This window comes from Pongo pygmaeus, chromosome 1 (assembly GCF_028885625.2).
Source record: "Pongo pygmaeus isolate AG05252 chromosome 1, NHGRI_mPonPyg2-v2.0_pri, whole genome shotgun sequence".
Taxonomy (NCBI): Eukaryota; Metazoa; Chordata; class Mammalia; order Primates; family Hominidae; genus Pongo; species Pongo pygmaeus.
The window spans coordinates 95375127-95440358 of record NC_072373.2 but is presented as its reverse complement, the minus strand read 5'-3'; the positions used below and the strand labels follow the sequence as shown (position 1 = coordinate 95440358).

At 51.8% G+C, this 65232-nt stretch overlaps 8 protein-coding genes and 1 long non-coding RNA gene across 43 annotated transcripts in view; 4 read left to right on the top strand and 5 right to left on the bottom strand.

Moving 5' to 3' along the window:
* PMVK (phosphomevalonate kinase) overlaps positions 1-8466 on the bottom strand; it is a 12475-nt gene extending 4009 nt beyond the window's left edge. The window contains exons 1-3 of one of the 4 annotated variants that reach the window (XM_054460241.2): positions 7630-8466; positions 3599-3662; positions 271-423 (exon numbers count right to left, since the gene is read on the bottom strand). In XM_054460241.2, the coding sequence (XP_054316216.1) occupies positions 271-423; positions 3599-3662; positions 7630-7661 (249 nt within the window). In that variant the 5' untranslated portion in view covers positions 7662-8466. Of the gene's footprint in view, positions 1-270; positions 424-3598; positions 3663-7629 lie in introns of those variants that run through there. The other 3 variants (XM_054460240.1, XM_054460247.1, XM_063659613.1) reach the window with 3 other exon arrangements.
* Positions 8467-15702: 7236 nt separating this feature from the next.
* PBXIP1 (PBX homeobox interacting protein 1) lies at positions 15703-26855 on the bottom strand. Of its 3 annotated transcripts, none has more exons than XM_054460238.2 (11): positions 26784-26855; positions 24389-24475; positions 22513-22639; positions 22189-22253; positions 21950-22115; positions 19358-19591; positions 19207-19230; positions 18859-18929; positions 18634-18765; positions 16816-18008; positions 15703-16357 (listed from the first exon to the last, which is right to left on the bottom strand). In XM_054460238.2, the coding sequence occupies exons 2-11, from the start codon at positions 24437-24439 to the stop codon at positions 16267-16269; spliced, it is 2154 nt and encodes a 717-aa protein (XP_054316213.1). In that variant the 5' UTR covers positions 24440-24475; positions 26784-26855; the 3' UTR covers positions 15703-16266. The 3 variants fall into 3 exon arrangements, with proteins under 3 accessions (XP_054316213.1, XP_054316212.1, XP_054316214.1); XM_054460237.2 differs by lacking the exon at positions 26784-26855 and adding an exon at positions 25670-26148; XM_054460239.2 differs by lacking the exon at positions 24389-24475 and having other exon boundaries at positions 26784-26841.
* Positions 26856-27736: 881 nt separating this feature from the next.
* On the bottom strand, positions 27737-34335 carry PYGO2 (pygopus family PHD finger 2). Of its 3 annotated transcripts, none has more exons than XM_063659281.1 (3): positions 34204-34335; positions 31657-31706; positions 27737-30558 (listed from the first exon to the last, which is right to left on the bottom strand). In XM_063659281.1, the coding sequence occupies exons 1-3, from the start codon at positions 34220-34222 to the stop codon at positions 29491-29493; spliced, it is 1137 nt and encodes a 378-aa protein (XP_063515351.1). In that variant the 5' UTR covers positions 34223-34335; the 3' UTR covers positions 27737-29490. The 3 variants fall into 3 exon arrangements, with proteins under 3 accessions (XP_063515351.1, XP_054316210.1, XP_063515387.1); XM_054460235.2 differs by lacking the exon at positions 34204-34335 and adding an exon at positions 32154-32678; XM_063659317.1 differs by lacking the exon at positions 34204-34335 and adding an exon at positions 32154-32280 and having other exon boundaries at positions 31657-31792.
* On the top strand, positions 32293-33322 carry LOC134738911 (uncharacterized). The gene is made up of 2 exons (XM_063659372.1): positions 32293-32725; positions 32766-33322. Exons 1-2 carry the CDS (start codon positions 32293-32295, stop codon positions 32948-32950), a joined length of 618 nt encoding a protein of 205 aa, XP_063515442.1. The 3' UTR covers positions 32951-33322.
* Positions 32979-44973, bottom strand: SHC1 (SHC adaptor protein 1). Of its 21 annotated transcripts, none has more exons than XM_054460232.2 (16): positions 44706-44859; positions 44293-44503; positions 42725-42791; positions 42129-42288; positions 40763-40930; positions 40108-40178; positions 39501-39564; positions 39225-39344; positions 38925-38978; positions 38701-38752; positions 38392-38518; positions 37043-37241; positions 36886-36955; positions 36670-36804; positions 36267-36505; positions 32979-34617 (listed from the first exon to the last, which is right to left on the bottom strand). In XM_054460232.2, the coding sequence occupies exons 5-16, from the start codon at positions 40925-40927 to the stop codon at positions 34489-34491; spliced, it is 1425 nt and encodes a 474-aa protein (XP_054316207.1). In that variant the 5' UTR covers positions 40928-40930; positions 42129-42288; positions 42725-42791; positions 44293-44503; positions 44706-44859; the 3' UTR covers positions 32979-34488. The 21 variants fall into 21 exon arrangements, with proteins under 21 accessions (XP_054316207.1, XP_054316206.1, XP_063515058.1 ...); XM_054460231.2 differs by having other exon boundaries at positions 44071-44503; positions 44706-44840; XM_063658988.1 differs by lacking the exon at positions 44293-44503 and having other exon boundaries at positions 44706-44905.
* CKS1B (CDC28 protein kinase regulatory subunit 1B) lies at positions 44968-49723 on the top strand. Its single transcript, XM_054460236.1, has 3 exons — positions 44968-45262; positions 48461-48588; positions 49198-49723. Exons 1-3 carry the CDS (start codon positions 45204-45206, stop codon positions 49248-49250), a joined length of 240 nt encoding a protein of 79 aa, XP_054316211.1. The 5' UTR covers positions 44968-45203; the 3' UTR covers positions 49251-49723.
* LOC134738921 (uncharacterized) lies at positions 45122-46408 on the bottom strand. Its single transcript, XR_010125208.1, has 2 exons — positions 46192-46408; positions 45122-45681 (listed from the first exon to the last, which is right to left on the bottom strand). It is a non-coding gene; the product is annotated as an uncharacterized LOC134738921 (long non-coding RNA).
* A 4009-nt stretch (positions 49724-53732) lies between the features above and the next one.
* FLAD1 (flavin adenine dinucleotide synthetase 1) lies at positions 53733-63595 on the top strand. Of its 8 annotated transcripts, XM_063658634.1 has the most exons (9): positions 53733-53844; positions 54288-54512; positions 55684-55802; positions 58540-59423; positions 60126-60273; positions 60720-60818; positions 60900-61089; positions 63174-63247; positions 63386-63595. In XM_063658634.1, the coding sequence occupies exons 4-9, from the start codon at positions 58604-58606 to the stop codon at positions 63519-63521; spliced, it is 1467 nt and encodes a 488-aa protein (XP_063514704.1). In that variant the 5' UTR covers positions 53733-53844; positions 54288-54512; positions 55684-55802; positions 58540-58603; the 3' UTR covers positions 63522-63595. The 8 variants fall into 8 exon arrangements, 7 of the variants coding, with proteins under 7 accessions (XP_063514704.1, XP_054316119.1, XP_054316156.1 ...); XM_054460144.2 differs by lacking the exon at positions 55684-55802 and having other exon boundaries at positions 58679-59423; XM_054460181.2 differs by lacking the exon at positions 55684-55802 and having other exon boundaries at positions 58645-59423.
* Positions 63596-64015: 420 nt separating this feature from the next.
* LENEP (lens epithelial protein) lies at positions 64016-64904 on the top strand. Its single transcript, XM_063669316.1, has one exon. It carries the CDS (start codon positions 64091-64093, stop codon positions 64274-64276), a length of 186 nt encoding a protein of 61 aa, XP_063525386.1. The 5' UTR covers positions 64016-64090; the 3' UTR covers positions 64277-64904.
* Positions 64905-65232: the final 328 nt, after the last annotated feature.

Sequence of the window (65232 nt, the reverse complement as noted above, 5' to 3'; positions counted from 1 at the left end):
TGACAACTGTGAGACTCCATCTCAAAAATAAATAAATAAATAAATAAATAAATAAATAAATAATAAAAGGTCAGTCTGGCTACTGTGTAATGAATAGACCACAGAGGGCAAGAGCCACAGCTAGAGACCAGTGTGGAGGCTACTGCGACTGTCCAGGCCAGAAATGGTGGGGGCTTGGGCCAGGATGGTGGCAGTGGAGACAAAGAGAGATGGACACAGCGAAGAGCTAGGGAAACAGGTGTTCTTCATGCTGCCATGGAGCCCTCTTACCCAGATGGGCTGGGAGATGCCCTCCACAATCTTCCTGCAAAAGAAGCCTGGGTCAGCCTGGCGTTTCTCCTCTCCCCAGCGGATCATGTCCTTCCGAAAGGCCTCCTTGTAGGTGCTGGTGTCCAGGAGTCTCTGGAAGTTCAAGCCATGCTCCTGCCCAAAGGACATTATATCTATGTCACCGGCCTTTCAACCTCAGTGGTCTCTCCTAAAACAGCGGAAGAGCCATCCCTCACCCTCACCTGCCTCCCCCAAGGCTGATGCAAGGATTAATGAGGTTTCAGCCAGGTCAAAGGTCTGCAAGGGAAAGAGCCTCAGCAACTAAGAAATCCCGATCACCGGTAGATGGAAGAAAGGTCTGGGGATAATCCAGAAATTGTTTCAATTTGTCTTTGAAATGTGTGGCATGGTTTCTGTTTTGCAAGTTTTACCTTCCCAATTATTTCTGGCTTAAACTAATCCTGAAATTAGTTTGCATCCCCTGGGCAAAGGCTTAGCCTTCAACTAAAGTGGGAAATCTGAGGGGGGAAAAAAATCCTGCACTCCATGTCCTCCCACTAGCATTGTTTGCCCCCATCTCAAATCCCACGGAGACTGTGTCTCCTTTCTCTCCCCCTTACCCCTTCCCATCCCCAAATTCCTGGCGCCTTTGCTGAAACAGCATCACTCCATCTGGCTCTGGGTACTTGCAAGGCCTCCCACACCCAGAGGACCCCCAAGGCAGGAGAGGCTACTCTGACCACCCTGGGGAACTCCTTTCTCCCCTTTCCAAGCAGAGGAGTCCATCCAAAGGGATCCAGGATAGGAGGGGTCTGAAAAGCATCACCTCGTTCAGGTTCTGGCTCCTCCATGAACTCAATGCAGCAAGACCTTCTCCCCTCAGGCTCTCAATTTCTTGATCACCCACCTGCTCCCCTTGCTGCAAAAGGAGGTCAGTAGCCACCTCCTGCTCCTGAACCAGTTTCCCTCCAGGAGCGTTGTGGTCTACTTGTTGGTTATATTTCCCCTTGTGACTTAGGAAATCAATGCGTGAACATTTCATTTTGGTTTTGTTTTTTAATGGGAGTAGGGGATAGAGTGGTGCTGGACTTCCACAGAGCAAGGGCAGTCTGGCCTATCAGTCTTCCATGGAGCTTTTAAAAATGCAAACTGGCCAGGTGCAGTGGCTCACGCCTGTAATCCCAGCACTTTGGGAGGCCGAGGCAGGCAGATCACAAGGTCAGGAGTTCAAGACCAGCCTGACCAATATGGTGAAACCATGTCTCTACTAAAAATACAAAAAAATTACCCGGGCGTGGTCGCGCATGGCTGTAATCCCAGCTACTTGGGAGGCTAAGGCAGTAGAACTGCTTGAACCCCGGGAGGTGGAGGTTGCAGTGAGCCAAGATCGCGCCACTGCACTCTAGCCTGGGCGACAGATCAAGACTCCGTCTCAAATAAATAAATAAAATAAATAAATTTAAAAAAATGCAAACTCCTGCTCCTTCTTCCTCCCCCCCCCCCACCCAACCCCACTAGTCTGACTCAGTAGGACAGAAGCAAGACCTATCTGGGAACTTTGGAAGATCAGCTTTGAAAGTGCTCCTGGGAGGCCTTTGGAAGTGCCTAGGCCCCACTAGGGAAGGCTCAGTGCCTTCCCCTTCACCCCTTCCTTCCTCCCATCCCCCTACCGCCACCCCACCACCCAGCAGAGTCGCTCCCAATCTACCTCCTGGATACAAAGAAATTCTGTATCCAGTTTCATTTGAGAAAGAATCCTGCTTAAAATTTTCGAAAACCAGCCCAGGTAAAGTAGCTCGCGCCCAAATCCTAGCACTTTGGGAGGCCATAGTGGGAGGATCGCTTGAGCCCAGGAGTTGGAGACCAGCCTGGGCAACATAATGAGACTCCTATCTCTACAAAAAAAAATTTTAAACTGCCAGGCATAGTGGCATGCACCTGTATTCCTAGCTACTTGGGAAGCTGAAGTGGGAGAATCACTTGAGCCCAGGAGGTCAAGGCTGCAGTGAGCCATTATGCGCCACTGCACTCCAGCCTGTGCTACAGAGCAAGACCTTGTCTCAAAAAGAAAAAAAAAAACCACTTAATTTAGTTATTCTTACAATTCCTCAGGCTGCCACCCTACGAATGGGTCTGTTCAGCTGGTGAGAGATGACCCAATGCTTCCCATGGAGGCAGAGATGGCATATAGAAGGGGGGACAATTCATTTTATGTGGTTCCGGAAACCACACTCAGGCCAATTGAGGGGCCAAAGCACACATCCCAGAAGGGTGCACCTAGAGGCCAAGGGCAAAATGTGGGTGACAAGAGGGCTCTTCACCATGTGGGAGGCTGATCTTGCCTTCCAAGTTCCCTCTCTGAAGTCTAAGATTCTGAGAGTTCCTATTGACTTATTTTTTTATTCTATTTTAACGATCCTATTTTTTTAATCCATGTGGTTCAAAATTCAAAGATACACAGTAATTTACAGTGAAAAATCTCTCTCTCACCCTGTCCCCTCCCTGAGGGCAACCAATGGTACAGTTTCTAAAGTGTCTTTCCCACACAGTGCAGGAACACATCCCAGGCACCTGAAACAGTGCTGAACATGAGACAGGCACCCTGTAAATATTTGTTAAATAGCCAAATATATGAGCAGATATATTTAGAATTCTTTTACAATTCTTGGTCACAAAGTGCCTCTTCAGTTTTAGACAAATGTAGCATTCTCTACACACTGTTCTACATCTTGGTATTGGCTTTTTTAATTTTTTTTTTCACTTAGTGATACATTTTGACAACTTTTGGGACTAAATTTCTTTTTTGTGTGTTGTTGTTTACTTTAAAAAAAAATTTTTTTAAAGAAACAGAGATGGGGTTTCACCATGTTGGCCAGGCTGGTCTCTAACTCCTGGACTCAAGCAATCCACCTGCCTCGGCCTCCCAAAGTGCTGTGATTACAGGCATGTGCCACCGTGCTCAGCCTGTACTAAATTTCTAGGAGCAAAGTTCCAGTGGCTGTGTCAGGCCAGCTGAGTGAGAGGGTGGTGTGAGGAGGCACAGGCAGGTCCTTACTAATCACACAGCATCAGAGCTGCCAACTCGAGTGTCGACAGCCTTTTCTGGGCACACCTTCCTGAACTCACTCTGAAGGGAGGGAGGCTATTAGGAAAGAAATATAAGCTGAAAATGCTCCCAAAAGGTCCATTCACAGAAAACCAAGAGCTGGCCACCACCCTGCCAGCAGTGGTGACGGGGATCATGCCAGTGACTCAGGCAGCAGCCACAGCTCCAAAGTCCTGAAGATGGCCCCGCCCGACACACCGGATGCCACAGAGCACCACCTACCTGAGCATACTGCTCCTTGAGTGGACCAGAGAGCCGGAGGACAGCACAGACATCAGCTCCGAGTCTGCGGGACAGGGAGATCAGAATCCAGTTAGTCTAGAATTTCCAGGAGCTTCCAGGTCCCAGAAAGGGAGTCAAGAGGCCTGTGTTCAAGTCCCATTTCCACTACTGGTATTATGTAATTTTGGTAGGTCTCAATGTCCCTGATCCTATTTCCTCATCGGAAAATGAGGATAACACTTTCTGTTCTGTCTCCCACACAGGATTATTACGAAACTCTGATGAATATAAAATAGCCCTGAAACTAACAGGTAAAACTTATAAAGTGCTAATTACAGTGTGAACAGGCACAGCAATATTCTGGCTGGATTAGGTTATTGCCCAGACCCTAAACTAATTCTCTCACAGCCAGAGGTATCTGTCTCCACTGACTTGCTCACCATAACATATATCATTTATTAATTCACTGGTTGGGCATGGTGGCTCACACCTGTAATCCCAACACTTTGGGAGGCCAAGGCATGAGGAGTGCTTGAGGCCAGGAGTTCAAGACCAGCCTGGGCAACACAGTAAGACCCAGAGATACCATCTCCACAAAAAAATTTAAAAATTAGCTGAGAATGGCAGCATGTGCCTGTACTCCCAGCTACTCCAGAGGCTGAGGTGGAAACATTCCTGAGCCCAGGAGTTCCAGGCTACAGTGAGCCATGATTGTACCACTGTATGCCAGCCTGGGAGACAGAGTGAGACCCTGTCTCAAAAAAATGAAATAAGAAAAGCAAATGTAAAAAACTGAAACAAAAGCCAGGTGCGGTGGCTCACGTCTGTAATTCCAAATACTTTGGAAGGCTGAGGCAGGCAGATCACCTGAGGTCAGGAGTTTGAAACCAGCCTGACCAACATGGTGAAACCCTGTCTCTACTAAAAGTACAAAATTAGCCGGACATGATGGTGCATGCCTGTAATCCCAGCTACTTGGGAGGCTGAGGCAGGAGAATCACTTGAACCCAGGAGGTGGAAGTTGCAGTGAGCCGAGATTGCCCCATTGCACTCCAGCCTGGGCAGCAAGAGCGAAAATCCATCTCAAAAATAAAAATAAAAATAAAAATAACTCATTCATTATTTACTTAACCAACTTTTTTTTTTTTTTTTGAGATGGAGTCTTGCTCCGTCACCCAGGCTGGAGTGCAATGGCGCAATCCCAGCTCACCGCAATCTCCGCCTCCCAGGTTTGAGCGATTCTCCTGCCTCGGCCTCCCAAGTAGCTGGGATTACAGGCGCCCGCCACTACACCCGGCTAATTTTTGTATTTTTAGTAGAGACGGGGTTTTGCTGTGTTGGCCAAGCTGGTCTCAAACTCCTGATCTCATGATCCGCCCGCCTCAGCCTCGCAAGGTGCTGGGATTACAGACGTGAGCCACCGCACACGGCCCTTCTTTTTTTCTTTTTTGAAACAGAGTCTCACTCTGTCGTCCAGGCTGGAGTGCAGTGGCGCCATCTTGTCTCACCACAACCTCTGCCTCCTGGCTTAACCAACCATTTATTGGGTACCATATTTGGATCTAGGTGATAAAAATGTGAATGATACATGCTTCCTGTCCTAGCTTTGAGATGCTCACAATACACTTAATGCACAGGAAGATAAGTGTTGTTTTTTGTTTTTGTTGTTCTGAGACTGAGTCTCACTCTGTAGCCCAGGCTGGAATGCAGTGGCGCAATCTCAGGTCACTGCAACCTCCACCTCCTGGGTTTAAGCTATTCTCCTGCCTCAGCCTCCCAAGTAACTGGGACTACAGGCCTGTGCCACCACGTCCAGCTAATTTTTGTATTTTTAGTAGAGAAGGGTTTTACCATGTTGGTCAGGCTGGTCTCGAACTCCTGAGCTCAAGTGATCCACCCGTCTCAGCCTCCCAAAGTGCTAGGATTACAGGCGTAAGCCACTGCGCCCAGCGATGTGTTCTTTGTTTTCATTTGGTTTGGTTTTTTAAGAGTCAGGGTCTTGCTGTCACCCAGGCTAGAGTGCAGTGGTATGATCACAGCTCACTACAATCTTGAACTCCTGGGCTCAGGCAATCCTCCCACCTCAGCCTCCTGAGTATCTGGGATTACTGGCACGCACCACCACACCCAGCTAATTTTTTTAAATCTTTTGTAAAGAGGGGGTCTCACTATGTTGCCCTGGCTGTAAGTGTTCTTATTTTCATGTTTCAGATGAGGAAGCTGAGGTTGTGAAAGGAGGATTGACTCCCCCAAAGCAACACTGCAAGTAGTGAAGCCAAGATTGGTAAAATAAATATAACCAACATTTAGTTCCTCCACCTCTGCTAGGTGCCAATAATTATTCTAAGCCCTTCACACACATTATCTCATTTAATCCCCACAACCACCCTATTATCATCCCCATTTCACAGATGACAAAACTGAGACGCAGGCCAGGTGCAGTGGCAGTTCACGTCTGTAATCCCAGCACTCTGGGAGGCCAAGGCGGGCAGATCACCTGAGGTCAGGAGTTCCAGACCAGCCTGGCCAACATGGTGAAACCTGTCTCTACCAAAAATACAAAAGTTAGCTGGGCATGGTGGCACACACCTGTAATCCCAGCTACTCGGGAGGCTGAGACAGGAGAATCGCTTGAACCCGGGAGACAGAGGTTGCAGTGAGCCGCAACCTGGGTGTGCTCCAGCCTGGGTGACAGAGCAAGACTCCGTCTCAAAAAAAAAAAAAAAAAAAAAAAAAACTGAGGCACAGAATGAATGAGAGATGTGTACAAGATCACACACTAATCAACAGTGAGCCAGGGTTTGCATCCCAGCAGTCCAATTCCAGAGCCTGTGCTTCGGACCACTGTTTGACGTCAGGGTTTGGAGGTGAGGAGAAATGCAACTTAGGAAAAGGTGGTGAGATACTTAGTGATGAAAAATTCAGGTGGCGACCTCTGCTCTGGGCTCTCCCACACCTTCGTAGAACCCCTGTGGTACCCAAAAGCAGCTTCCTGGTACCCCCACCACACTGGCCTTCAAGAGGAGAGGAACCCCACTCCACTTTCTCCCCATCCTCTGCTCTCCTAGCCCAGGTCTCAGCAAAATGCTCCTGCACAGAAGATCTTGCTTTGACAGAAAACACTGTGCAAAAGGTATTATTATTTGGGGAGGCAGCCAGATAAAACAGAAAGAAACCAGTCCTTGGCGCAAGATAAAGCTGAGTTTGTTTGGGTTTTTTTTCTTTTTGTTTCAATTATATATTAATTGCTGATATGCCCATCATGAACCACAAAGCTGAATTTGAATCCTGGATTTGCCACTTACTTTGTGACCAGCAAGGGTTTTTTGTTGTTGTTAACCTCGTACGTTATTTTATTTTATTTTACTTCGAGACAGGGTCTCAGGCTCTGCTGCACGGACTGGAGGACATTAGCATGATTACAACTCACTGCAGCCCCCAGGCTCAAGCGATCCTCCCACCTCAGCCTCCTGAGTAGCTGGGACTAGAGGTGCTCGCCATCGCACTAGGCTAACTTTTCCATTTTTTTGTAGAGACTAGGGTCTTACTGTGTTGGCCAGGCTGGTCTCCAACTACTGGGCTCTCAAGTGATCCTCCCACCTCTGTCTCCCAAAGTGCTGGGGTGACAGACATGACCACCACACCTGGCCTGTTTAACTTTCTAAGAGCCTCAGTTTCTTCACCTGTGAAATGGAGATGCTAATAATGGCACACAGTACCGAACAAAGAGGTGAAGAGGGTTTTTTGTTTTGTTTTGTTTTGTTTTTTTAAGACAGGGTCTCGCTCTGTCGCCCAGGCTGGAGTGCAGTGGCCGATCTCGCCTCACTGCAACCTCCGCCTCCCGAGCTCAAGCGATTCTTCTGCCTCAGGCTCCTGAATAGCTGGGACCACAGGCACGCGTCACCACGCCCAGCTACTTTTGGGATTTTTCGTAGAGGCGGGGTCTCGTCATGTTGCCCAGGCTGGTATCCAACTCCTGGTATATAGAAAGTGCCTTGGTAGGAACCATTATTAATGCTTCTCAGACAGACCTGCAGCTGAAGGTCTTTGGAGAGGTGGTCATCTGGTTCTTTGAGGCTCGCCTGTGTAGATTGCTGTTTTATGTAATGGTGGCATTCCACCTTCCCCAGCCCAGTGCTCCTCCTGCCTTGCAAACGGACGACCCCTACTCCAAAGCTCACTCCGTGACACCCAAAAGCACTCCTCGTGTCACGTGATGTGGAGAGCTCCCCCTTCCACCTTTCCCGCCTCACGGACACCTGCTCTGCAGCGCCTCGGTCACGAAGTCCTTCCCGGATTTCCTCTTGCCGCTGAACAGCAGCACCAGCCGCGGGGCGCCTCCCAGCGGGGCCATGGGGCCGCCACGCCTCGCGATGCCTGAAGCTGACACTTCTCCCTACCCCTAAAATCGGGACACCGCGCGGAATGGACGCGGCCACTAAGCGGAGCGGCAACAAGGAGCAATCCCGCCCCTCCTCGCCGTAGCTGCGAACAGGGCTGACCGCCCGCGACCGTGCGCTCAACTCATGTCCAAACAGATACGGGGAGAAAAGGGTGAGACACGCGGAGAGAAAGGTGGTTCCTTCACAGGGCAGCCTCCCCTCGTGAAGCTCCCCCACCCGAACTCACTTAGAACAGTCCAGCCCCGCCCAGAACCTTCGCTCACAGCCGAGCCTGCTTAACTGACACCCGGGGAGGAACCGGACGCGACTACCTTCCTCCGAGGGGGGTGGCGTCTGAAATTTCCTGAGGTGAACCCCTTGTTCCCTTCCGCGCAGCCCTAAAACTTTAGGAAAAAAAATCTCTGGAGCGAGATCACGTTGGAGACGTTTTGGAAACTGGCTTTTTCCCTGTGCGTTATAGTGCATGTGCCACAGCAAATCTGCGCGCGCCCCAGAATGGGAATGGGTCTTCCTGGGGGGTGTAAGCAGCCCTGACGCGAGCGGCGTGTCTGGCTACGTCATGTCGGGGGAGGAGCGGAATCGCGCCCACGATATTTTATTGTCAAGCAAATTTTATAACCCGAGACGTCACTAAGATGTGGCCCTTTAAGCCCGGCGAGAAACGTTTGATTGCTTTTCTAGCCGCAGCCTCCGGCCCAAAGGTTTTCGGAAGCAAGAGCACTTGAAACGGCGTGGGTGACATCAATAGCAAGGGAGCGTTGAATCCCTAGATGAGATTGCCTGGTTTCATCCGAAGTCTGGCTCCCAGCCGGGAGTTTGAGAGGCAGGATAAGAATAATCTGTCCTTTCCCTGAATCCCCGGTTCTGCCTCTTCCCGCAGTAGCTGACGGGTAGCCCCAGCTGAGTACGTGAAGTTGTTTTTGGCTATGACTTGCCGTCCTGCATTTTTCTGAGCATGTCAGAACAGAGCCTGCAACTCATTAGTGTCTCCACTAGAGAAAAAGTGTAGTGTGGAGACTTAGGGAGAAACCATTAATTTCTTGAATGTTGAAAAGAGGCACAGGAGAGTGGTCAGATGCAAAAAGAACAGACTTAAGGAGGTGGTTTTTTGTTTGTTTGTTTGTTTTTCAGCAACCCAGAAAACACTGCACTCATCAACGCCCTAGAAGGCAGCACAGAGTGGATTTTCAGTCCTAGCTTGGACACTTAGCAAGTCACTCTGAGTTTACCACTGATAAGGCCCACTTCCCAGGGTTATAAGAAAGGAATGAAGAAAATATATAACAAGGTACAATAAAATACTTTGTAAGTTCTCAAGTATCATCCAGATGTAAGGGGTTGTTATTTATTCTTAGCACTTTGTCATTCAACACAGAATCAGATTTTCCAGCTCATCTTCAATAAACATGTATTTGGGCCTCCACGGAAAATGCAAATCTCCTGCTTTACCTGAATCACATGGAAGGAGTCACTCCCGGAGTCTCTTTCCTCACCTGACCGAATGCACGCCCCTTACCTCCCTCTCTGACTCTGAGATCCAGCTCCCTGAATACGTAGTGAGCGATCAGAAAACTTCCCCCAGGCCAGGCACGGTGGCTCACGCACTTTGGGAGGCTGAGGCGCATCACCTGAGGGAAGGAGTTCGAGACCAGCCTGGCCAGCATAGTGAAACCCCATCTCTACTAAAAATACAAAAATTAGCTGGATAGCTGGACGTGGTGGCGGGCACCTGCAATCCAGCTTCAGGAGGCTGAGGCATGAGAATCACTTGAACCTGGGAGACAGAGGTTGCAGTGAGCCAAGATTGTACCACTGCGCTCCAGCCTGGACAACAGAGAAAGACTGTCTCAAAAAATTAAAAAAATCTTCCCCCATACTAGGCTACCTAGTATGCCTCAACTGAACTCCACTGTCCCTTACTGGGGTCTCAAGTGGAGGCTTTAGTCTCCCAGCCCTCATCCCTCAACATCTGCTTTGAGTCTATGGCCTCCCTTCCTCCCCATTTTAATTTCCACACCATTACTCATCCTGCCTCTTGGAAAACTAAGGCTCATGCCACCTGCCTGCGCTACCCTCCTGCTTTCCTCAGTACTGGCAGCCCAGCAATCCTGGTGGTTCATTTTCATTTTCTTTTGTTTCTTTATGCAGACAGGGTCTTGCTATGTTGGCCAGGCTAGTCTGGAATTCCTGGGCTCAAGCAGTCCTCTGGCCTCAGCCTCCAAAAGTGCTGGGATTACAGGTGTAAGCCACTGCACCCGGCCTCATTCTCATTTTCTGAGACTCAGCCACTGGCTCCCAGTCTCCTTTTCTACAGAGTTGCTGTCATCATCCTCGGTGACATCACTGTCATGGCCAGCCCATCCAACACCCCGCTGCTCAATCCCTTGGCCCTGGCTGTTCAAAGCCTTTTTCCCCCTCTCCTCCTCAAAGGCCAGCTCCTATGGACACACCCTGGGCTTTGTCATCACCAGAAGCTGCTCATCCTGCAAACTCACATGCTCATCCACCCAACCCTCCAAGGTCACTTGCTCAAATACTCCCCAAAGTAGCACTTCCCTCCCAAGTCCACTAGCTGGTGGAACTGGTTACATTATACAACATGCTCTGCCTGCCTTCCACAACCCGGGGAAAAAAAGTTAAATGTGGCTGGGCGCGGTGGCTCACGCCTGTAATCCCAGCACTTTGGGAAGCCGAGGCGGGCGGATCGCGAGGTCAGGAGATCGAGACCATCCTGGCTAACACGGTGAAACCCCATTTCTACTAAAAATACAAAAAAAAAAAAAAAAAAAAAAATAGCTGAGCGTGGTGGTGGGCGCCTGTAGTCCCAGCTACACTCGGGAGGCTGAGGCAGGAGAATGGCATGAACCCAGGAGGTGGAGCTTGCAGTGAGCGGAGATCAGAGATCACGCCACTGCACTCCAGCCTGAGTGACAGAGCGAGACTCCATCTCAAAAAAAAGAAAAAAGAAAAGAAAAAGAAAAGTTAATGATCCACCTAGATGACAGCCATAGCTTGTTTCTTTTCTTTTCTTTTTTTGAGACGAGGTCTCACTCTGTGCCCAGGCTGGAAGTGCAGTGGTGGGTCATGAGCTCACTGCAGCCTTGATGTCCTGGGCTCAAGCAATCCTTCCACCTTAGCCTGCTGAGTAGCTGGGACTACAGGTGTGTGCCACCACGCTCAGTTAAACTTTTTCTTTTTTTTAATTTTTAGTAGAGATAAGGTCTTGCTATGTTTCCCAGGCTGGTCTCAAACTCCTGGCCTCAAGCCAACCTCCCATCTCAGCCTTCCAAAGTGCTGGAATTACAGGCATGAGCCACAGCACCCAGCCAGCCTGTTCCTTTGCTGGCCTCGTGCCACTATTTCTGGACTAGTCCTGTCATTCCAGATGTGCAAGCATTGATGGCCAGCCTGTTTGACCCATGGGCGATGGACCTTCCAAAGGGAGCTATCTAGCACTTTCCTCTCCACAGCATGTGGCTTCAGGTGTCTGCCTATCCTGCTCTAGCCAGATGACCTGTCCCTTTGATTTTGAACAGGGTCTCAGTGATGACCTCCATGGATGTCCCTCCCCTCTGCTGAATGCCTCCCCTGGGGCTGAGCGAAGGTAAGTGTCCCATGCTGGTGAGAACTCCTGCAAAGGGGCCCTGCTCTGGAGAGGAAGTGGAGGGTGGGGGGAATGGTGAGGATTAGTGGCACCCCTCCCATTTCCTACAGCCTTCCCCTCAGATCTGCAGACTGCCTGTGGCAGAATTTGCCCCCTCTGTGAACCATCTAGCTGTAGGCTATAACACCCCCACCTCAGGCCTCACCTTTGCCTAGCCTGAAATCCCTTCCCCCATCCTCCCATCTCTGAAATCCTATTATCTTTCAAGATCCAACTCAAAGGCCACCCCTTTCTTCCTCTTCACCCAGTTGGCAGACTGCTCCTGGCACCATTAAGAGAGTACTATTAAAATTCTCCTTTGTGTGCAGCTAATCCAATTAGCCTCGGGGCAAGGATTGGGGGCCCCACAGCATCTAGCACAGTATTGAGACCTGAATGCTAGTTAGCATCTTTTCCTGCCAGCTCCTGCCACCTCAGGGAACCAACACCCTTTCCTCCCATATCAGTAGCTCCCAGTGGCTCCCAGTTTCCCCCTTAGAGGTTAAGTACAATAAAAATAACTGCTGTTATCAGTGCCCTTTAGCTTGCAAAGCCTTTTCATGTATCTTACATTGACTCATTTCACCCTCCGGACAGCGTCTGAGAGCAGTATATGTGGTCTCCACTTCAGTGATGAGAAAGCTGAGCCCTTAAGCAAGGAGAGCCCTCTTGCCCAAGGCCTACAGGTGGGCAGCGGTGGAGACCGCCACTCTGGGTTTTCCGACTTCAAATCTCGCTCAGGCCAAAGCTCTGGTTAGAAAAGATCTGGGCTGGGCCCCCACCTGGCCCAGGAACAGGTGAGACAGGAACAGGCCCAGCCAGAAGAACAGGTGAGCAGGGAAGGGGTTCACTGTTGTTCTCCATTTGGGAGCGGGCAGTCACCTATCCTGGGTGCCAAAGGTTACCAAAGAGATGGGTGGCCACCTTAAGGGAGGCCTGGGAGAGGTGGGACAGGGAACTCAGATAAGTGCTTAACAAGGGGCTTCTGTGGCTCAGGCAGCTGAGTTGGGGAGGGGAAGAACCTGTTGTCTGATTTAGGCAACAGCTCTCCACACCCCTACCCTGCAACCTGCAGTGTCCCTACCAGACCCCTGCTGTGAGCATGTGAAGGGGCCAGGAACATCCGTGGCCCAGAACAAGGCAGGATGAGGAGACATTCCTGTGTCAGGGTAACCCTGGGAGGTTCCCATGGCAACAGCCAGCCAGTCCAGTGTGTGTCCTTGGGCCCAGCCGGACGAGGCTGGGAGCCACTCTCAAAAGGAGCATGTGCCTCTGACCTTCCAGAAGCCAATAGGGGTGGTCAGGCTGGGAAGTGACGTGACCCACTACCACCTATGACCCACCCACCCCATCTGTCTCCACCACCTGTCACCCCAGGATGGGTGTGAATGCCAGGCAATGGGGAAAGGCTGGGGCCTAGGGGACCTGGGGAGGCAGCAGGAGATGGGGGAGATCCTGGAGGAGGCACAGGGCCAGACAGGGCATGGGTGGCAGAGGCTGGGCTGAGGTCACTGGGGAAAGGGCGGCTGAAGGAGCCTGGGAAGCAGGTGAGGCTGAAGAATGAGAGATAAGGACGGGAGCGGGGAATGCAGACTGGGGACTACCAGGAAATGAGTTTTTGGGACTGGCCACAGGAAATAGAATTTTTCCATTTGAGAGTAGAAGGCCCAAGAAGGCCACCCCCAACTCTAGTGATTCCTCCCAAGGACCCCTGAGCTGAGCTCTCAGGGAAGCAGGCCCTACTTGGGCAAGCTGGGGGAGCTCCCAGAGGAAAAGGCAGAAAGCCAAGTGCTAAAAATGCCAAATGCTGAAACTGGAAGAGCCCAGCCCAAACCCTGGGAGGCCAAACAGACAAGTGGTGGAATCCAGTGAGTCTACCCACAGGCTCCCCGAAGCCCTGCCCAGGCCAGAGCTATCCCCAAGCCCTGTGGGAAGGAGGGAATGCTGTCCCTTGGCTCTAGCCTCCCTGGACTCATCTCTACACACTGGGCCCATGGTCAGGAGATCATCCGAAGACCTGGACCCTGGGCTCCTCCTCACTACCAGTGCTGCATGGGTGTGTTAGAGAGAGGGGCCTCGTGGCCTGTGATGAGTGCGAGGATCGCCTCCCAGGGGCATCCCAGAGAGAGGGCGATCAGAGCAGCCAATGTCACTGGCATCCCGGCCCTCCCCAACATACCCCTTGGGTTCGTGGCTTTTTCTTCCTGATTCAGCAGCTTCAGAAACCTCCAGCTCAGCATATCTACTTCCTGAGTGGGTAAGGAACAGGAGGGGGCTCAGGGGAACCTGGCAGCCTCCCTGAGCGTTCGTTATGCAAACGAAGGAAATGAGCCCTAAAAATGAAACTGAGAAGCCCTAAGGGGCCAGAGTGAGAGTCACCACCCTCTGGGAACCCAGGTAGGCCAGTTTGCATCCCCTTTCCCAGGCCCAGCCACCTGCCCCAGGACACTGAATCCTACCTACCTTCTAGCCTGAATCTGTCTCTCAGCAACCCAACTTTACCAGTCAGCTGTTCAGGCAGCAAGAATTTTGAGCACCTACAGAAGGTGAGCAATGTGAACAGGGTAAAACTAGGCTTCTTCAAGGAGCAGTGGTTCACAGGCCTGGGTACCAAATCCTAAAGCCTCCCCAGCCCATATCACTGACCTTCTGCCTGAAAGGAAGTTCTTCCTTAGATCTAACTGCAGTTCCTCCTGCTGTAGAAAGGTTCCACTGGACTATAGGCTTCTCTTTGTTTTTTTTTTTGTTGTTGTTGTTGTTGTTTTGTTTTGAGCCAGAGTCTTGCTCTGTAGCCCAGGCTGGAGTGCAGTGGCACGATCCCAGCTCACTGCAACCTCTGCCTCCCAGGTTCAAGTGATTCTCCTGCCTCAGCCTCCCAAGTAGCTGCGGCTACAGGCGCCCACCACCACGCCTGGCTAATTTTTTTGTATTTTAGTAGAGACGGGGTTTCACTGTGTTGCCCAGGCTGGTGTGTCAAACTCCTGAGCTCAGGCAATGCGTCCGCCTCGGCCTCCCAAAGTGCTGGGATTATAGGTGTGTGCCACGGCACCCAACCCAACTTTAGGCTTCTTAAGGTGCCTCTGTATTCCCAGTGCCTCTCTGTTTCTGGTACACAATAGACTTTATAAATGTTTGCTGAATTAGTGGTCCCTGTTCCATCCCCAGCCTTGCCCTAACCCCTGCCCCACCCACACATGAATTCAATGAGCTAATACCTTTAAGCCCTTAAACAGAGTTACATATTCGCTTGCTAAATAATACAGAAATCAGTTACAGCCCCTTCTAGAACCTGTAGTACCCCACCTCCTGCCTGAGCAGTCACACCACATTATTCTGTCTCCTGTACTTCCTGGGTATTTCCAGGGTCGTCAAGAAGCCCAGTGTATTGCTGAAGGGACTAAGGTTAGATCTCAGGAAGGACTTCCTAGAGAATAGCCAAGGGGAGTCTGGTCATCCTGGGAGAGCTGGCCAGTGGAGCAGGCCCTGGGGTCAGTGGGGTAGGGTCTGAGATTTTGGGGACAGTGAGTAGTGGGAGAGGCGAGGTCTGGAGCAAACGTGGAGCCAGGGTGCCACCTAGTGGCTCCCTCACCTCCCCAGCCCCAGAAGCTCTTCCTTCTGGGCCTGGGTTCTTTTCCTTCCTCCACACCCTTCCCTAAAGAAGGCAATAACTTTTGAGTGCCCAAAACAGGAGAGGCATTTTTCTTGCATTGCTTTATTTAATCACTTCCCCAGCCCTTCCATCGCCTTTTTTGAGGATAAGAAACCCAAAGTTCCCAGAGATTAACTTGCCCAAGATCACTTAGCCTGGATTTGAGCCCGAGGCTCAGACTCCAAAACCCACACTCAATTTGCTACATCTCCCAGGGGTGGGGCCAAGGCAGCTGTGAGCAAAAGTAGAAGTATCAGCTTCTCAAGGGCCTAGGGTTTGTTGGAAGGGCAAGGCAAGGGCAAAGGGGGATACAGAACAAGGGGGCAAGTACCAGTGCCTGGGATGGACCCATCCATTCAGGCAGGGGGTGTGGGGTGTTTCCCCTGAGCTTAGAAACCACCCAGCATCATAGCTGCAACAGCACTTTATTGGGATCTGAGTCTACAGTTCACATAGGGAGGTGAGGCCGTGGGAGAAGCAGGGGTAAAAAAAAAGGGGGGACTTCACCCCCTAGGGACAGCTGCTTCCAAACCTAACAAAACCCTAGGGAAAGTCCTCGTCCCGGGCCTCGAGCCAGCAACTCTAGTCAAATCCCAAGGCGCCGGTCAGCATGTGGGTCAAGGGGCCCACTCTGGGGACATACACACAAGAGGATGAAAGCTCTTTAGCTTCAGAATCAGATTGTCTTCCCCACACCCCACCCCAAAACAGGCTCCTCTCCCATCTCCCCCTTCACAGTGACAAAACACAAGCCCACATCCCAGGGCCTGGAGTATTTGCATGCATTTGCATAGACGGCAACACAGGTCCAGCTAAGGCCTTTTTCTACATAAAGTGACATCAGTGCAGGGCTGGTGATTTTGCTCTACTGTGTGAAAGATATCCGAGGACACCAAACAAGCCCTCCAGGAGTTAGATAACGCTGGGATCTTAGGCTGGGCCAGGCCAAGGCCATTCCCTGTGGGGCAGGGCGTCAGCCCCGGTGGTGGTGGCGGCTGTGGCTGTGCCCCTCCCTGGGCCCCGCAGCTCTTGGGCTCTGCAAGTGCTTGTCCTTCTTCCCTGACCTGTGGGGAGAAAGAGGCCTTTAGGGGACAATACCATGCAATGAAAATGGGTTCCCCAAGGAGAGAGGACCCTGCTCCTCCCAATGAAGGTGACTTGAGCAGGCACCGCCAAGCATATGGGGGGAAAACCTGGTCTCCCAGGATAAAGGCTCCAGTCGGGGAGGCAGGAAGATGGGGATCTCCCTCGTCCCCTGGGCCATGCAGGTAGAGGTAGGGCAGGGCAACTCAGGAGAAAGAATCCCCCCGCCCAAAAGGGGACTGCTCAGGACCACTCTGGGGTGGGCACAGGCGGCTTCCTACCCTCAAGGGAAGAAAGGAAGCGGACCTGGATGCCTTCTCTAAGGGAAGCCAGCTGGGGATCAAAAGTAGGGATACATCCTCAAACTAATGACCCTTGCTCTTCTCATCCTCCCAACTGCCTCTGTCCCACCCGACCCAACTCCCCCACAGCTGCCCACCTCTTCTTCAGTGCTTTGTCTCCAAAGAAGTGGCTGAAGATGAAGTCCTCAAAGTCATCTACTTCATCATCATCACCTGTCTGTTGCACAGCCACCTCCTCCAAGCTGTCCTCCAGGGCATCCACAAAATCCCGGAAGCGGAGGCGGTCATGACGGAAGATGCCATCCTCACCAAAGAAAGCAGGTGAGAGGGGTAGCTCCTTGGTCAGCTGCCCAGCCCAGGGCAGCCGTGCCAGGTATGTTCTTAGCAGAGAGGCCAGCTCCTGTTGCCGCACTGGGGCTAGCTCTGTGCCGAAGAAAGTCAGGCCCTCCTGCCGGGCACACTCGTCCACACCTGAGCAGCCCTGGGGTGCCCGGTACTTGGGCCTCAACAGCTCTGCCCACGATGGCAGGGGGTCATGGTTGTCCTTAGCCCCTTCCCTCCACCGAGGTTGCTTCTGCTTTTCTCCAGAGGAGTGGAAGCTACCACTTTTCCTTGGGGGTTCCTTCGGGCCCTGTCGCTTGCCCTCCTTCCACCTTCCTGCCGGCTCCCTGTCCTCCTGACTTCCCCAATTCTTCTTCCGTTCCCGGCCAGATACTTCCTTCTTATGCTTCCAGTGCTCAGCCTTCCGGTCCCTCTGCCCATCCCACCACTTTTGCTTTCCACTCCACTCCCTAGGATTCTGGAAGTGGGACTTCTGGTGCCAGGCCTCTGAGGCATTGGCAGAGACCCCAGGGTCCTGGCCCCAGTTCTCCAGGCCCTGCAGTTTCTGGGCCAATCTGTGGCCCAGCTCAGCCAAGCCAGCGTGAGCTGGGTCCCCGCGGCTGGCATCCTGCAAGCTCCTCTCCAGATCCTGCTGTACAGACCCCAGCAGCCGTCGCTGCCTCTCTAACTCTTGCCTTAATGCCTGTGCCTCAGCCTCCAGCTGTTCCTTCTGCTTCAGGAAGCTGAGTTCTGGCTCCTGCTCCCTGGGGCCTTGCTCCCTGATGGCCTTGTCACCCTGTGGGCCTCTGCCCCGACTGAGGCACACCCCATCTGTGCCCCGGACACAGTCGGCCTCCAGCCCCTGGAGCCGGGCCCGCAGCTGCTGCAGCTCTGACTCCAGAGCCCGCTGGAAGGCTTCACCCTGCTGCAGAGCCCCCCGGAGCTGGGCATTCTCCTCCTCTAGCCATTTGGGCTGGTGCATCAGGCTCTGAAGCTCTTCCTTTTGGGCCTAGAATATGGTTTGGGACGAAGGAAGTCACAAAGAGTTCTTGTCAGGATAGCCCCAATGCCTTCTACCCCAATTCCATTCCATTACAGTGGGCAGGTGGCCTGAGCCCGTTTTATGGCCTGGAACACCCAGAGGATTTGGTTTTCATCCTCTACCCCATCTCCATCATGAATGAGACACAGGGATCCCCAAATTCCATCCTGGGTCTTGGCATCTACGTCTTTATATAAGCACACACTTCCTAGATTCACCTAAGGATAGCCAATGTGTGGCTCTCACAGTCTTGTTTCCACCTCCCGTACCTGGAACAGTGTTAATTGATCACGGCACCTGGCATGTTCTTTAAATCCTTTTCCACACAGTGCTCCAGGCAGACCACACCAATCAATCACAGGTGATACCATGTATGTTTCATGTATCATGTGGAACAGGTATGCCAGCCCTGGCCCAAACCTTAGCACAAGGGATATGAACCAAGAACTGGGAAGATGCCCTGACTACAGTGGGAGAGGGGAGGGTCAGGATGTGTGGGTAAATAGGAAACATTCCTTTTGGGGGAGGATACTAGGACAGACACCTGGCCTAGGTGGGTTACCCTAGCCCAGCCCCTCCTGCCTATGCCCACCTGCAGCTGGGCCTGCAGCAGCCGGATGTCCTGGTTCTCCTTGGCCAGCTTGTCCAGCAGAAGACCCATGTTTTGCAGGCTGGGGACACTGTCAGGAGGCACTGAGGCCTGCAGCTGTTCCCTTAGCCCATCCTGAGGGCAGAAGAGCCTGTTATGCCATGCTACCCCACAGCCCAGGTTCTCCCCAGCCAGGTCCCACCAGCCTCTGGAGACATTCACATATACCTGCCTGTCCCCCAGAGCATCCAGCAGCTCGGGGTCTGGGAGGACCTGCCGCTCCACTTCCTCCATGGGCCCTGTGGGAAAGGGAAACCCTGAAACTGGTCCTGAGGCACACAGAGCCCATTCTCCCCACACCCTCCCATTCACACAGCCACTACTCCTGCTCAGGACCCACCCTGTGGCTGAGAGGTCTGGTGAGGTAAAGGGCCAAGGGGCACCCTGAACAGCTGACAAGGCCACTAACTGAGAAATAAATGTGAGCCCCCAGCACCCCTACTCCTGACCCAGAGAACCAGAGAACCAGAGAACACACACAACCCCCTAGCACAAGACAGGCTCCTCCCTACTCACCAGTCTCAGACTCTGAGAGGCCACCTAAGGACAGAGACAGAGGAGTCTGATGAGGCCCTCAGGGAGGGCTGAGGTGAGGTAAGGTGAGAACATGGCAGGAGGGCAGGCAGGCGTGGAAGCCCAAAGCCCCAGCCTCAGAGGTACCACTCACCCGAGAAGAGGAGAACCCCCAGGCCAAGCAGAATCAGGGCCCCAAGGAGGCACATGTTGAGGGAGATGCCCAGCTCCCCGCCTGCACCCTCACCCCCAGCCTGGTTCTCAACAGCCAGGGGTGCCATGGGCTGAGGTGGGCCGGCCTCCCGGCCCCGCCGTCTCCGCAGACCCTCCATGTCCACGTCGGTGTCATCCTCACTGCTGGAGCAGCGGCCCTCCTCCCTGATCCAAGCTAGGGGAAAGGGCAGGGACAGGGCAGTGAGGTGACTGGAGAGATGGGGAGACACAGGGAGAGAGGGGAAGCAGAGGAAGGCACAGGGAGGGAGGTCCTCAGCCCTGACCCCAGAGAGGGGCACATGAAGACCTTGCCCACTTGCCCACTTCTGCCTGGGCACTGATGACTGTCCCTGCCCAGTCTGGAGGCAGGAGACCAGTGCTGTCAATCTACAAGCTATAAAAGCCATTTTCATCCTGAAAGCTTCCTCCTTCCTCCGTGTGCGCCGTGCATCAAACTTCTGCAGCTATTAACCACCCTCCTGGGTCCCCTCCAAACTCTCTGGCCACTCCTTCCCATTCTCCCTGCCTGGCTCTTCCCTGATCCTAAAGTCAGTGGTCTCCCTGGCACCATTTCAGGTTCTCTGCTCTTCTCACTGTACACATAGTCACAATTCTCTGACCCACACCACTGACACCCCCTTCAGCAATGAGTCCTTAGTGTGTAACTCCTCACTTGGCCTCCCAGAGCTCCAAACCTGTATGTCTGACTGCCTACTGGCCACTCCCTCTGGGACCAAACATTCAACACACTGCCCTGCAAACTGGTTCTTTTCTGGTGTTTCCCCAATTCAGGGGAAGGCACTGCTGCCACTATCTAGCTAACCTAAGCCCTCCCTCTCCACCTCACATCCAGACAATTTCACAGTTCTACACTTAAACATCTTGACAGTCCACCCCTGTTCACAACCCACACTGTACCTGCCTTAGTTCAGGTCTGCATCTTCTTTTTTCTTTTTAATATTTATTTATTTTTATTTATTTCTATTTTTTGAGACAGGGTCTGGCTCTGTCACCCAGGCTGGAGTGCAGTGGCGCGATCACAACTCACTGTAACCTCCACCTCCCGGGCTCAAGCGATCCTCCCACCTCAGCCTCCCGAGTAGCTGAGACTATAGGCATGCATCATTACACCTGGCTAATTTTTTTTTTTTTTGTATTTTTTTGTAAAGACGAGGTTTTGCCATGTTTCCCAGGCTGGCCTCAAACTCCTCAGCTCAAGTGATCCACCTGCCTCAGCCTCCCAAAGCGTGAGGATTACAGGTGTGAGCCACCACACCCAGCCAATTTTTATTTTTATTTATTTTATTTTATTTATTTATTTTTATTTTATTTTTTGAGGCAGAGTCTACCTCTGTCACCCAGGCTGGAGTGCAGTGGCACAATCTTGGCTCACTGCAACCTCTGCCTCCCGGGTTCAAGCGATTCTCCTGCCTCAGCTTCCCAGGTAGCTGGGAAGTAGCTGGGACTACAGGCATGCACCACCACACCCAGCTAATTTTTGTATTTTTAATAGAGATGGGGTTTCACCATGTTGCCCAGGCTGGTCTCAAACTTCTGACCTCAGGTGATCCACCCACCTTGGCCTCTCAAAGTGCTGGGACTACAGGCGTGAGCCACTGCACCCAGCCGCCTATTTTTATTTTCTATAGAGACAGGGTCTCGCTCTGTTGCCCAGGCTGGAGTGAAGTGGGATGACCATGGCTCACTGCAGTCTTGAATTCCTGGGCTCAAGCAATCCTCCTACCTCAGCCTCCCAAAGTGCTGGGATTATAGGCATGAGCCACCATGCCCGGCCCAGGTCTGCATCATCTTTGCCTGACCACTGCAGTTGCCTCCTAAATGGCCCCCAGGCCCTCCATCCTGTCACTCAACAGGGACCAATTCCTACACTTCTCTGCCACAAGCCTGGAACAGAGCTCCTTAGCACAAGACAGGTGGTCTCCACTCCTTTGCTGATGCTGCAGCCTTGGCCTAAAATATTCTCTTTCCCCTGCCCTATGTACCAAAAGCCTACTCTGTGCTCAGGGCTCCACTCAAATGTCACCTCTCACTGTCCCAGCCTCTCCCTTGCCCTCAACCAGTCCCCTGACTGAATGGCCTCTCTCTCCTTTGGGAGTACCTTAATTACAGTTCTGTACCTCTCTTAGGTCTGATATGCACCTTGGCTCAGTCTGATCTGCCGCTTACATAGGCGGTAACCAACCATCTTCCCTTTGCCCAGGCCCAGGGCCAGCACAAGGAAGGGACTCCAGAAATGAGGGTTGAATTTTGGAAGCAAGAAAAGAGGAGGTCCCCATGGCAGAGAGGAAAGAGTCAACCAGATGTGGGCCCTGCCTCTTACCAGCAGTGTGACCTTGGTCACGTCATTCAACCTTTCTGGACCTCAATGTCCCAGGGGTAGCGGTGAGAAAGGAGAGCACCAAGCTGCTCAGTGACAGGGCCTGGACCACAGCATGTGCTCAGTAGTGATGGCTGATCCCTCTCCCATACCTTCTAGAAGGAGAGTGACAGGAGAGGCAAGGAGGACTCTCACCTGCTTTGGGGGTTGAAGGCAGGCTCTGTGGAGGGCTCTGGCCTTCCAGGTCCTGTGTGTCTGGTCCCAGGCCTGTCACCACGGTGGTCTCCTGCAGGCCTCCCTGGACTACTGTGTCTCCTGGGCCAGGAGGCTCCACACCACAAACATCACCTTCCAGGGTGCCCTAATGCAGATGCAGCAGTGAGCAGCTGCTAGCCCTCCCTGCCTCCCTTCCTTCCCCCAGGGAATCTCCTCACCTTGACCTCAGTCTCCTCTGTTAGAATGCTGCCAGACTGAGGGCTTTCAGTCTGGAAGAGTGTCCCTGTGGTAGGAGAAAAGGCCCAGAAAAACCCACTGCCCCAGCTGAATTTCCTGTGCAGCCCTCTGTCCATCCCACGGGCCCCTACCAGGTTGGAAGGGGCAGGAAAAAGCCAGGATGGAATGAGAAAAGGAGTCTGTCAACTGAGATTAATGGAGGAACTAAAACGAACCAGCCTCCCTTTCTCTGAGGAAACTGAGAAACCCCAAAATATGGAGAATAGCTTTGTCCGGTAAGCTATGTCCTAAGCAGGGCCCAGTACCTTCTCCATCCATGGTCCCAGCTAATTCTTCCCCATCTGCCTTGGAGGGGCTGTGAGGGGCCTGCAGGGCTCTCTCAGATTCTGGGTCCATCCTGGATGCCGGGCCCAGTGTCTCCACTGGCAGGCTCTGGGAGGAGAAGTGCAAGGAGAAGGCTGCACCCAAGAATGGGGCCCCAGCCCACATCCCAGAAACACACACGTTCAGTCATGAGCTGGCTCGAAAAGGGGCTCGGGGCAGCACCAAGTGCTCGGCCGTTGCCCAGCCTCACTCACTGCGAGGAGGAAGTTTCAGGGGCCAGGTTTCCGCTACACAGAGAAGCACCACCAGACCAAGGCACTGGTTGCAGTACAAACCTGGTACCCCGCCTCCAGGAGGTGAGCTAGAGCCTACGTTTCCCTCCCATCAAGATCAGCAGCACTTCCTTCCCCACAGATGAACAACTCAGATATTATAATATTAAGGGTGGGAGGAAGGCAAGAAAACAACGTCCCCTGGGTGCCCATGGGTCACAGTTATGCCTCCCGGGGTATCCCTGCAGCTGCCCTCTCAACTGGACAACTACTTACATCTCTCAAGCCTTTCTGGCCTCTCCCACTGGCCCCTGACACTCCCCTGACACCCGTCTCCCAGCAGCTGCTCACAGAAGCCCAACCCACCCCAACCACAGACAGCCTGTCTCCAGGGTGCTCTCAGCCTGGACATCCAGCCCTGGCCACACAGCCTCGGCCTCCTCCCTCTGCCTACTCCCCTTCCGCAGGGCCCTGGCCTGCCACCCGCCCCGTGGCTCCGACTAACCCGCTGAGAATCATGCTTCACCTTAATTGTGTCTTTGCTATTTTCAAAACATTTTATTCTCATGGTCCCCCCCTACAAGGCAAAAATCATGACACCCGTTTTACAGGAGACGACAGAGAGGTGAAATGGCATGCCCAAGGTCCCCCAGCTGTCAACAAAGACACCTCAACAGGAGGCCAGGGCTCTGAGAGCCTGGTGCCCGTCTACTCATACCTGCCTTCCCTCTGCCAGTGAGCCCCAGTCCATTATCTTGCTCCAGCGTCATCCCCAAGGTCAACTCCTTACTCCCAGCTGGGTTCCTCAAGGGCACCTCAAACTCAACATGTTGAAACTGAGCTTCTCCCCTCCTCCCCTCCTGGTGACTCTAATATACAAAGTCGCTAGGTCTTGGAACTCTCAGAGATGCCTTTGACAAATTTTTGCCATCCCTTCTCTAGCCACTCAGTTCCCCATCCTGCCAACCCCCTTCTCCCTCCTCAGTGGGCTTCTGCCCCACCAGCTGCTACCTGGACTGATGCAGGGGGTCTTCAAAACACTGTCTCCCTGTTCCCACCCAGCCTGCACAGTGGCTTCACCCTCTGCCTGAGACAATGATTGTCCTGATCCCTCTAACCCAAAGCCCCACACTGATTTCCCATCAGGATGAGGCCTGAAGGCCTCAGCCAGGCCCTTCAAGTCTCTTCCAGGGGTTCCCAGGCTCTGTCCCCAACCTCACTCCAACACTGGCTCCAACCCACGTCTCCACATCACCCATGGGCGTCCCACAGTCTCCCCCAGCATGGCGTTCCCCACTATCGCCTCGGGACCTTTGTTCACATTGGTCTCTCCATTCGAAATCCCTCCCTACTTGTCTCAGCTTACCCAACTGGTCCCTTTCTTCATGGCATGGTCCAAGTGCCAACACCTGACCCCTGGGGCCCGATCTACTTCTTCCTGCTACTGGAGTTCCTCTAACAGCCGGCAGGAAGTGATGTAGGTGACCATCAGGACTAAGGAAAAGGACCCACCAAGAAAGAAGCCCAGCACTGCAGAAACACCTCCCAACCCCGCCCGCATGGTTCCCAGACCCGCTCTTCCTACCTCAGAGCCAGCAAGCACCCAGCTATTATCAGAGTCTAGGCAGGAGGCCATAGTTGCTGAGGTCCCTGAGGTTGCTGTGGCTGCCACCTGCAGAAGAAAGCTCTCTTAAGGATGGGAGCTCCCCTCAGGAGGGGCAGCATGCAGAAAGCAGACTTGGCTGGGTTCCAAGGTTCAAGTGCTGGGCAGCAGCCTCCAGAACCAAGCCTGGTTCCAGTCCTTCTCTCCCTGACACCCCAGCTCTTCTAAGCAGTATTTGCCTTGCAAATCAGAATCTGTCAACAGCCACAGAGAAGCCAGCCTCTTCCAGGGACCAACAGGGCCTTGGAAAACTGAACTGACCTTGAAAGGTCAAAGTAGCATAGGCTGGAAAGGCTCTGGGGAATTCCAGTCCAGCTCCCTGACATTTTAGTCAAGGAAGATGAAGCCCAGCAAGGTTGACAGACTCGACTTGCCAATAAGAAGACTTGTTAATAAGAAGAGCAGGGAAACAACACAGCCCTCCCTTCACACCAGGTACCTACACAATCACTACCTTCTCCCCCAGGACCTGGAAGGGAAGACTCAATGGCCTCCCTCAGCCCTAAGCGTCCCACCACTTGCCCAGCATAAGTCCTTAGTATGGTCTAGTTCAGTGGTTCTCAATCTTGGCTGCACATTGGAATCACCTAAGATTTTGATTCAATTGAGTTGGGGGGCAGGCCCGGGCGTGGGTCTTTTTAAAAACCACTCAAATGATTCTCATGCACAGCCAGGGTTGAGAACCACTGGCATAGCTTAGATCCACCTGGATGCACCTTTTATAAGTCTCCTCATCACTCTCAGTCTCCATCCTAAATTCTGTTTACCTTCTTAGTAATCGCCAGAGTTTGATCTTAGGGAACTTGAAGGTGACTGGGAAAATGGATTTATGGCAACTATCATGTATATATACATCACTTTATAGCTTGCAAAAAATAGACAAAAATCAGGGTTATGGTCCTGCACCTGGTTAATCTGCTCTGACTTGACAGGGATAGGGGAGGGAATCACTCCAGTTTCCAAAGCCTGACTGACACAAAGCAGGGTAAGAAGAGAGGGATCTGCCCCTTCATCCAAGGCTAAGACAGTTCCCTCAGGCAGCTCCTGTTGGGACCAGGCATAAAGGTGGAAGGATAGATGAGCTGACCTCTCAAGAGTACTGGATTGTGATCCTTCAGAAGAGGATAAATGACTGCTTCCCAAGCACTTTATAAGGAAACTCAGGAAAAGGGAAGTGAGGCTGGGAGAGTATGGCAGTTCTACCTTTGAAACCAGCCACATTATCGCCTTCTGTTTGAGCTGTTTTCAAGTCCTGCCTGGTGCCCTAAGTAACCTCCTGTGGCTCCTGCCAGTCAAGATCCAAGTCCTGGATAGGTCTTTCCCAATGCCCATCCTCCCAGACACATGCACCCATTCCACACGGAGACAGGAGAATGGCTGCAATGACCTCCCTGTACCAAATCCAACAGGACACCCTGGCATGCATCTGTAAGTATCCATAGAGCCATGGCTGTTCAGCCTTCCGCTTGTGGCTCCACCCCCGCCGTTGTTATCATCTCCCCATCCCCAGTTGCTGACTGTTAACAGGTGGTGGCAGGAAGGAAGTGGCAGCAGCTTGGGCTGAAGTCCCTGTTTATCCCTAGCTGTGTGTACAGCCTGCTCAGGTCCTCTAGAACCAGGCACCATGGCAACCACAGTGATGTCAGACCCACTGTCTCCATGGAAACCAGCAAAGGTATTTGGGTCAACAAAACAAATACTTATGAGACCCAAAAAGGAGACACTCTGAAACTCCTATACTCTGGGTCCCAAACCCTGATCCCTCTTTCTAGGTTAGGTTAACCCAGGGTTCAAAAAAATACCTCTTCTCCCAAGCCAGCATCTCACTGCCTTATTAGGAAGTTCCTTCTGCTGTCTAATCTCCACCCTTCCCTGCTGTGTTTCCAGATCTTTTTCTTTTCATCGACCTTCTGGAAGAAAACCCACCTCCACTCCCTCCCTCCACCCCCTTCTTTTCATTCAGGCAGGATTCAACAAACACCTCCTGTAAGGATTATGACAGAGACTTCTGCTATTTCTAAAAAACAGCTAAAGGGGGAGCTCTCCCACTCAGTATAAAGCTAGGAAGTCTCGCCTCTAGTTAATTTAAACTCCTCTAACAGTTGCTCCTCCAAACCGCTAAAGCAAAGGATCTAGGGCCACTTGCCTGGGGTACCCAGAGCAAGTTCCTGTTTTGTCAGCGTCGGCACCTGGCCTTCCTCCCCCAGCCCAGAAATGAAAAGCAGCTCATTCCTTCTAGATTAGTTCTGCCTTCCCTTTTCCTTATTCCACCCCCTTCGAAGGGAATCTGTGGACCCCTTCCCAGCTAAGGCATTACCTGAACCAGCTCTTGCTTCGGTCTTCAGCTTAACTTGTTGCTGGCTTCCCTTTGTTTGCAGCCCGAGAAGAGAATCATGTGACCAGAAACTGACCAATGACAAGTCAACTTCCCCAAAGGGGCGGAAACTTTTGGCCAATAAGAGCAGGAATTGAGAGCCAGGGGCGGGGAAGGGAGGTCTAGCGACACGGCCCTAAACCTGGGCTTACCTCCTGGTGGGCGACCGGGGTCCCAGCTAACTGAATCCTGAGTTTCCTGCCCTTCTTTCCCAGTGTCTAAACAGTTTCCAGAGGGAACCCCCCCAAACTGAGAGAAAGGCAGAGGGTGCCGTCTTCTGAGATGACGAAGACAAGGGGCCAGGTTGGCCCCAGGATAGACAGAGACAGCTGTGAGATGGGGGAAGGGAAACAGGTCGCAAATCCAGGGTGTGGAAATAGCCCTCCTGCCATTCTCCCCAATCTGCTCCAAAACAGACTGCTTAAAAGATGCCATTGCTACTTTAAAAAACGGTTGGAGGACGGGAACGATCTGAAAAACACCCCAAAATGAAATTTGCTAGAACAGAAGCAGCCCCTCCCCTCACCCTCAGAGCGACACTTGCTCCCTAACCCAAACAACTGGGACGTGGGTGGGGTGCAAAACCCAGAAGAGCTCAAGCACTTGTCTTCCAGAGGCTTTGGTGCCAAATCCGCCTGGCTCCAGGCCTGGCCCAGGAATATGCTCAGAAAGGAAACTCAGTTTCTCACAGTGGAGACACAGGGGGATGGGCGGGGAAACACAGGCCTCCCTTGGCTCAGCAGCTTATACCAGGGTCAGCTCAGGGGCCAAATCTGCCATTCCCACTCCCAGGGACCCTGGGGAGTATACATATCCTCAACCCCTAAGCACCCTACCCAGCAGTGACAGTGGCTCATTCCAGCCTTTTCACACAGCAACAGCAAGGAGTCCTTGTCTGGGATTTTAAAGTCATTTTATTAATCCAACAGTACAAAAGACCCCCCACCACCACCGCATTCTGCCATCACTTTCTTCCAAAAAGTAGTGGAGTGAGAGGGCGAGAGGGAGCAGATCCAGCAAAGACACTCCCCCAGGGGCCATTTTACAAAATGCAGAGCAGGGGAAGACAACACAAAAATAGCAACAGATAAATGGGGCAAATAGAACAACAAACACAAGAGCTGAGCAGCAGGGTGAGGGTGGGGGGTTGCCATCTACGCCGTTTTAGTGTGGGGGACACTGGGAACGATGCCCAGAGGTTGCTCTCCTCCCAGCCTCAAAGGTTGTCAGCTCCACCAGAGCTGGGTCTTCTCTTCTCATGCCAGGAACTGAGAGAAGTGGGGGTAGGGGACCACTAGGTCTTTGCCACTATACCTCGAGCTGGAGGACCCCTAACTTCTCCGAGGAGGGCCACACCCCATGCCTGCCTTCCCCACCCCACGGAGGAATGTGGCATTAACAGAAAAGGAGAACGAGCAGCGCTAAGGTCCTAATCAGGCCCCAGGCCCATCTCTGGCAGGCAGTGCTTAAAAAATAAAGAGACAAATAAAGCCCAGTGCAGGCCTTTGGCTGAGAGGAATGAGAATTGCTAATTAATCACCAGGCCCAAGAGGATATGAAATAGCAAAAAGAAGCAACAAACTCCAGGCTCTTCTACCTTTGAGTACCATGGCAATGAGGATCCCGCCGCATCCCCTACCTACCCACAGGCTGTGACAGGGCCTCACTTGGATCCTTTTATCAGGGAGGAAATGAGGTATAGGGCTCTGCACCTTTTCAAGCTTTCCTTCAATCAAGCCAGGAAGGCAGGGGAATAAGGGCGCCGAAAATTGAAGAACACATGGAGTATAATGTGCAACAGATGGGCTGGGGGAGGAGGGTACCACCAAAGTCCAGACTTTCAGGACAGCCCAAACTTCAAATATTCTGGTCTGTCAGATAACATATCCCAATTTTTGGCAAAAATATGGTCATTAGGAGAAAAGCACAAGAGAGGCTGAGAAAGGACCAGTGACTTTGGTATGAGGAAGATACGTCCTGACAGCATCTCTCACCTACTGTCTTGAAGCCCCAAATCACCAAGAAACTGCCATAATCAGGAACTCTCCTGCTTCCTCAGGCTATTTGGTTCTGTGAGGGGGAAGGAGTTGGGTAAGTCTTGGAGGAAGCAAAGGAGTGGGTAGAAAAAAGGTAAAATCCCCATTTATTCCCTAAAGCTGTCTCCTAGAGCCCATAAAAGGGCTATTGCAGGGATGGCAAGACCCCAATTCCTCCGGCCAGAAACCTTTAACACTTGACTCCAAAAACTAAGGCTGGAGCTGTGGGGTTCGGTAGGGGTGTTAGGCACAGGTGTTGGGGCATCCATCATCAGCAGAGGGAACACCCCTGCCCTCCGGATCTTCCTCCAGCCCCTTTTCTCTTGCAGCCACACTCCTGGGCCTCCAGAAATAGCCACAAAATGGCTCTGCTCAGCAGGGCTTTGGTTTCCTGGATCTCTGTAGATCTCAACATGTAAGTTTCCCAAAAAAGTGAGCAATCCAGGCTCTTCTGCCTGCCCACCTCAATTCCTTTTCTGCTCCTAGGAGCCACTGTTTCTGCCCCATGGGGATGGAAAGCCAGTGGAAACAAGGACCAAGAGCCAGACGTCAGAAAAATCACCCTGGAAGAGCAGGGAGAGACATGTGCACTTCCCTGGGCCACTTCACCAGCGTCACCCATCATTAGCAGCCACCAGCTGCCCCATGCCCTCACGGATGTAGACAGACTGGATCTCCTTGGTCTTGAGGCAGAGATCGCAGGCCCAGACGGCAGAAGCTTCAGTGGTCAGCAGCCCATAGGCGCTCTCAGTCATGCCTGTGCACTCACGGTGGAACCATTTCTGGCAGGAGGCCTCACACAGAATGGCATCCTGGTCATCGTTCACCTCACTCCGACAGGCACCACATGGGTACACCAAGCCTGGGGGAGGCTGGGGCCCGGAGCCCCCACCTGCCTTGCCAGGGGGTGCCAAGCTGTTGGCATCTGGAGTGCCCCCACCCCGCCCACTGCTGTTTGGGGGGAAACTGGGCTGGTTCCCATTAACAGCAGCAGCCGGAGAGCCTGAGTGGGGCTCCTGGGGAAAAGCAGTAGGAGCAGGTGGATTCAAGGGCTTCCCCCCATCCTCACCACCAGGGCCAGGAAAGCCAGGGTCCGGACCAGGAAAGGGACTTGTGTTAGGCGGCAGGCTGGGGAGCCCCTGACCAGGTCTCTGGAGAGGAGAAGGGCCAAAAGGAGCCCCTGGCTGAGCAAATCGTTGGGACAGAGAAGGTGGGCCCAGCTCTGCTCTGGGAGGCTGTCCCATGGTGGGTGAGATCATGGGACCAAATCCCCCCACTGGGCCCGGCATCATCTGCCCGCTGGGAGGACTAAAGTTTTGACCCAGAGGCTGGTTGAAGGGTTGGCTGGGAAAGTTCATGTTGCCTGGGGGTGGGTAGCCAGGACCCTGGGGGGACATGTTGAAAGCAGGGCCCATAGGATTGGGAGGGAAGGGGGGTGGCTGTCGACGAAGTGGTTGGGGGCCCCCTCCACCTCCAGTGCTGTAGCCTGGGGGTACCTGGCCTGCCATGCCCCCCTGCACGCGGAAGCCTCCAAAGGGCACAGGACTGCCAAGGAATGGAGGGGCTGCACCCCCCACTTTGGGGGCTCCGAAGTCATCTTCAAAAGGGTTGGATGCAACCAGGTGGTCCACCATGGGAGTTGGGGGTGGTGCAAACTCCGTCAAATGTGAGTACGCAGGGCCCTAGTGAGAAACAGTTGAGGTAAAGAGGGTCATGGAGCGAAACACAGAGCTAAACCAAGAGAGCACTACCAACACAATACACATTTTGGAGGCTGATACTGGGCAGCTCAGGTCTAAAATCAATATGGACCACAGGCCGGGTGCGGTGGCTCAGCACTTTGGGAGGCCGAGGCGGGCAGATCACGAGGTCAAGAGATCCAGACCATCCTGGCTAACACGGTGAAACCCCGTCTCTACTAAAAATACAAAAAAATTAGCCGGGCGTGGTGATGGGCGCCTGTAGTCCCAGCTACTCGGGAGGCTGAGGCAGGAGAATTGTGAACCCAGGAGGCGGAGCTTGCAGTGAGCAGAGATCGCGCCACTGTACTCCAGCCTGGGCAACACAGCAAGACTCCGTCTCAAAAAAAAAAAAAATATGGACCACAGGCCGGGCACAGTGGCTCACACTTGTAATGCTAACACTTTGGGAAGCCGAGGCAGGAGGATCCCTTGAGTCCATGAGTTTGAGTAGTAACACAGCAAGTCTCTGTTACTACAAAAAAAAGAAAAAGACAAGAAAAAAGAAAAAAAAAGACAAGAAAAAGAGGGTGGAGAGTGGAACCAGCATAGTGCAGTAACTATGTTTTAAAAACAGGCAGAACTAGGATGGAATCCCAGCTCTGACCCTGAAAAACAACCTCAAGACTGTGGAGCACGTATTTAACATTGTTAACCCCCAGATTTCTCATCTGTAAAATAGGGATAATGCCTATCTCCCCAAACTGTTAAAGCATGTTAGCACAATCCCTGGCACTAAAAAAAAGGCTCAGTAAGTGGTAGGTGTTACGTTATCATCATGAGGAAACCAGGACAGGAAACATGGAGGAGACTGGAACCCTGCGTGGTAAGAACTTTGGTCGAATCATCTCTTAGGAGAGGATACTTTCCCCTAAATTTGTTATAAGGTTCAGCGACAGAACAAGAAACAAAGCAAGAAAGACAGTTTTCTCTCTCCTCCCTGCAGCTGATACAAGATACAAACAGATACTGGAATGGCAGAGTAGACAGTGTGCCGCCAAAGGGCTATGGGAACCAACCCCACCACCAACCACCGTTCACCTGAGTATTTGACTTCCTTCGCTTCTTTTCTGGACTCTTCATTTGCAGACCTGGAAGAGCGGCAAAAGGAAGACGCAGACAAGTTTCCCTGAGGTTTCCCCAACCTCTTTTCTCTCAGCCATGCTCTGAGGAACTCCTTTAACGTCAATACATACTTGCTTATTTATTCAACAAATGCTAACAAGCGGTGCAATATGAAAAATAGATTGTGAAGATGATCATACTCTCAGCTATGCCTTCCTTTAAATGAGAGATATCCCATCTTTCGATATCCTCAAGCTCCAAGTGACTACTGAATTCCATGTGGCTCCAAACCCTAGAGTCCTCAATGTGTGACACCTGCCCCCAACCCCTGGAGGATTACACCCACTCATCCTTTTCACCTGAGCCTCCCTTCAAGCCTTCAGCCTGTGAAACACCCCCCGCCCACCGTCCCTCCCCTCTGAGGTTCCCAAGTCCTGGGCCTCTTCAGCCCCCGCCCCTCGCAGCGCGCTCACCGGCCTTGCCCTGCTTCCTCCCGGTGCTGGGCGGCGCAGGGGGCGGTGCGGGGCCGCCACCTCCCTCCAGCTTGTCCGGTGGGGGCGGCGCCGAGGCGGCCATGGAGTGGGGGACCGGGGTTAGCGGCAGCGACGGGGGATGGAGGCGCCCTCGGGCTGCACCATCGCCCAGAAGGGGAGTCAGGGGCAGCACAGGCCCCCGAGCTGCAGCAACCACAAAGTGCGACGACAGGGAAGCGCCGAGCCGCGGCGCGAACTGCGCGCTCTCTCCAGACTCGCCACCCGCCAGCGGCTGCAGCAACCGGAACCGGAACTCGGCGCGGCCACCACCACTGAGCGCGGCGGGGAGGGGGAGCAAGGACCGGACAAGACGCTACGCCTGAAAACAGGCGGCGGGCGAGGGGCGAGGCTTACCACGGCACCACGCGAGTGGAAAGGGTCGTCTCCGCTAGCGACGACCCACACCAGCTCACCGAAGGGCGGCGGCGCGCGGTCCGGCTGCCGGGCCGTACCATCCCGGGCGGTGGAGCCGCCGCGGAGGGGCGCGCGCGAGCAGAGGGCGCACTCGGGAGGCCCAGGTAGCCCGGGGGCCGGCGTTGGGGCGCCGGGGAGGCCCGGCTCCCGCCTCGACCCACCCGGAGCCAGCCCCTTCTGCGGACACGACATCCCCATGGGGACGGTGGCGCGAAACGCCCCACTCTGCCGCGCCCAAACTCTGCAGACCCCCAGCTTCCTTCGGCGGCCACGACCTCCCGCCTCCCCCGTCCGCCGCTGAGTGCCCGCGGCGTACACAATAGGCTTCCCAGAAGGGTTAAGACGGAGAGGTAGAAGAAATACGGACTTTAATGAAGAGTTTTCCCTTTGGTATAAGTGAGACCCGTGGAAACATCCAAACAACAGCAAAAGGAGGCCAGGATGAAAACGGTCAACTCTCCCTTATCCACAAGGCTAAAAGAGGGGGGCCAGCTTGCTGTGGTGTGGCCACCCCGGGCCTAGGCTGGGCCGGGCCTGTAGAAGGTACTCAGGAACTGCAGGTTTTGCGTTTCCCCTCCATGAAACTGACAGGCATTCGGGCTGACTTCTGCCTCTCAGTCTCGCGGTAAGAGACACACGTTTTTCTAGTCCTAGATGAAAATAAATTTCATCTGCCTCAGGTCTCGGGTATAAAAGGCGCGATCCCAGTTACCTCACAGGCCTAGGCGAGGAAAATACCAAGAGCTGTAAAAGGGCTTGGAAAAGTCAAAAAGGTGATGTATAAATGTAATAATTGAGTATCATTTTGTGCTTAAGAATAAGCCATGGAAAACAAAATAGGAAAGTAAGTCTACAGCCCTAAAATATATGCATATAAAACTTTAAAAGAATGCAGTTCCAACTCTACAGATGGTATTTGGGGATTGTCTACTGCTTTAGAGTCTCAATGCCCCTTTTCCCACCTCCACAAAATCCACCTGGGAGAGTTAACTGTACAAGAGGCCCAAATTCAGTCACCCCCACCCCATCCTCCCAGAAAGGGAGCCAGGGCAGAGGCTCCAGGAGGAAGGGCTACACTTTGGCTGTAGAGTACACAGGCATGCAACATGGGAGGGCGGGCCTTATGAAATGTATATACAGACCCCTTGGGGTGAGGGGCCCCGGCCAGGAGGCACTGAGCAAGGGAGGGGTCCATCTCCCCCCTGGCCGGGAGGGGGGCTCTGGGGCAATCTCTAAGGGTTGCATATCCCCAGGGAGAGGGGACAGCTGCCACTCCTGCCTCTGTTATCCCAACCCAAACCGGAGAGGGTGCTCAGCAAGAACACAGGTCCCAGAAGCCAAGAAGGTGTTGGCATCCCTGTCATTGAATTCAGGGGTCCAAGAACTCTTTGCATAAAATATCATCAGACCTAAGAGATGGTCAAAGGCACAAAGTTTAAACATGGGGTCCGGGGGGTGTTGAGAGGGGTCTGGGATACCCTGAAGCCCAGAGGTGTGATTTGTTCCCCCTTGCCCAGAAGAGTGACTGTTCCACTGGGCCTGTCACCACAGGACATTTTCCATGACAAGCACTCACCTTCTTGGGGAAGGGGCATCAGGTTGGCACAGGAAAAGGCCCAAGTGAGGGGCCACTCTGTACATGAATACTTTGGTGATTAATGTTTGGGGAGAGGCAGGATTCTCACCCAGGCTTCTGACTCAAACCCTCTCACTCAGCTGGATATGAAACCCAGAGTCCACGCTACTCCCAGCTCTGACACAAGGCCAAGCCCACAGAACACTCCCAAACGAGGTCCCGAGAGTTAGGGAATAGGGTGGAAAGGATTGGAGGGCATCTTCTGGAAGAGAGCGCTAGGGCAGATCACAGTTTCCGCTCCACAGGTTGCTGTAGACACAGTTCGCTGCCCGCAGAGATGATGGGCAAGTGATTGTCCATGTGGTAGCTGATAAGGTGACTGACACTCTCAAAGCGGTGATCCTTAGTCCGAACCTGGGAGGGTGGGAAGGAAGAAGGTCAATTCAGGTGAAGAGTCAAATAAGACCTCAGCCTCCAAGGTGGAAGAGGGTGAAACAGACAAGAGGCTTGAAGAAGGAGAAAAAAATGGTGGGGAAGAGTGTGGCCTGTCAGTCCTGATCATTGAGGCTTCTCTAGAAAGAGACAGTTGTAGGAATAGACAGGTCAGTGAAGTGAGAAAAGGCAAAGGCGACATCAGCCCTGAAAGAGTGAAGCTGAGAGCTATATACCCCTTTCTTGACCTGGAGGAAGTTGGCATGTCTCAGAAGAGTATACACAGTGCAAAAAAAGATGTGGAGGCTCGGCATGGTGGCTCGTGCCTGTAATCCCAGCACTCTAGGAGGCCGAGGGAGGCGGATCACTTGAGCCCAGGAGTTCAAGAACAGCTTGGGCAACATGGCGAAACCCCATCTCTACCAAAAAAAAAAAAAAAAAAAATACAAAAATTAGCCAGGTGTGCCACCACACCCCAGCCTGAGTGACAAAGCAAAACCCTATCTCAAAAAAAAAAAAAAAAAAAAAAAAAAGGAAGCTGAGATTGCTGTAGAAAACAGACAAAAGTTTTTTTGTTTCCAGACGGTCTCTGTCACCCAGGCTAGAGTACAGTGGCGCAATCATGGCTCACTGTAACCTCGAACTCCTGGGCTCAAGCGATCCTCAGGCCTCAGCCTCCTGGGTAGGTAGGACTACAGGTATGTGCCACCATTCCTGACTAATTTTTTTTGTTTTTCTAGAGACAAGGTCTCACTATGTTACGCAGGCTGGTCTCGAACTCCTGGCCTCAAGCAATCCTCCCACCTCAGCTTCGCAAAATGTTGGGATTACAGGCATGAACCACCACACCTGGCTAAACAAGGAAAGTTTTGAAGAACAGTGAGGCAGTGCAGATAAGAGAAAGCACAGTGGTCTGAGTCCTGAGTCTGGGGAGCTGGAGAAGCCCTTGGATCTTCTTACAAAAGGAAACTTGCAGTGTCTAGTCTCTAACTATCTGACATTGGGCATCACAACCTCTTCAGGGTGGTTTCCTTATTTGTCAAAAGAGGGGCACAGATGAGATGACTGCCTTCTAGCTCTGATAAGCTTAAGGCTTGGGGATTTGAGGACAGGCCAGGACTGTATTTGTTTTGTTTTGTTTTTTTAGACGGAGTCTCACTCTGTCACCCAGGCTGGAGTGCAGTGGTGTGATCTCAGCTCATTGCAACCTCTGCATCCCAGATTCAAGCAATTCTTCTGCCTGAGCCTCCTGAGTAGCTACGACTACGGGCGCTGCCACCACACCCGGCTAATTTTTGTATTTTTAGTAGAGACGGGGTTTCACCATATTGGTCAGGCTGGTCTCGAACTCCTGACCTCAGGTGATTCACCCGCCTCGGCCTCCCAAAGCGCTGGGATTACAGGTGTGAGCCACCACGCCTGGCCCTGTGCCAGGACTATAAAGAACATAGTTCAGGCTAAGGGATGAGCCTCTGGAGGAAGATGCCAGACACTTTAAAGAGCAAGAGAGGCCCACAGACAGCTGCCCAGCGGGAATGTCTACAAAGCAATGAGGGAAGGAACAGGGATACACTGTAGGGTACTGTACCTTCCTTTCTGCCACCCCTCACCCACACCTCTGCCACACTCACCACACCCTCAGGGTCCACCAGTAGCAAATGCTTGGGCTGCCCACTCTGCAAGCCAGTGAGCACATACTGGCCAGGTGTGGTCGTGCTCTCCCGCACCAGGAAGTCCCCGTTGAGCTGCAGCAGTGCCTCAGCCTCCCGCCGGCTCAGCTTCCCGTGGAACCAGGGCTCCCCTCGGAGCTGCTCAGCCATGGACACCGACTGGGGAGGTGGAGGCACCCGAAGAGCATCTTCGAAGGGCTCTGGAAGTATAGTGGGAGGGTGAGGGGAAGTAGCAGGCACAACACACACCCAAGACCCACACTTCAGGGAAGGGAAGTCAGGAAGGAAAGAGCAGATAGGCAGGAGAAGGGCCAGAACCAAGTAGAAAGGTGGGGATGCAGAGAGGAGAGAGATGAGCACTCACTCATGTCAAACAGGTCCCGGGGTGCACTGCCATTGACAGCAGGATTAGGGGGCCCAGCACCACCCACTGCTTGCCGGGCCTTGTCTAGGTTCTGGACGTTGACATAGGAGGGATCATCAAAGAGCTCTCTACCTGCTGAGGAAAGGGAGGCTCTACAGTGATCCCAGCCCTGCCTCCAGCACTCCCCGGCTCTGCCCATCTTGGCTCCCTTCATACCTGGACAGGGTGGTGGAGGTGGCATCTGTTTGCGGACTTCTGGATCTCCCCCAACAGGCTGTCCTACAGGCTGCAGGGATAAAAATAAGGTGAGACCAGAAGCCCTAACCAACCACTCCCACCCTAGGCCCAGCCCGCCTCCATCCAAGCAACTTACCAGTGTAGCTCCCAAGTGGCTGGGGGTCTGGGCACTGGGTGCGGTGGATCGAGCAGCCCCTGGAGCGGCTCCTTCCCGAAGCCTCATGTCTACCACCCCCCCCAGGGGGGGTTCCTTCCCCGGGAAGTCATTATAGTACTGATGGTCAGGTGGCTCTTCCTCCTCCTCATCCCATGCTGAGCCATCAAAGCCAGCCATCCTGAGGGACAGGACAGTGAAGTTGTGGCTGTAAATGTGTGGTAGGCAGGAGGAGGGGAGGACGGAATAGAACAGCAGCCATCTATTGGGTGTTTACTATGGATTAAGCCTGAGGCTGAGTGTTTTATATACAATCATGTCATTCTCCTGGCAACCCTGTAAGGTGGGTATTGTTTCCTTCCCCAATTTTACAGATGAGGAAAATGAGGATCAGAGGTGAAAAGATTTGCCCAAGGTCTCACAACTAAAAGGCGGCCGAGCTCAGATTTAAATTCAGGTTTGACTTTAAAGCTCATCCCCTTGGCCAGGTGCAATGGCTCACACCTATAATCCCAACACTTTCAGAGGCCAAGGAGGGAGGGTTGTTTGAGCCTAGGAGTTCAAGACCAGCCAGGGCAACATAGCGAGACCTTATCTGTACCAGAATAAAAATACTACTACTCAGCCAGGTGTGGTGGCAGGCACCTGTAGTCCCAGCTACTCAGGAGGCTAAGGTGGGAGGATCACTCAAGCCCAGGATATGGAGGCCACAGTGAGCTGTGACTGCACCACTGAACTCCAGCCTGGGCTACAGAGCAAGACTCTGTCTCAAATAAGTAATGCTCTTGCTCTTGATCTCTGTGCTATCTCCCAACAAGGAAGGGAAGCACCATGTAGAGGTGTGGGGAGTCGGGGGAGGCACTCCAGCTCCAGAATATTTTAACCTCTCCTAAATATTCAATCCCTGCTGGCTCCACTGCTTATCCCTCAAGGCCTGAGGTGGGAAAGGTTGTAATCTCAGTGAAAAGAGATATCCTCCCAAACCCAAATTCTTGATGGCTTCTAGAGGCAGGAAAACACAGAATGCCAAGCAAAGAAATGAGCAAGAAAGAGGGATGGGAGTAGAAAATCCCACCTAGCCAGAGAGAGATGTAACTTGGAGGCCCCGGACTACAGCTCCACCATGAGCAAACAAGAAAAGCTGGTCCTGCAGCAAGCAGGGCCTCAAAAGTCTTTCCTCCTGGGCCACAGGAAACAGAATAGCAGGAAGTGGGAAGCAGAGGCACACAGGTTATTCCCTCCCTGAACCTCTCAGCTCAAGTGTAGGAAGAACAGCCCTCCTTTCCTAATCCTAATCCAAAAGCTGCTCCACACTCTCCCCACCTGCTCACCTGTCATGAGGGGTGACCAGTTTGGGTGGGTTCCTGAGGTATTGTTTGAAGCGCAACTCGAAGGCCTGGCCAATGGTGCTGATGACATCCTGGGCAAGCCCTTCAGGACACTCCAGAATGTGGCAGGCTGAGGGCACAGCAAAGGCTGTCAGTGAGCTGAGCCCACTGGGAGGCGGCACAGACAGGGGCCCTCATCTTCCTCCGCAGGAACCCCCACTTAGATCTACTTAGAGTGGGTACAGATGACCCCAGGTCCTGCTCACCTCCTCAAACAGCCAGACCCACCCAGTGCTCCCCACCATGCCTCACCTCTCTGATTCACAGGGTCTTTGGCAACGTAGGCGACATACTCGGCTGTGTCCTGGGGAGGAAGGTCAAAAAATTTTACAGTTCTACTTTACTCCTGACCCCTAAAACCCAGTCCTTTTCAGATATCCCCACAATCCTAGCACCCCCACTTCTCTAATCAATGTCTTCCCAATCCCTAGTCCCTTGCTCTTCTCCCACCACCTTTGCTCTGTTCCCCAACTCACCGGATCCCCGCCGGATGCAAATGAGATAGATTGCATGTGGTGGTTGGCGATGATCTGAGAATTAGGGCAGGGGATGAAGAAGGAAGGGAATGCCATGTGTCAGGCAGCCTCAGGGCCCAGAACCCTGGTGCCCCAGTCTCATTCTCTGGGTTCCTTATCCCATATCCTCATTTCCTCCTACTGGTCTCCTGCTACTGGTCTCCTGCTCTCAAGCCCTCTTCCTCGTTTTTGGCCTCCTAACTAGATCTCCCCTTAGCACCCCCATCGGTGTTTCTGGTCCGCCTGCCCACCTCCACCAACCTGTTTGCAGTCTGCGGCCATGAGGTTGAGGCTGCTGGTGGAGACGGTGAGAGTGATTGGCATTCCAGCAAATTTCAGGTTACTCCTCCCCAGGATAGAGCTGAGCGGGCGGCTACAGGGCTAAGGTAGGGCCCAGGGTCTCAGAAGGTGAGGGTTCCCAGCACAGGCAAATGACACTTTTGCCTCCTGGCCCTCTCCCCACATGCCCCACACTTGTCCCCCCACTGCCCCTCCACATTTCCCAGCAGCATCCCTATCCCCAAGGACCCCAAGTACCTTTCTCCTCCTCGTTGCCCCCTTAGCACCCGGCACAGCCTCACACACCAGACTGATGGCCTCCCTGGGGAAAGAGGGGTACTCAGACCCAGCGCCTGCCTGCCTGCCTCCCACTCAACTGGGGCTGCCACAGGGCTGGGGGAGGGGAAAGCCAGGCCAGACTCCCAGGGCACTCCAGGCTCTTTGTCATGGTGGATTGAATTAAGGGCCTTTAATATTTGATGACACTGAGAGGCCACTTCCTGGCTGATTGGGTTAGGGCCTCAATGGGTATAGCCCCACCCCCTTCCAGCTACCAAATGTCCCATTCCCTTCCCAAAGGCAGCAGCAACCTTCCATCTACCCCCATTTTCTACTCCAGCTCCACCTGCCAGCTGCTTCTGCCACCTTCCCCACAACTCCCAAGGCTGGATAGGTAAGGAGGATCCGGGCCAGAGGGACCTCCTTTCAGTAAGAGGCAGAATCACTACCCCAGCTTTCTCTCAATCCCCTTTACTACCCAAAGATCAGCCCCCAGCAGCAGCACCCAAGTGACCCACTCCCCTCCTCCGTTTCCCATGGCCTCACTAATCCCAGGACTCCCACAGTCCACTCCCTCCCCACTAACCTGGTGACCTGAGTCCGGGTGTTGAAGTCCAGGGCACGCATTGACTGAAGGACCTCCACACAGCCCATGTACTAAGGGGAGGGAGAAGAAGACAGCAGGTCAGCGGCTCCCCCACCCCAGCCCCTTCACAAAGGGCCCTAGGACTTTGCCCATATGGTCCCTGAGGGAAGTAAAGAGGAAGAAGTTCTGCCCACTTCCCGTGGCTACATCCCACAACCAAGGTGAAAGACAACAGGGAATGAGGAGAAAAAGAAAAGGCAGGCTAGAAGGACCTCACGCACTGGGGAGAGAGTTTGGAGGGGACCGACAGGCATTGGCTGGGATGGAGTGACAACTCCAGAAAGCGGGAGGAGAATGGAGGAAAGGATCAAGAAGTCACTCATTCCAACACTTATTAAGAGCTTCTGCCATGCTGGGCATTGTGCTAAGCATGGCAGGGTGGGGGTGGGGGAGTCAAAAGAAGGAAGGGGGCCCAGGCAGAGCTGGAAGGGAAGGGGCTACAGACTCGGGGAAGGGATGAGAAAGGTTTAGGAAATAGGACACTGAAACGGGGTTGTTGGGGAACAGCAGGAAAAAAGAGATTCCAGCCAAGCTGGAGTGAGCACTAGAACTGGAGGGGGTCTGGGGGGGAAGGGAAAGGAGGATGTTCACTCACCCGAACCAAGTAGGAAACCCCGGGTCCCATGACTTTGTCGTTGGGATGCAGCCAGCCCCGCGTGGGCTTATTGACAAAGCTCCCGTGGCGGGTCCACTCCTCGCCCCCCAGCTGGCCCCCTTCCACCCGAGTCCTGCGCCCGCCGCCTCCACTCAGCTTGTTCATGTCCTGGAGGAGGGGTAGGGGGCCTGAGTCTGGCATGGCTGCCCCTACGATCCCCTCCCCATCATCGGCTGCCCTTCCTGGCTCCCCCTTAGACCCTGGGCGCCCCCCAGCCGGGTTGGCCAGCCTCAGGTTGCTCATCCGGGGGAAGAAGGAGCACAGGGTAGTGGGACTATCGTCCCCAGGCAGAGGAGGCAGGATGGGCCCCAGGGATGAAGCTGATGGAGAAGGCAGCTCCTCCGGGGGGGTGGACCCAGAAGCCCCTTCCTCCAGCGATGACAGAGACTCATTCCGGAGTGGATTGTACTTGGGCTTGGGGGGCAGGAGATCCATAGCTGAGGTGAAAGAGGGGCTGCTGCCCAGCCTGGCCCCCCTGCCAGTTTGGGCAAGGGGGCCAGGCAGGGGGTATCCCCAGGCCCTTAGCCTGGTTGGACCTCTGTGGCCCAGGAGTCACAGAAGTCCTGGGGAGGGAGAGGGACAAGTGGCTTCCGCTCCCCAGCTCAGACCCAGACAGTTTCAGGCCCCATCCCCGCCCAACGTGGAGCCTCTTCTCTCGCTGAGAAGAGAACAGGCTGGACCCAGAGCTGCTGGCTCCTCCCCAGAGGCGGGGAGCTAAGGGGAGAGACCAATCGCGAGGACAGTGCTGACTCACAGGCTCAGAGGGGCTGAGCCCCCACCCCGCCCCAACCTCGAACTGGAGCAGGGGGTAGGGCTATCCAAGCCCCTCTCCCCTGCCCTATACAAACAACTAGTAATCTGGGGAGAAGTAAAGTGGGGGTAGGAGGGAAGGATGGAGGAGTGGGACGGAAAGGAAGGAGATAGGAGTTCTGGGTCACTCAAAACCGGACACACGCAGGCCAAAGGGGGCAGGAAGCCAGGCAAGAGTACAGGGGAATGAGGGAGGAAACAGAGGCAGCTGGGGGTGGAAAAGGGAGGAGATCTCAGAGCTCAGCATTTCCCTTCCTGTCCTGGTTGGACACTCGAATTCCCCCACCCTCTCTATGCCCGAGAGCTGGCTGGCCCCAGCCCAGGCCACCCCCAACTGCTACCCCATACAGTAAGCCTGGGCCATTAGCATCCTCTGCTACGACAGCTGTGGACTGGAGCTAGCGAAGTGGGGATGGGAAGGAAGTGGTCCCAATGGATGCAGAGCAGGGCCAAGAGGAAGAGCAAAGCTGGTGAAAAAAGGGGAATAAAGTCCAACCTGGATGGTGCATCAGGAAGCTACCAGGCAAGAAGGGAACAAGAGGACATGCTGGTCACAGCTTGTTCTCTATGTATGCCATCTACCACACCAAGACCGATGGCTCGTAGCCAAGCACTGTCCTGTCTCCCCTTTCCACAGGCCTTGTTAACACAGCACACTGTCAAGGGAGAGAATGAGGCAATCAGGTCCCCACTCCCACTGCAAACCACCCCAATTAATATCCCTCCTCTTACAGGGCCCTAAGAAAGCCCCACCAAAGAGCACAGCATCCCTCACACCAGGGGAGGAGCCTGGCTGGAGGAGGTGGAAGAAACAGTTCTCCAAGAGAAGTAGAAACCACAGGCCAGGAAGGGACAGAGAGATCAGAAGACACATCTGCGTCAGTAAGGACAGGAGAAAAAATAAATAAGTACAGGAGAAAGGGGTGTCAGGAGAAGATGGGTTGAAGCTGGACACATGGAACAGTCCCAAACCCATTCCTGCCACCCACAGCTTCCTGCCACTGCTCTTCCGGAGAATGCCACAGGCAAAGCTGGAAAGCGACCAAAAAAAAAAAAAAGATACATATTCCTGCAGGGCGCGGTGGCTCACACCTGTAATCCCAGCACTTTGGGAGGCTGAGGCGGGTGGATCACCTGAAGTCAGGAGTTCGAGACCAGCCTGGTCAATACAGATAGATAATTATCTTGATTAACAACATTAACACTTGAAGTGTGTTAGATACTGTGCTTAACTCTTACATCTCCCCTTAGTGCTCATTCCAGAAGAGCTTTGTCACTCTGTCAGCCAATCCTGAGAAGGAATTTTATCACTTCATTTCCAGCCAGCTCTCGGGCATAGAAAGAATAAGGAAAGGATTCCACCATAGCCTCACACCCCCAAAACACACAAACACACACTAGGATGTCCTCATCTGTAGAGATGATGTTCTGTGGGAGCCTACAGTATCCAGAGCCAGGGAAGGACCAATGGGTGTGGGCGTTTGGAAGAAAAGAAAGAAGTATGACTCTTGAAATTTACATAGGGAGAAAGGAGATTGCCTGCTGGAAGTCCAGGTGATTGGGTGTAGGGGAAAAGCTGTGTGTGGTTCGCAGCCCAACTGGGAGGAGGGGAGAGGGGCGGGAAGTGGCAGGAAATGGCGAAAGCCTCAGGAATGTTTCCAGCAGGGAAGGCTGGGCAAATGGGGCCAGGAGGAATGCCCAGACAAGAACTCTGGTTAGGGGGAGGGGAAGAGACAGAGAAGTAGTGACTGACTGTCCCTTAAAAAAAAAAAAAAATCAAACAACAAAAAGAGCACTATTATCTACCCCTACTCCAAACCACCGTTTTTCTGGTAGTAGAAAACTTTTGCTCCTGTCACACCCACATGCCACACACCAACAAATCCATGGTCCTATCCACTTATGTCTAGGAAGGCCTAGAGCTACTTCTGGGATGGGGTTGGTCCTGGGAAGGGAAAGCCAGGAAGTGAGGCAGGGGGTCTGAGAGCAAGTCTCTCTCTCCCTCTCGTGCCAAACCCCAAGTTCAGCCCTCTCAAATAGTTCTACCCTTGGAGGAGGTTAAGAAAGAGGAAAACGGGGCCGGGCGCGGTGGCTCACGCCTGTAATCCTAACACTTAAGGAGGCTGATACGGGTGGAGCACCTGAGGTCAAGAGTTCGAGGCTAGCCTAGCCAACATGGTGAAACCCCGTCTCTACTAAAAGTACAAAAATTAGCCGGGCGTGGTGGTGGGCGCCTGTAATCCCAGCTACTCAGGAGGCTGAGGCAGCAGAATCACTTGAACTCAGGAGGCGGAGGTTGCAGTGAGCCGAGATCGCACCATTGCACTCCAGCCTGGACAATAAGAGCGAAACTCCGTCTCAAAAAAAAAAGGAAAACGGAAAACGGCTGCCTTTAATCTCACTCCTTACAGCCAGAGATGGGAACTTTGACTTCCCACCTGGGGGAGCACGAGAGTGCTCGGAAAACTGATCCCAAGGCCCAGAAAAAGAGAAAGGACAAGAAAATATAAGCAGGTGGAGTTTCAGGGATTGACGACAAGGCTTTTCAGCTGATGACCCAGGTCCCACAAAGATAAAGCTCCTAAGGGGCGTGGTCCCCTAGAACGGGAACTTCAGACTTCTGGGCGGGGAGGCTTTCTGGACAGTCAGACGTGGATTACGGAAGGGGCGTGGCTTCGGAAGGGCGGAGCTTCAACAAATTCGAATCGTTCTTTGAGGAGCAGGGTTTTGCCCTTTTGGGAGATAGGTCTTTTGACAGGAGTTAGCGGAGGATCGTTGCTAGGAGGCGGAGTTTCGGAGAATGGAAGGAGTAACAAAGCGTTTCTCGTAGTAGGGCTTGGAACGTGTCGCGGGGTGGGACTTCCAGGAAAACTGGGCGACAGGGTGGGGTCGGAGACAAAAAATAAGAATCAAGTCGGGGTTCGGGGGAGCCCCCTGAAGTTGGGAGGTGGGACTTCCGGGGAGAGGGGTCTCAGGGGCGGGACTTATAAATGAAGACCGGAAGTGGGGTCCCGGGAGAGGGGTTCCGGGGTGAAAGAGTGAGTCACCTAAGGAGAAAAAAGTCAAGACTCACCAGGGCCTCATGGAGTCTCCGCACCGCACCGCGGGCCGATTTGGTTTCGGATCACGCCACTGCCAGCTTAGGTTACCGCTCCAACTTTCTCCCCGGGCCCTGCCTCCCTGGAGAAACTTTATTACACTCACTTCCGGCCTCACTAACCCCTGACCCTCTACCTCAGGGTCCCTCCTTCCCGCTTCCCACTTTCCCGAGTTAGCCAATGGCAGCGCGAGATCGCGCACAGAGGCAGTGGTGGCCAATAAGACGCCTACTTTTGACCCACGCTCGTTCTTGAGAAGCGAAAGAACTGCTCTCCAATAAGGATCGGAAGAGAAGTAAATCTAAACCAATCGGAGGCTTGAAAGTAGAGCTGTCCCGCCTCGAGCCAAACGGACCAATAGGAAGTGCGGGCGGCGTGTTTGAAAGCGAGGCCAAAGTGGGTGGGAGCGCTTGCTGTTGGGAGTTGCTTGGAGGTTGGCGGCGCGGGGCTGAAGGCTAGCAAACTGAGCGATCATGTCGCACAAACAAATTTACTATTCGGACAAATACGACGACGAGGAGTTTGAGTATCGGTTAGTGCTGGCGCGGGAGCAACAGCGAAGTCGTGAGCTTTGGCCGCTGAGGGCACAAGGAATTAGTAACAGGAACTGAGGCGATAGAATTGGCGCATGCGTACGAGATGTGAACGGGCAAGGGTGTGATATTGTGGAAGGCGTAAGGCGCATGCGCGGAGGTGGGAGGCGCTCGTAAAACAAAGTGGTTGAGAAGTTGGAGTCGGCTCTCAGTTGAGAGGGAGGGAGGGAGGGGTGGGCGTGGTTAGAGTACTGACCACCCTCTCCCATGAGGCTTTCTGGATTATTCTCTGAACTTTATCGGGCAAACTTAACTTGCCTTGTAGAGACTGTTTCACAGTAATCTTGTCGAATCCAGTGGGAGAACGTGGCAAAAGCGGAGCTGGAAGTTTCCTCGCGTCCCTAATGCGAGAGTAGCGCTGAGAGAGTTGAATATTGCTTATTAACTCTTGAAAAAGAGAAGGGGCGTAGTTGTCTGGCTTGTGTAAGGAAGGGGATCGCTTGGGACTGCAATAGAATAAAACTGGCTAGGAGCATTGAGAAAATACTTAATATGGGTCTAATAGATGCCCTTTAAATATCAAAGGAAACAGTTACGGAATACTTAACAGGTTTCAGGTGTTCTGCTAAAGTGCAAGGATAACATATGGTCTCTGCTGTTGGCAAACTTAAAAATATGTGGGTGGTACCGACAGACACCAGAAAGGTGATACACGCTATGCTAGGAGCCATTACATGGTGTGATTGGAGCACACAAGACTTGCTAAGGAGAGAGAACTGGCGACCCAAAGGCTGCGGCTTCCTAGCCGTGCGCGGGGGTTGAGGTGGGGCTAGAAAGTCAGTCCCCTACTTTTGCTAACTCCAGGACGCTCCCCCATCCCACCCTTCGAGAACCGCCCCCGCCCCCCGCCATCGCCTTGCAGGCTGACCTCTTACTTTCAGTCGGTCTTCCTCCCTGGGCTTGGTGTGGGGGCGGGGGAGTGTCCTAAGGGCCAATTCAGCGTGATGTTTCTTTCACCACCATTGAAAACGAAACCAGTAGTAAACTACGCGTGTTTTCATTTATATGTCGGAGATGAGAACACAGGGACAGAAAGAGGGGAACAACAGACATTGGGGCCTGCTTGAGGGAGGAGGGTGGGAGGAGGAAGAGGTTCTGGGAAAAAAAAAAACAACTGTCGGGTACTATGTCTAGTAGCTGGGTGATGAAATAATCTGTACACCAAACCCCCGAGTCAGGGTTTTACCTATATAACAAACCTGCACATGTACCCTTGAACATGAAACTGAAAATACTGAGAGAAAAAAAGGAAGAGGGAAAGTTGGGGAAAGCTTCCTAGAGGGCAGAGCCTGAGATGAGACTCTAAGAAAAAGGTATGTGGGAGAAAGCACCTCTTGACTGAAATTGTTTAGAAGACACTGGATAGCCATCTGCCAAGGATGGTGATGATGGAATCCTGGCACTGGATGTGGCATTCGGGTTTGATAAGTTTTAAGTGCATAATCTAGATTGGGAATAAGGGAAGACACAGGATTCCACAAATGTTGGCATTATGCTAATCTGTATTAATTGTAATAATTAACACCACTTCCTGGTTTGTATCTTGTCTCCTCAGTTGGAGAACATAAAATGAAAACTTGCTTTTCTTGTGTCTCTTCACCCAGCCTAGTTCAGGGCTTTGGGTCTTCCAGAGAACTCGATGTGCATTGACAAATAAATACATAATCATCTTTATGCCAAGACGACTTCATATATATCTTTGATATAATTAACTTCTTTTCCTCAGCTGTTTTCCTCTACATCTGAACTAAACTAACTTAAAACTGTATGTGCTTATAAGAGATTTGTAGAGCTGGGAAGGAATCACCGTTTCATCCCCTGGAAGATGAAACTCTTGGCAGTGGCATTTTGGTTTAAGAGGGGTTTTTTGGTCTATGTATTGAAGCCAAATTTCGTGCCAGGGTGGTGTTAGAATGTGAGCTATTTTCATTATATTTGGACTAGAATTTTTTCTTTTAGGAGAATGGTGGGGAACCACTGTTATTAGCACAGAGAGAGAACTTAGTACATTTTCATTGAGCATGACGCAGACTATGTGGATTAGTTTGATTCATATCAGGGTAATAATTTTTTTGCTATGACGGGAGACTTATCCTTGGTTAGAAAAGCACGGAATTTACCCAGAAGGTCTCAAGGTACATCCCTCCAGAGTTAGGAAGATAAGATTCAGGATAGATTTAATTTTTTTTAAAGAGACAAGGTCTTGCTTTGTTGCCGAGACTGGAGTGCAGTGGCTATTCACAGGCACAACCATTGTGCGTTGCAGCCCTTTCTTTTTTCTTATTTTTTTTCTCTTTTTTTGAGACGGAATCTCACTCTGTCGCCCAGATCTCAGCTCACTGCAACCTCCGCCTCCTGGATTCAAGGGATTCTCTCCTGCCTCAGCCTCCCAAATAGCTGGGATTACAGGTGCATGCCACCACACCCAGCTAATTTTTGTATTTTTAGTAGAGACGGGGTTTCACGTTGTTGGTCAGGCTGGTCTCCAACTCCTGACCTCAAGTGATCCACCCACCTCAGCCTCCCAAAGTGCTGGGATTACAGGCATGAGCCACCGCCCCGGCCTATTTCTTCTGTATTTTAATCAGATTTCAAACTTCATACTGTATCTTTTTCAAACTCCTGGGTTCAAATGACCCTCCTGCCTCAGCCTCCCAAGTAGCTGGGACTATAGGTTTGTGCCACCATGCCTGGCTTAGATTTTAAAGGACAAGATATTTCATTTCATCCTTTGTGATAATTTGTCCACACAGTACTTCATAAAAGGCCTTTCCTCTCCACAAAAAAACTTGTCTTCCTTCCTTCTAATTATTAACACTGTGTGCTCCGTGGGGCTCCCATTATGTTGTAGGTAATCAACTAGAAGACTATAAGGTCCATGAAGGCAGAGAAAATGTGCCTGGAACTTAAGTGCTCATTCACTGGAATTATTCACTAATTTGTATTTTTAATATACTCTCGGAATTTATATAACATAGCCTGTATTTCTAGCTGCTGCTACCCCACAATAAAATTATATAAACTCTGACATCAAAAACCAGTTTTTCTTTCCTTTCTTGGCCTTGTAAACAGGCATTTGTCTAAGAGACTGTATCTGGTACTAACATAAATTCCCCACTTCCCCGTTTCTGTTACAGACATGTCATGCTGCCCAAGGACATAGCCAAGCTGGTCCCTAAAACCCATTTGATGTCTGAATCTGAATGGAGGAATCTTGGCGTTCAGCAGAGTCAGGGATGGGTCCATTATATGATCCATGAACCAGGTCAGTGCACTGGCTAAAAACAACCATATAGAACTGCTACACTGAGAGAAGGAAGGAATAAGATTCTATAACCCAAATAGGGAGATAGGAAATGGTTTACTGGTTCCTTCCCCCTCCAGTCGTGGGGGATTTTTTTTAAAAAAAACTAGTGACCAAAAATAAGACTAAAATATCTGGGAAGTTCAGAGAACCTGTCACTGAAAAACCTCCTGTAATCTTTCATTCAATCAGAGGGTATTCTTTTTAAGGCCACGTATAGCCTGGTCATAGCCCCTGCCTCATTCTCCATCAGAAAACATTCTTGGATGTATTCTAAATAAGCAAAGGAAAGTATATTTATTGATAAGACACCAGACACCCAGCTGCCAGGCAAAACTAATAAAGGACACCCTGGGGCTGTATAAACATAGCAAAAGAACTGATATTAACAATTCTGTACTTGGCAGACAGTCCAGACTTCTGGGTCTGCTTCTAAGGCCATATGCTTAAGTCTTTATTTAGTTATAAAGATCTGAGTGGGTGATAGCTGGGGAGGTGGTAGTGGAATACACTATAGATTGTACATAGAATGGTGTGAGCTTGTCTCTTAGATTTCCCTCACTCTTTCAGAACCTCACATCTTGCTGTTCCGGCGCCCACTACCCAAGAAACCAAAGAAATGAAGCTGGCAAGCTACTTTTCAGCCTCAGGCTTTACACAGCTGTCCTTACTTCCTAACATCTTTCTGATAACATTATTATGTTACCTTCTTGTTTCTCACTTTGATATTTAAAAGATGTTCAATACACTGTTTGAATGTGCTGGTAACTGCTTTGCTTCTTGAGTAGAGCCACCACCACCACAGCCCAGCCAGATGAGTGCTCTGTGGACCCATAGCCTCAGCTCAGTGTGACCCCAGAAGCCACGATGTGCTCTGTATCCAGAACACACCTGGCAGATGGAGGAAGCATCTGAGTTTGAGACCATGGCTGTTACAGGGATCATGTAAACTTGCTGTTTTTGTTTTTTCCTGCCGGGTGTTGTATGCATGGTGACTTGCGGATTTATGTTTCAGTGTACTGGAAACTTTCCATTTTATTCAAGAAATCTGTTCATGTTAAAAGCCTTGATTAAAGAGGAAGTTTTTATAATCTAATGCTGTAATTGTAAGGGTTTTTTCCCCCTCACTCAGGGTGAGCATCATCAATATCATGGTTCTAATTATATGCCCTTCAGTTTGATAATGAAGCCCAGCTCTTTGCTGATAATGAGGTTTAACATTGAGATAACTGGATTTTAATCTACTTTAAGCAGACTTGCTGTCTAACATCTACTGAAATATATTTCACTCTAACTACTAGCCTGAGGTAGAGGTTATATAGGGACAACTTCATCTCATCCAAACAAATGAACTGCTTCCTACAGTTGGGGTGCTGCCTTTAACATAGTCCCAATATTTGGATGGCACACACGGATAAAAGGATGCTGTCAGTCAGGGGCTGCTTGTGTCCCAATTCCTAATAGGAATAATAGGCACACCTATGACCTATTCACTGTGCCCCTTGGTTAGGGAAGGTTTTCAGCTGTTCTTAACTTTGGTTGGGCGTTGGAATCACCTGGGGAGCTTTAGAAGTACTGATGCCTGCCTGAGTCATTCTTAAGGATTCTTAATTGGTCTGGAGTGTGGACTGGGGGTAAAGATTTCAGGCATCTTATGCAGGTAGGTAAAGAACGAAGCTTTGAGAAAACAGGTGCAAAATGTAGCTGTTTAAGAAAACATTCCAGGCCGCGCGTGGTGGCTTATGCCTGTAATCCCAGCACTTTGGGAGGCTAAGGAGGGCAGATCACTTGAGGTCAGGAGTTCGAGACCAGCCTGGCCAACATGGTGAAACTCCCGTCTCTATTAAAAATACAAAAATTAGGCTGAGCGCAGTGGCTCATGCCTTTAATCCCAGCACTTTGGGAGGCTGAGGTGGGTGCATCACCTGAGGTCAGAAGTTTGAAACCTTCCTGGCCAACATGGTGAAACCCCATCTCCACTAAAACAAAATTAGCCAGGTATGGTGGCACATGCCTGTAATCCCAGCTACTCCGGAGGCTGAGGCAGGAGAATCGCTTGAACCTGGGAGGCAGAGGTTGCAGTGAGCTGAGATCACGCCATCGCACTTCAGCCTGGGCAACAAGAGTGAAACTGTCTCAAAAAAATAAAAATAAATTAGCCGGGCGTGGTGTGTGCCTGTAATCCCTGCTGCTCAGGAGACTGAGGTGAGAAGATCGCTTGAACCCGAGAGGCAGAGGTGAAAGTGAGCCAAGATCACACCACTGCACTCAGCCTGGGCGACAGAGGCTGTGTCTCAATTTAAAAAAAACATGCCACAGAATAATAACTTCCCCTCTAGTCTAACAAAACAGTAGTACCAAGTGGCCGGGCATCGTGGCTCATGCCTGTAATCACAGCACTTTGGGAGGCCGAGGCTGGCGGATCATGAGGTCAGGAGATCGAGACCGTCCTGGCTAACACGGTGAAACCCTGTCTCTACTAAAAATACAAAAAATTAGCTGGGCAAGGTGGTGGGCGCCTGTAGTCCCAGCTACTCGGGAGGCTGAGGCAGGAGAATGCCGTGTACCCGGGAGGCGGAGCTTGCAGTGAGCCGAGATTGCGCCACTGCACTCCAGCCTGGGCAACAGAACCAGACTCCGTCTCAAAAAAAAAAAAAATACTAGTACTAAGTAAGGATATTAATCTCCCCCATTTTTCCTGTCTTCCATCCACTTATTCCTAAAATAGCAGGCGTCAACATCGGGAAAACTCATTAGAAATGCAAATTATTGGGCTCCAACCTAGACCTACTGAATCCTAAACTTAGGATTGGGCACAGCAATGTTTTAACAAGCTGTCCAACTGATTCTGATGTACACTTAGGCTTGAGAATCCACTGGGAAAATACTGGAACAGACTTGGTATTCTGTTTTGGAAGGGGATCAAATATCACCTGTATTGCTAATAAAGATATTGGAATGTGGTTTACTAGGCAAGTGGAATTCTTGTTTTGCCCCTTTTTTTTTTTTTTTTTTTTTTTTTAAAGAGCTGACTTTTCATAATTGAAAGAAATGAGGGCCAAGTACGGGGGCTCACACCTGTAATCCCAATACTTTGGGAGCCAAGGCAGGGAATCACTTGAGCCCAGGAGTTCAAGACCAGCCTGCGCAACATGACCAAACCCCGTCTCTACTAAAAATACAAAAATTAGCCAGGCATGGTGGGGCACCCCTGTGGTCCCAGCTACTCTGGAGTCTGAGATGGGAGGATCACTTGAGCCCAGGAGGTCGAGGCTGCAGTGAACGGTGCTTGTGCCACTGCACTCGAGCCTGGGCAACAGAGAGACCCTGGTTCAAAAAAAAAAAAAGGGCTTATTACTTAAAAGAATGGTCTAGACACCTGATCACCTGAATCTACCATTCACTGTGTTTTGTGGTGGTGTGGCATCCCTTCACTTTTCTGAGCCTGTTCCTCATCTGTAAAATGAGCATGATATGTACCTTACAGGGTTTTTCTTTTCTTTTTGATGGAGTCTCGTTCTGTCGCCCAGGCTGGAGTGCAGTGACACAATCGCGGCTCACTGCAAGCTGCGCCTCCCGGGTTCACGCCATTCTCCTGCCTCAGCCTCCCGAGTAGCAGGGACTACAGGCGCCCGCCACCACGCCCAGCTAATTTTTTGTGTTTTTATTAGAGACGGGGTTTCTCCATGTTGGTCAGGCTGGTCTCCAGCTCCTGACCTCAGGTGATCCGCCCGCCTCGGCCTCCCAAAGTGCTGGGATTACAGGCGTGAGCCACCGGGCCCGGCCTTTTTTTTTTTTTTTTAATTGAGCGAGCTCGAGCAATCCTCCCTCCTCAGACTCCCAAAGTGCTGCGCCCGACCAAGGGTTTTGAAGAGTAAAATTTGGCAAGGTGTGGTTTACCAGTCCTACAAAGAATGAATTCGGCCGGGCGCGGTGGCTCACGCCTGTAATCACAACACTTTGGGAGGCCGAGGCGGGCGGATCACGAGGTCAGGAGATCGAGACCATGCTGGCTAACACAGCGAAACCCCGTCTCTACTAAAAAAAAAAAAAAAAAAAAAAAAATTAGCCGGGCGTGGTGGCGGGCGCCTGTAGTCCCAGCTACTCGGGAGGCTGAGGCAGGAGAATGGCATGAACCCGGGAGGCAGTGAGCCGAGATCGCGCCACTGCACTCCAGCCTGGGTGACAGAGGGAGACTCCGTCTCAAAAAAACAAAAAGAATGAATTCAGGCCCTTACCATTCCAAATGTAGTCCACAGAGCAGTGGGATCACCATCACATGGGAACTAGCTAAATGCAGATCTCAGGCCCCACCCAAACCTACTGAATCAATCTGAATATGAAAAGATCCCCAAATTATTATTGGAAAAAAGTTTAAGATGTACTTTTAGAACAAAGGCAACTGAAATGGGGGTAAGCTCGGATGATGTGAGGATCCAGAGTAAACATGGAAGGCACTCCCTATTCGCTGCCTCATTTGCACCTACAAGACCAATTACTGGGAAAGGTGTCATTTGAACTAAGCACCATCTGGAGCAAGGTGGAGGAAGAGAGGGTTTTTGGACTCTTTCTTGTCAAAGAATTTAAGTAATTCGTTTTGTCTATTATACTAGAGATAAATTAAGGTTCCACACATCAAAAGCTCACCTACTACAGGGTCTTCATACCCGAAGGACAATGGTGATAATCTTTCTCGGTGTCCCTCCAACTTCCTTCTGCTATAAATAAGATCCTTTCTCACTCCAGTAAAAGCCCTTAGCCTAGTGTTAGAGTCACGGTGAATGAAAACAGCTTAAACCATGGCTAACTGACCCATTAAACAAAACAAAACAAAGCAACACATGCATAACAATTATTTGAATCCAGCACCAGAAACTCCCCGAGGGCCTTACAGCACCTTTAACCACTGCCCCTTTCCCGCCCTAAACTCCCGAGGTCCCGCCCCCGACCGTGGGCTAAGGTCCGGCCCCCGTATTTCCGGGCGAGAAATGACCACGTGGTTGTCGCCTATAACAATCCGGCCCTGCTCCCACCCACTGGCTAAAGCCTGAGAGCGACAGTTGAATACACCAATGGGACCCTGGAAGAGTCTAAGCGACAGCCAAAATCGCCATTCAATGTCAGCTAGGTGTAAGGCGGGACTTTAAGTACGGAAGCTGCCCCGGGACAAGAGGAAAGGAACAAGGGAAAGACCCGGTGAAGGGGCAGAACAGGCAGGTGAGAGTCTAAGAGAGCTCCGTAATCTGAAGCTTGGTGGGAAGAAGGGATTCTGGGTTAGAAAGGGTGCAGAAGCCCGAAGTAGAAAGAGACGGGATTTTGGTCCGGGGTGGAGAGCGAATGCATTGAAAAGGGCCAAGGCCCAGGATAAGGCAGACATTTAAAGGGATACAGATGCCCAAGGTAGAGCAGACACTTGAGGAGACCAGCTCAGCAAACGGAAGACACTTAAAGTGGTAGGTTCTCAAGAGAAGTTTTTAAGACTAGAGCTAAGCTTAGAAGACATTTAAAAGGACATGGGTTGGGATTTGGGAACACGTTTATTACAGAGGCAGGAACAAAGGAGTCGCTTGTCAAGGATCTGGTTAGAGAAGACTAGGGTCTTCCTCTAAGGAGGAACGCGCACGCCTGCTCTCCCCCATTGTCTTTTCTGGCTTCTCCAGGTTCCCTCGACCCAGGACCCCCTGTTCCCAGGCTATGGCCCCCAGTGCCCTGTAGACCTGGCGGGCCCCCCGTGCTTGCGACCCCTATTTGGGGGTCTGGGTGGCTACTGGAGGGCCTTGCAGAGGGGCAGAGAAGGCAGGAACATGACATCTAGGGCCTCTGAACTTTCCCCGGGGCGCAGCGTGACGGCTGGCATCATCATTGTTGGAGATGAGATCCTTAAGGTGTGTCTGGGACAGAAAAGGGGAGGAGGGCGCGGCATTCTCCCGTCCTTAAGGGCCTGCTGCACATCCCTCCATGGAGGGAGGTGAAACAGGGTGGGAGCCTCCTTGCTGCAGTAGGATCCTGGAGTGAATCCAGCATATTGGAGGAAAATTAACCCTCATTCTTTCAATTACTCTACTGAAAAACTTGTAGCAAAGTCCCTACAATTTTTCAACCCGAGAGAGCTGATTGAAAAAAAGAAAAAGAAAAAGGTCATTGCAATTTACCAAGCAGTGTGGTAGAGGGCAGAGGCTACACAACGACAGGAAGCCCCTTGAGTAGAGGAGATACAAGTGTATATATTGTATATTTAAGAGTTTTGGCCGGGCGCGGTGGCTCACGCATGTAATCCCAGCACTTTGGGAGGCCGAGGTGGGCGGATCACCTGAGGTCAGGAGTTCGAGACCAGCCTCAACATGGAGAAACCCCATCTCTACTAAAAATACAAAATTAGCCGGGCATGGTGGTGCATGCCTGTAATCCCAGCTACTCGGGAGACTGAGGCAGGAGAATTGCTTGAACCTGGGAGGTGGAGGTTGCAGTGAGCTGAGATCGTGCCATTGCACTCCAGCCTGGGCAACAAGAGCGAAACTCCGTCTCAAAAAAAAAAAGAGTTTTACCCAGCCTTTTTGGAAATGACTCAAGGTACTCAGTGTAGTGGATAAGTGAGCTAGAAGGAAGGTACTAGAAGGGATGAATCCCCTCTGAATGATCAGGAAAGTCTTACTAGAGGACATAACAGATGACAGGGGTTTTTTTGTTTTTGAGACAGGATTTTTTTCTGTCACCTAGGCTGAAGTGCAGTGGCACAGTCACAGCTCACTGAAGCCTCCATGTTCCAGGCTCAAGCAGTCCTCCTGCCTCAGCCTCTGGAGTTGCTGTGACTACAGGTGTTAGCCGCCACACCTGGCTAATTTTTTTTTTTTTTTTTTTTTTTTTTTTCCAGAAACAGGGTCTCACTATGTTGCCCAGGCTGGTCTCAAACTCCTGGGCTCAAGCGATCCTCCCACACCTCGTCCTCCCAAAGTGCTGGGATTATAGGCATGAACCACCGAGCTTGGCCAAATGTCAAGTTTTAATAATAATCTTTTTTAATATTCTTTGTAAATTTGTCTTTTTTTTTTTTTTAAGATAGTCTCACTCTGTTGCCCAGGCTGGAATGCATTGGTGGGACCTCAGCTGACTGCACCTCCACCTCTCGCGTTCAAGCAGTTCTCATGCCTCAGCCACCCGAATAGTGGGAACTACAGGCATGAGCCACTACACTCAGCCTTAATAGACCCTTTTTTTTTTTTTAGACAGAGTCTTGTTCTGTTGCCCAGGTTGGAGTGCAGTGGCTGATCAATTTTGGCTCACTGCAACCTCCACCTCCCAGGTTCAAGCAATTCTCCTGTCTCAGCCTCCCAAGTGGCTGGTACTACAGGCATGTGCCACCACATCTGGCTAATTTTTGTATTTTTAGTAGGGACGGATGGGGTTTCGCCATGTTGGCCAGGCTGGTCTCGAACTCCTGACCTCAAGTGATCCACCCACGTCAGCCTCCCAAAATGTTGGGATTACAGGCATGAGCCACCTCACCTGGCCCTGACCCCCTTTTTTTTTTTTTTTTTTTGGAGACAGAGTTTCACTTTTGTTGCCCAGGCTGGAGTGCAATGGCTCGATCTTGGCTCACCGTAACCTCCGCCTCCTGGGTTCAAGTGAGTCTCCTGCCTCAGTCTCCCGAGTAGCTGGGATTACAAGCATGGGCCACCATGCCTGGCTAATTTTTTTTTTTTTTTTTTTTTTTTGTATTTTTAGTAGAGATGGGGTTCCTCCATGTTGGTCAGGCTGGTCTCAAACTGCTGACCTCAGGTGATCCACCCGCCTCGGCCTCCCAAAGTGCTGGGATTACAGGCGTGAGCCACTGCGCCCGGCGTGTGTGTGTGTGTGTGTGTGTGTGTGTGTGTGTGTGTGTGTGTGTGTGTGTGTGTGTGTGTGTGTGTGTGTGTGTGTGTGTGTGTGTGTGTGTGTGTGTGTGTGTGTGTGTGTGTGTGTGTGTGATGGAGTTTCGTGTGTGTGTGTGATGGAGTTTCGCTCCTGTTGCTCAGGCTGGAGCACAAATGGCGCAATCTCAGCTCACTGCAACCTCTGCCTCCTAGGTTCAGGCAATTCTCTCACCTCAGTCTCCCGAGTAGCTGAGATTACAGGCACCCGCCACCACGCCTGGCTAATTTTTGTGGGGTTTTTTTTGTTTGTTTGTTTTGAGACGGAGTCTCACTCTGTCGCCCAGGCTGGAGTGCAGTGGCGCTATCTCGGCTCACTGCAAGCTTCACCTCCCGGGTTCATGCCATTCTCCTGCCTCAGTCTCCCGAGTAGCTGGGACTACAGGCGCCCGCCACCATGCCCGGCTAATTTTTTGTACTTTTAGTAGAGACAGAGTTTCACCATTTTGGCCAGGCTGGTGACCCCTATATTTTAAGTGCCTTTTAAGTGCCTACTAGAGTCTGGCAGTGTGCTATACATCACATGTATGTGATTTTACTAATCTTCACAACAATCCCACACAACAATCCCACGAAGTTGGCACTTTTTTTCTTCTTTAAAATTTTATTTTTCTGTGTGCATTTGTTTTATAAACGGGGTTCTCGCTATGTTAAACAGGTCAGCCTCAAGCAATTCTCCCACCTCAGCCTCCCAAAGTGATGGGATTACAGGCATGAGCCACCTTGCCCAGCCACCCCCCCTTTTTTTTTTTTTTTTTTTTTTTGAGACAAGTCTCACTGTTGCCTAGGCTAGAGTTAATTTTTTGTATTTTTTTGTAGAGACAGGGTTTCACCATGTTGCCCAGGCTGGTCTCAAACTCCTAGGCTCAAGCAATCCTCCCACCTCAGCCTCCAAAAATGCTGGGATTACAGGCATGAGCCACCAAACCTGGTCGGCAAAAAATCCCAATTAATGATGAAACTGAGGGTCAGAGAGGTTGAGAAACCTGCCCAGGGTTACATACCTAGGAAGTTGTAGAGATGGGATTCCAGCCTAATGCCTGATGCTCCCTTACTCCAAAACACAGACCCTTTTTTTTTTCCTTTGGTGACACGGTCCCTGTCACCCAGGCTGGAGTACAGTGGCATGATCTTGGCTCACTGCAGTCTCTGCCTCCCGGGCTCAAGCAGTCCACCCACTTCAGCCTCCCAAGTAGCTGGGACTACAGGCATGCGCCACCACGCCCCACTAATTTTTGTATTTTTTTGTAGAGATGGGGTTTTACCATATTGTGCCGGTTGGTCTCGAACTTCTGAGCTCAAGCGAGCCACCCCGCTCCGCCTCCCAAAGGGCTGGAATTACAGGCATGAGCCACCATGCCCGGCCATCAGAACACAGACCCTTAACCACTAAACCCTTTGTAGACAATTAGAGGGAGATGGGGCTGGAAAAGAAGATAGGGTATATGCCACGGACAGCCCCAAATACTCTGCAAAGGAATTTGAACTTTATTCTGTATACAGTTGGAAACAACAAATGGCTTTTGAGTCCAAGAGTGATGCAATCACAGTGACGCATTAAAAAGGTTACTCCGGAGACAGAGCAGAGCACTGTGGCTGGAGGCTGAGAGCCTGGCCAGGAAGCTGTCGCCATTGTCCAGGTGAAAGGTGCTAAGGACCTGCTTGGTGGCAGTGGGGACAGAAAGAAGAAAGCAGGCCAGGCGTGGTGGCTCACACCTATAATTCCAGCACTTTGGGAGGCTGAGGCAAGAGAATCACTTGAGACCAGGAATTCAACACCAGCCTGGGCAACATGGTGAGACCCCATTTCTACAAAAAAAATTTAAAATGAGCTGAGTGTGGTGGCACGCACCTGTAGTCCCAGCTACTCGGAAGGCTGAGGTGGCCCTTGAACCCAGGAGGTTGAGGCTGCAGTGAGCTGTGATTGAGCCATTATACTCCAGTCTGGGTGACAGAGACCCAGCTTTAAAACCAAACAAATGGATTTTCCCACTCTTGTGTCCAGTCCAGGCCCCTCAGCAGCCTGAGGTGGTGTCCTTCAAAGAGCAGAGCACTGCATCATCAGGTGGATGGAGCCATCATCTTCAACCCCTCCCCTTCATCCCTACAGTACTGATGGCCTCATCCTCCCCTTCAACCCCCAGGGACACACTCAGGACACCAACACCTTCTTTCTGTGCCGGACACTGCGCTCCCTAGGGGTCCAGGTTTGCCGAGTCTCAGTTGTACCTGATGAGGTAGCCACCATTGCAGCTGAGGTCACCTCTTTCTCCAACCGCTTCACCCATGTCCTCACAGCAGGGGGCATCGGCCCCACTCATGATGATGTGACCTTTGAGGCAGTGGCACAGGCCTTTGGAGATGAGCTGAAGCCACACCCTGAGTTGGAAGCAGCCACCAAAGCCCTAGGAGGGGAAGGCTGGGAGAAGCTGTCATTGGTGCCCTCCTCTGCCTGCCTGCATTACGGCACAGATCCTCGCACTGGTCATCCCTTCAGATTCCCTCTGGTCTCCGTCCGAAACGTCTACCTCTTCCCAGGCATTCCAGAGCTGCTGCGGCGGGTGCTGGAGGGGATGAAGGGACTGTTCCAAAACCCAGCTGTTCAGTTCCACTCAAAGGAGCTATATGTGGCTGCGGATGAAGCCTCCATCGCCCCCATTCTGGCTGAGGCCCAGGCCCACTTTGGACGTAGGCTTGGCCTGGGTTCCTACCCTGACTGGGGCAGCAACTACTATCAGGTGAAGCTGACTCTAGACTCAGAGGAAGAAGGATCCCTGGAGGAATGCCTGGCCTACCTGACTGCCCGTTTGCCCCAGGGATCGCTGGTTCCCTACATGCCCAACGCCGTGGAGCAGGCCAGTGAGGCTGTATACAAACTCGCTGAATCAGGTAGGGACCTTATGGAGGAGGGGCAATATGCTCAAAGCCATTGGTGGCACCCCAGATCTCAGTAATGCAGGGGCTGTTGGGTGCTTCCTGCAAATCCCGGAGAGGGCAGAATATAGCTTCTGTTAATTCATTTTTCTTCCAATAAACGTTGATTGAGTATCTACTTTCATCAGCACTGTGCTAGGTGTTGGGGATATGGCTCAATAGGATAATGTATGCCCTGCTCTTATGGACCAGTGTTTTAACAAAAAAGATGGACAATAACAGGTGATCCTGCATGTGATGAAGGGAGTGATCTCCCACAGCAGGGAGATCAGCCTTGATCTGGGGTCAGAGAAGGTCAAATGACATAAATTGAGTGATAACAAGGATTTGGTCAGACCAGTAGGTGGGCAAGAGCCAACAGTATGAATGAGGGCCTGCAAGAAAGCAGCATGGGGTTTAGGGGAATGGAAGGAAGCCCACACCCCACACCCCCTGCTACGGAGGAATGACACTGAGGCTACCGTGAGGTGTGGCTGGATGGCAGATGGCAGGTCAGGGACAGACTGCAGGACCTAGTGGGCAGCATGAAGGAGTTTGGACTTTATCCTCGGAACACTGGAAAGATATTGAAGGGTTTAAGCAAGGGCAGCATGCCTTTACTCCCCTTTGATAGCCATATGTGTCCATCTGATGCCCTCTTCCCTGCCTGCTTGGCAGGGTCTTCTTTGGGGAAAAAGGTGGCAGGTGCCCTACAGACCATTGAGACCGCCCTGGCTCAGTACAGCCTCACCCAGCTCTGTGTGGGCTTCAACGGGGGCAAAGACTGCACTGCCCTCCTGCACCTCTTCCATGCAGCTGTGCAGAGGTGAGCCTGCCCCCTGGGAGACAAGACCCCTGATCTGTTTCTCCAGTTCCACATCCCAGAAAGCAAGGAGAAAGGGGGTGTGTAGATGGAGTTCAAGAGGGAGATAGTCATGGTGACCTCTCAGTTCCACCATATTGAGTATATGATATGTGCCTGGCCTTGTGTATGGATGTGCAGGCCACTATCCCTGACCACAGGGAGGTCACAGTCCTGCTGGGGAAATGAGAGATTTACATACCCCAACCAGGGATGCATGCTTAGATTTGAGAGGTGAAAGGTCAGAGTGGGCTTCCCAGAGGAAGTGGGTCTAATGGATGGAAAGGACAAGGAAAAGGGAGAAGGGGTGAGAGAGTCTGTCCTAGGGGCCAAAGAGAACAGTGAGCTGTTCCAGGGGAGCCATTTCCTTGTCCATGCTCACAAGCCTGTGGATTCTTCCCCCTCTGCAGGAAATTACCTGATGTTCCAAACCCCCTCCAGATCCTGTATATCCGCAGCATCTCCCCTTTCCCTGAGCTGGAACAATTTCTACAGGACACTATCAAGAGGTACTAGGGGCCTGGAGGTTTGGGCTCCAAGAGAAGCTTGACAGAGCCCACTCCCGACCCCTACTTCTGTTTCTTCCTAAGGTATAATCTGCAGATGTTGGAAGCTGAGGGCAGCATGAAGCAGGCCCTGGGTGAACTGCAGGCACGGCACCCCCAGCTGGAGGCTGTCCTTATGGGCACCCGCCGGACTGACCCCTACTCCTGTAGCCTCTGCCCTTTCAGCCCCACTGACCCAGGCTGGCCTGCATTCATGCGCATCAACCCGCTGCTGGTAATGGGGAAGAGGGTTTATCACCTTCAGTCTCACGTGCCCCAGCAGTCACTGCACCCTAGCTCACCTGCAGTAGTGGGGAGGCTAGAGCCTGGAACCTGGATGAAGGGGCCTCATCATCCAAGGGAGGCAGTGCTATCTGTTCATTCATCCTTTTGATCAATATTTATTGAGCCCAAATTCAATAGCAGGCATTGTGCTTCCTACTGTGGAGAGAATAGTGACTTAGACCTGTGCTGTCCAATCTAGCCATTAATCATTTATTTATACTTAAATTTTAATTAATTAGAATGAAATACATATGACTAAAAAACACTGAATTATATACTTTAAAAGGATGAATTTGACGGCATGTGGATACCTCAATTTTTAAAATTAAGTACAATTAAAAATTCAGTTCTGGCTGGGCGCGGTGGCTTACGCCTGTAATCCCAGCACTTTGGGAGGCCATGGCTGGCAGATCACTTGAGGCCAGGAGTTCGAGACCAGCCTGGCCAACATGGCGAAACCCTGTCTCTACTAAAAATACAAAAAATTAGCCAGGTGTGGTGGCCTGTAGTCCTAGCTACTCGGGAGGCTGAGACAGGAGAATCGCTTGAACCCAGGAGGCGGAGGTTGCAGTGAGCTGAGATGGCGCCACTGTACTCCAGCCTGGGTGACAGAACAAGACTCTGTCTCAAAAAATAAAAAATAAAAAAATATATATATATAAAATATAATATATTATATAATATATATAATACAATATATAATATATTATATAATATATATAATACAATATATAATATATTATATAATATATATAATACAATATATAATATATTATATAATATATAATACAATATATAATATATAATATATAATACAATATATAAAATATATAATATATATAATATATATAATGTAATATATATAATATATATATATGTACACACACATACACAGGCCGGGCGTAGTGGCTTACACCTGTAATCCCTGCACTTTGGGAGGCCGAGGCAGGTGGATCGTCTGAGGTCAGGAGATCGAGACCAGCCTGACCAAAATGATGAAACCCAGTCTCCACTAAAAATACAAAAATTAGAGGGGCGTGGTGGCAGGCACCTGTAATCCCAGCTACTCAGGAGGCTGAGGTAGGAGAATCACTTGAACCCGGGAAGCAGAGGTTGCAGTGAGCCAAGATGGCACCACTATACTCCAGCCTGGGCAACAGAGTGAGACTCCATCCAAAAAAAAAAAATACAGTTATTCAGTTGTACTAGCCACATTTCAAATGACCACCATATTAGACAGTAGAGATACAGAACATTTCCATCATCACAGAAAGTTCTGGCCAGGCCCAGTGGCTCACACGTGTAATCCCAGCACTTTGGGAGGCCGAGGTGGGCTGATCAATGCCTGTAGTCCCAGCTACTCAGGCTGAGGTGGGAAGATCACTTGAGCCAGGGAAGTCAAGGCTGTAGTGAGCCATGATCATGCCAGTGCACTCCAGCCTGGGCAACAGTAAAGGCCCTGTCTAAAAAAAAATAGGGCCGGGCACGGTGGCACACGCCTGTAATCCCAGCACTTTGGGAGGCCGAGGTGGGCGGATCATGAAGTCAGGAGATGGAGACCATCCTGGCTACATGGTGAAATCCTGTCTCTACTAAAAATACAAAAAATTAGCCAGGCATGGTGGTGGGCGCCTGTAGTGCCAGCTACTCGGGAGGCTGAGGCAGGAGAATGGCATGAACCCGGGAGGCAGAGGTTGCAGTGAGCCAAGACCACGCCACTGCACTCCAGCCTGGGCGACAGAGCCAGACTCCGTCTCAAAAAAAAATAGAGACAGACATGGTCTCTCCCTGTCCTCAAGCTCCACCCTTGCAGTAGAGGGTGGTTCAGGAATGGAAAGCAGAGAGTGGAGAAGATGAAGTCCTTCTCTTTCTCTTTGCATACATAGAGCAAGCTATACCAGAGAATCGGATAGCAAGCCCTCCCTCAGAGGCCAAGGGAGCAGAAGAGCCATGGATGGGCCCCTTCCCAGGACAGCAGGGGTAGAAGTGGGAGAGGTGAGCATTTGTGACTATTCTATTACTCTGACCTCCCAGGACTGGACCTACAGAGACATCTGGGATTTTCTGCGTCAGCTGTTTGTCCCATACTGTATCCTGTATGACCGAGGGTAAGGGTATTAGGGGAAGGGAATGGGTAAGGGAGTTTTTAGGGTGCTGGGATAGGGAGGGCCAATAGGATCGCCCACCCTACCATATGCTTGCCCTCCACCCTCCCACATGCTTGCCCTCCACCCTCCCTGCTCCAGATACACATCACTGGGGAGTCGGGAGAATACCGTGCGGAACCCAGCCCTGAAGTGCCTGAGCCCAGGAGGACACCCCACATACCGTCCAGCCTATCTACTGGAGAACGAAGAAGAGGAGCGGAACTCCCGCACATGACCTCCCACCCTAGGAGGGAGGGAAGGACGCTGTCCTAGAGTATAACCTGGCAATAAACCGTGCCTCTCACTGTGCCTGTTGCTCTAGCTGTGTCTTCCTGCTCCAGAGGATGGGAGAAGCAGAAGTGGGTCAAATGCTGCCAGCTCTGACTGGCTGTGCTCACTCTTAGGGGCCCAGGGACAGGGCAGAATAGGCTGGAAAGGAGCTCTCATTGATGGTTCTCAATGTCAGCCTCAGCAGGAGCCCACCAGAGGGCGAAAGCAGGAGTTGTGCCAACCACTGGGAAAGGGCAATCAGGCAGGGCACCACCCGGGCTGGAAGAGGGGAAGCTGCCTTGGCCTAGCTGTGGAGGATGAAAGATAGAGTGGCCAGGCCCTCCCTCCCACTAACCCCACCCTCCCATCCCTGTCTAGAGGGGCTGACTCAGCCTGTTCCCAGGCCTAGAACCTTCTCTTTGCTAGACCCTGGATCCTTTGTCTCTGTAGTCATGAGGCTGAGGGGGGTGGGGACAGTGTTGATAAAAGGCACTAGAGGCAGCTCCCACACCCTTCCTCAGAACTGCTGCCCACATGCAGCCCCGGACACAGCCCCTAGCCCAAACCCTACCCTTCTTCCTCGGAGGGGCCCCTCGAGATACTGGGCTGCGGGTGCCTGTCATTAAGATGGGCACAGGGTGGGAGGGCTTCCAGCGGACCCTGAAGGAAGTCGCCTACATCCTCCTCTGCTGCTGGTGTATCAAGGAACTCCTGGATTAATGGTGGCAGGGAACTGCCTCCTCTCCCCACCAGCACCATGGCTGGCATCGCTCAGGTGGGCAGGGTAGAGTAAACAGGAGGCAAAGCTGCAGCCTCTGTGGCAGAGCTTGCCTTAGCTTCTCATTCTCTTCTTTAGCCCCCAGCCCAATTGCCATCAAGACTCCTGAGGCCAGCTGTGCTTGACCAAGGATGGGCCATAAACAATGAGTAAAGAGTGAAGTGTGGATCCTGCTTTGAGCTGTGTCATCTAGCAGACCTGCCTCATCTCTGAGCCTCCTTCATTCCCAACCCCTGCCTCTGGTGGATCTCTGGTGGGCAGGAGCTTGGACTGCTCTGGCTAGAACCCCCGTAAGATTGTGGCAAGACCTGGCACTCTTCCAAGCTTGGCACAGTGAGCCCACCAGCTCAGATGGTTGATCTTACCATACCCTCGTAGTACCAAGAATGGACTGCTCCCTAAGATATCTGTTTGAGAATCACTGAATTATAAATATAATCCATAGGCCTTGAGGCCCAAGATTCTAAATGTCTAAAGGGGAAGCAGAAAAAGTCAGCACTAGAACGGTCTGGGAGCCAGGGTGCAGACCAGGGAGGGAAGGAGCTTGTCCTGAATAGAACCGAGATTGAAAGCCAGGTTTTCTGACTCACTGGTTCCTGAGTGGGGAGGGTGGAAGACAGTCCAGGTTCCTCTCAATCTGTGGGTAAGGAGGGGACCCAGCTTGAGTAGAGTCTTCATCTGTGAGGCCAAGGGTGTGTGGAAACCCAGAGGACCCAGCCCTTTCCCAAATAGAAGACCTGGTCCAGGCAGCTTCCTGCCTCTGAGGATCTTGGGGAAAGCACTGAGCTGAGGCTAGTCCCCAGCTCATCAAGGAAGTAGAACCCCATGAGCTACAAGAGCTCCCAGCTCACATACAAAGTTACAAGAGAAAGACACCTGTGTGGCCACACAGGTCCCT

Excerpts from the sequence above, each read along its gene's own strand:
- LOC134738911 (XM_063659372.1), top strand. The coding sequence starts at position 32,293 with ATGGAGGCGCCCTCGGGCTGCACCATCGCCCAGAAGGGGAGTCAGGGG. Across the intron at positions 32,726-32,765 it reads GCAGAGGGCGCACTCGGGAG|GCCCGGCTCCCGCCTCGACC; the intron begins GCCCAGGTAGCC and ends GGCGCCGGGGAG.
- PBXIP1 (XM_054460237.2), bottom strand. Across the intron at positions 22,254-22,512 it reads TGGGACCATGGATGGAGAAG|GGACACTCTTCCAGACTGAA; the intron begins GTACTGGGCCCT and ends CTCCTACCACAG. Across the intron at positions 18,009-18,633 it reads TGCTGCAGGCCCAGCTGCAG|GCCCAAAAGGAAGAGCTTCA; the intron begins GTGGGCATAGGC and ends ACCATATTCTAG.
- SHC1 (XM_063658748.1), bottom strand. The coding sequence starts at position 41,257 with ATGGATCTCCTGCCCCCCAAGCCCAAGTACAATCCACTCCGGAATGAG. Across the intron at positions 37,242-38,391 it reads CTGGTCACCCCTCATGACAG|GATGGCTGGCTTTGATGGCT; the intron begins GTGAGCAGGTGG and ends CCTGTCCCTCAG. Across the intron at positions 36,956-37,042 it reads GCCACTTGGGAGCTACACTG|CCTGTAGGACAGCCTGTTGG; the intron begins GTAAGTTGCTTG and ends TTATCCCTGCAG.
- LENEP (XM_063669316.1), top strand. The coding sequence starts at position 64,091 with ATGCAGCCCCGGACACAGCCCCTAGCCCAAACCCTACCCTTCTTCCTC.
- CKS1B (XM_054460236.1), top strand. The coding sequence starts at position 45,204 with ATGTCGCACAAACAAATTTACTATTCGGACAAATACGACGACGAGGAG. Across the intron at positions 45,263-48,460 it reads GACGAGGAGTTTGAGTATCG|ACATGTCATGCTGCCCAAGG; the intron begins GTTAGTGCTGGC and ends TTTCTGTTACAG. Across the intron at positions 48,589-49,197 it reads TTATATGATCCATGAACCAG|AACCTCACATCTTGCTGTTC; the intron begins GTCAGTGCACTG and ends TCACTCTTTCAG.
- FLAD1 (XM_063658529.1), top strand. The coding sequence starts at position 54,019 with ATGCCCAAGGTAGAGCAGACACTTGAGGAGACCAGCTCAGCAAACGGA. Across the intron at positions 59,424-60,125 it reads ATACAAACTCGCTGAATCAG|GGTCTTCTTTGGGGAAAAAG; the intron begins GTAGGGACCTTA and ends CCTGCTTGGCAG. Across the intron at positions 61,090-63,173 it reads TGCGCATCAACCCGCTGCTG|GACTGGACCTACAGAGACAT; the intron begins GTAATGGGGAAG and ends CTGACCTCCCAG.
- PYGO2 (XM_054460235.2), bottom strand. The coding sequence starts at position 32,256 with ATGGCCGCCTCGGCGCCGCCCCCACCGGACAAGCTGGAGGGAGGTGGC. Across the intron at positions 31,707-32,153 it reads GAGGAAGCAGGGCAAGGCCG|GTCTGCAAATGAAGAGTCCA; the intron begins GTGAGCGCGCTG and ends CCGCTCTTCCAG. Across the intron at positions 30,559-31,656 it reads GAAGGAAGTCAAATACTCAG|GGCCCTGCGTACTCACATTT; the intron begins GTGAACGGTGGT and ends GTTTCTCACTAG.